Source organism: Ambystoma mexicanum, chromosome 14 (assembly GCF_040938575.1).
Source record: "Ambystoma mexicanum isolate Mex_15411 chromosome 14, UKY_AmexF1_1, whole genome shotgun sequence".
NCBI classification, from domain to species: Eukaryota; Metazoa; Chordata; class Amphibia; order Caudata; family Ambystomatidae; genus Ambystoma; species Ambystoma mexicanum.
In genome coordinates this window covers 640,600,624-640,672,712 of record NC_090940.1, presented here as the reverse complement: position 1 = coordinate 640,672,712, position 72,089 = coordinate 640,600,624, and positions in this window count along the sequence as shown.

Sequence of the window (72,089 nt, the reverse complement as noted above, 5' to 3'; positions counted from 1 at the left end):
ACACGACCCTTACAACTATTGACTTTTCCTCTACATCAGGTCAGTAGACCGCAGGTTGACTTTTGTTGTGCCTTGCACCGGGTGGAGATTAATCTTTAATGCATTCACTTTCCAAGAGCATTGTTTCGGCTCCACACTAAGCCTTCTTCAGGGCAACCGTCACAGAAACTGCTATGACTTTGTACTTCAGACTAGTCCCCCTTTACGGAGATTAGGATACGCAGCACTTCTCTGTGACCCTACCCGCGCTCAGTAGACGCTGAAAAATCAGACCCCTGCTGTTACCGAAAATAAATGATTCATGCGCGACAAATGCCATCTACCTCCGCAGCAGAGCAATAACCACCTTTGTCACATGCATTTAAAACTTGATCTAGAGACAACAGGAGCTAAAGAGGTTGTCAAAACATGAAATACACCTCGATTTGAAGTAGCGGAGGATTTTCATAGAAGCTGTCAAAAAGGATGGAAGATCTGTTTCGGGCGCCCTTGCGAGGGCTGGTTGGCGGTATCGCGCGGTGTGCTCCAGAAGATGATATCATCAGGACAAGGCGAGAGCATTATCTCTTTAATTAAAGGCCTTGTTGCCACGAGCAGGGTCCTCTCGCTGATGTCTGAAAGAAATGGATCCAGGTTCTTGTTTGCAAGTGATCAAGAGCTGACTGGCGTCCTCTGACAACGTCATGTTCTCCCCTGTAAATGAGAGGGGGATACTCCCCCCGCCACCCACCCTTGTCCCCTCCCTAGATAATTCGGATTTCCAAGCAAAAGAGCTGACAAATACCCAAGGCCGTGGTGGCACTGCTATTAATGTTATTAAAATAACTACACACTAAGCCCGATCATCCCTGCTCACAACACCCAATACATTATTTAGCTCGCAAATGCCATTATGTGCGGGTCTCACTTAATTGAATAGAATAATTTATGGTAAAAACCAAGGGGAAAAAATCAATGCAGAATGATTGAGTTTCCATGAAGGCGATTTGATTTCTAGCCCTCATTATAATAATGTTAAAGGGAAAACATCAACTTTGCTAGAGAAAGCAAAATCAATATTTGATGAGCGCCCGGGCTATGAATTTTAACCAGAGGTAAAAAGTGGGCTGGGAAGCGGGGTGGGGGATGTAAATTATTGATGCCGTCCAGAGACCAAACAAATAACTGCTTTGTTTAGGGAGAAAAGCCCATTTCCCAGAGAAGTTTGGCGCACAGATCCTGCACGGAAGGCCCACGTCCTCCAAGATATTACAGTCCCCCCCCAGAAAACCATTTGACTTCTAAAAGAGTTACCTTTCAAGCGTGTGGAGCAGCTGTCGTGTGTTTCCATAGGAGACAAATGGCATGCGTTTAATGTTATCAAAGGGTTTCTTGTTTTTCATTTTTCTTGTGTCTGCGGGAAACAGGTGACAAATAGGAACATTTGTGCGCATGAAACAGACTTCCAATTTTTAGCCATTTTTTTCAGCTGCGCACTAACTCCCCTTGGCTTGTGGGCAGCATTATGTCAACAAAAAACTGTAATTTCAGTTTGTGTTTTAAAGTATTTTTTATTTACAAACTGAAATGCTCATGGCGATAAGACAAAAGCCATTCAGGCCACAATCTGACAGAAAAACTTAAAAGCCACCAACAAAAAATTATAAAACATCGCCGTTCCCAAAGGTCAGAGGTCATTACATTCCTAGGCTCGGGGGCTTCAACCACCCAAGATATTCTGCCGCTAAAAAACGAAAGGCCTGCTCTCTTCTCCTCAACTCCGTGACCATCGAACAACCTGTAACTGAGCTACTCACACCAAAGGCAACACCCATCACCTGTCCTTCCCACAATGCTGTCCAAACCATGACCTTGGGATGTCTCCCCCGATATCATTAGACTGGACGAGCCCGTTCCCTTGGCCAGGCCTCCCCTTTAATAGACCGTTTTCTACTAAAGCTCACTAAGCTGCAGTACCAGTCCGTCCAAGTACGCCCCCATCGCCTGGCTATCCTGCGCTGCTCCCCATTCGCCACTCTCGTCCTGCTGTCACCTCATCTGCTTCCCCCCTTTAATTGCTCTCATTGTCCCCCTTTACCTCTTTGCCCCTCGCTTCTCATCCCTCACCCCCACACCTCACCGCCCATGCTCTCCCACTTTTCTTACTTCTTATCCAGTCCCCATGACAGTCATCTGCACCTCCTCACTCACCATTACCACGACCAGCCAACCTCCACAGGGCCTCAGGCACATCAACCACCATCCCCTGCCCCCCCCCCACAAAGCTGCCCTGACTCCCACACAGCTGCCCTGACTCTCACACAGCTGCCCTGACTCTCACACAGTTGCCCTGACTCTCACACAGCTGCTGTGACCCCCACACAGCTGCCCTGACTCTCACACAGCTGTCCTAACCCCCACACAGCTGCCCAGACCCCCACACAGCTGCCCCGACTCCCACAAAGCTGCCCTGACCTCCACACAGCTGCCCTGACTCTCACACAGCTGCCCTGACCCCCACACAGCTGCCCGATCCCCACACAGCTGCCCAGACTCTCACACAGCTGCCCTGACTCTCACAAAGCTGCCCTGACCACCACACAGATGCACTGACTCTTACACAGCTGCCCTGACTCTCACACAGTTGCCCTGACTCTCACACAGCTGCTGTGACCCCCACACAGCTGCCCTGACTCTCACACAGCTGCCCTGACCACCACACAGATGCACTGACTCTTACACAGCTGCCCTCACTCTCACACAGCTGCCCTGGCCTCCACACAGCTGCCCTGACCCCCACACAGCTGCCCTGACTCTCACCCACCTTCTCTCTACTTCATCCACCTCTTCTGCTCCAGTCTCACCTGCACCTCCATTTGCTCTAAATTGACCACATCTGGCACTCCTCCTATCCCCCTGCTGCCCACCCCTCACTTATCCCTTCCCCTGTGGCTCCCATTGCCCCTCCTCTCAACCTATACTACCCTTGAACCACATCTTTGGCACAATCACGTACCCACCTGACCCTCACCAGCCACCTGTCCATCATTCACCGTACCTCCTTTCCCGAGTCTCGGCAACCACCTGCGGCCCTTACTTACCTCCAATGACGCCCTTGCCACCTCCCGTTCTGCTCTTCTTCCTATCCTCCTTATTGCTCACCTCCCTTGCCTCATCCACCTCCTTTGACCCCCGCTGCCCACTTTACTCCTCAGCCGGCTCAGCCGCCTCTCGTTCACCGGATCGTGCCTAGAACTTCTCCGACAGCGAATTATCAAAACAACCAGCACCTCCTGAAATAAATATGCAACATTTCTAGCCGGTCTCCTAGACATGGAAGCATTCAGCGATGCCTCAGACACTCAAAACGAGAAATCTCCGTTATAAAAGCAGTCCCTGATGGAGGCCGAGCGCACCTGAACGCAGAGGCAAATTACATGTCTGCTCGTCTGTCCAAAAGATGCAAATTCCCCTAGTCGCTTTCTGACATCCCACACAATGATGCTCTCAATGCTTTTGAAGGAGAGAAAAATACGAAGAGGAGAAAAAGAATTCATGCAAATTTCTTCCGCCCTTGTGGGTCTCGGAGACATTGCTAATGACGCCTCGTCGGCCCAGCAAACGGGAGACAAGTCTGTTTGTTTTTTGATGCATTTATGTTCTTTCGCTAAAATCCTCTGCACATGCATTGTATAGACAAAATGTGAGGAAGTGCCTCCCGTCGCTTTGGCAGGAACATCAAGCACAGAGTCTGTCTTTGCTGTTTATTGTCAGCTGACCTGGCTCGTGGCACCATAGCTGGAAAGAAAAGGTCATGGATTTGTACTGGTGAGGGAAGCCTGGAGTTGGGAGAACGTTTGTAGAGAAGCAAGGGGATGAGGCAACGGTGAAAATCTGACACGGAGCAGCCAGGACAAGAGGAAGACTGCGCTGAGAGGCGAGAAGACTGGGGAAACGCTATGAAAGTTGGGTCCGAGTGATGCCACTGGAGCTGGAGTCCAGTTGTGTTAATACAAACCTGAGAGCAGACCGAGAGATGAGGGAAGAGTCAAGGAGGTGGCAAGGTCCACAAAAGGAACAGAGTAGGAGTTTGTGGACGGACATCAGAGGCCAAAGTGAGGAAACACGTGCAAGGACCAGATGGAACAGAGAATTAAACAGGGCAGAACCGGAATAGGACAAGGTATGTTGAGAAAAAACAATGTGTGCTGGAACTTTCTCCAATTTCTTCAGAGAAAAGCTCAACGTTCAACAAACCCTTCAACAACACCATTGTCGTCGACCACCTCGTGAATGAGGACTATCCAGATAGACAATGGCAAACATACATAAGTCACAACATGGTCGACGATGAGGACTGCATAGTCAGAGGACATGGCAGTAGTGATGCCTACATCATTGAGGGGTAAGTCAACCACATCAATGACCACAGTCATGAAAGGATCTTCACCCAAGGAGTCCTCGTTGTTGACGACCTAACTCAGGTAATCATCAACAACCGCATGAGACTTCCCCACAGCTAATGCAGGTAAATGACCACGCTCCTGTAACAGTTTATTGAGAGGCCACCCTCAACACAAGGAGTTCCTTCCCTCCCCACTCACATGGTAATGCAACAAACTGTTTAACAGGTTCTTTTTTTTAGCCCTACCTTAGACACATATCAGGCCCCTTGGATCCCTCTCCCCTGAGCTGACGATGAGGCAAGAACCAGGCCAGTGTACGGGAAATATATTAGTATTCATTTAAATTAAAATTAATAGAAGTTAGCACGAAAATGTCAAACCACTTTATCCGTTGCACCCAATCAACTTCTCTAAGCAGAAATAAATCACAAATGTGAGTTAAAAAGAATATAATCACAATTCTTAATGTTCTGCATATTTCACTTCACAAAATAATTACACTGAGCAGTAACAGAGGCATTTATGTAATGTTGTGCGATTTTGATTGTTCTGCAGGCTTAAAAGGGTAGCAGTAGGATTTCAAGATTGGTAACAACCCATAGCCACATATGCTCGCTCTCGACTCTTTCTCTCTCAGTCAGAAATCATGCACTAACAATTACTATCCATGCACATATACGTAGCTGTAACTATGCAAACTGTAACTTATTACTGTAACTACCTTGGCACATGTACATACTTGTAACAATGTAAACTGTAACTTTATTTGCACCTGTATATATTCACCTATGCAAATGTAACCAAGCCATAAGTATCCTTGCTATGTTGTGCGCCCAGCTACGTAAGGGTTTAGGACGCTCTATAAATAATAAAACAAACAAACAAACAAATGATGATTTCAGGGGTATTTATTGTTTTTTTCAGACCCCTCCTTGCTTTGGTCTATGTTGGGAAGTCAGACAGTAATATTGGAATGCTTTGGGGAATTTTGGATTTCAGACCCCCTTACTGAAAGGTCTGTGTTGGGGAAGCTGGACAAAAAGGTTGGATTGATTTAAGAACAAAGACATCCCTCTTCCTTAAAGAAGTCGGGGTCAGCTGGACAACAAGGATTACCCAATTCATTTGTAGGCTATAGTTTTCAGCACACACTGGGATGATAGGGCAGGGGTCCAGTCACTCCACTCTCAAAGATGGCCTCTCGCTCTCCACCATAGGACCCAGTCAGCTTTGAGGCCTACCTAGAAATAGACAGCTCCACCCAGAGGCGCTCTCAGCAATCTCCTCTGGTGTCTCCTTACAGCTGTCAGATGGTAAGTTTCAGCAGCCTTCCTGATGTGCTGTCTCTTCTCTCTGTCCTCCTGTCTTTCTCCATTTTCTGTGTGTCCCCTGTCCTAGTGCAGTCCCCCTTATATAGCAGCAATGACACCATCAATTTTACAATATTCGGGAAGTACCCTGCAATAACCCCTGCCACTAGGATTGGACAGTTATTCTTCTCTCTCCTCCCAAACCCAGCCTCCAAGTCAGGATTGGTTTAGGGGTTTGGAGCAACATATGGCAATTCCATTAGTAATCGCCCTTTGTTCTCCTTTAAACTTTTTGGCAAAAACTAGTTATGTATCACAACTTCATAATTCTACTAGCAACTGCCATACTGAACATATTTTCTGATTCAGCTAATCATGGATAATTAGATAAGCCGACAAATGAGTACGATGTAGCACGGTCATGTGGCACATTTCCGCTGTTTCCACCAAAAGCACAACAGTTATGAATATGTTATGAATATGTACCTTCTTAAGCATATCCCTAATTTCATTTTCCACCCACTCACCAACTCTCACATTTGGAACATGTTCAGATCAGTCAGAAACACATCTTAGATAGCCATTACAGTTCCATGAGTCGCACATGGATTAATTTTATATCCCCATAATCGCCTGGAAATTACATACAAAATGGCAAATAGATGAAATCCATCCGCCTTATGATGGCTGAAAAAAAGGCCTAAATGATAACAGTCCTTTCAAATTAATTGTGAATCTTCGTGTGGGACAAATGGCCATGTTCTGCCTCACAGCCATTTGTTTTCACTGGGTCAGCCTGTATCTTTATCAGTCTCCTTTGTGTAGGATGCTTGCTCTTTGAAGTGGGTGCCCCCATTTTCACACATATTAGTCATACTCCAGCCAAGCGGTAACTTTTATTAAAGTCAATGCTTTCAAAGCCAGCAGGTCTGGCAAACACTGAATTTCGACACCATTAGCAGGGCATTTTTACTGCGGTTGGTCATTAGATGGGATATGTGACATCCAGGCTGGAAGTGGGAGATGTCCTTGTGAAGTTGTGCCCAAAGCCAGCAAAAGGGACTGCCTTGGGATGACATTTTTCATGAAGACAAAATGGCTGTTCAAATGTCACTGGAGCTTTGCAGGTGAAACATAAAATACATTGCTTTTGGTCAACCGGCACATCATGATTTGTTTTCCTGACATTTTTCTGTGAGCAGTGATATTTTTTCACTTTTACTTTTTAAAACCATTTTTATTTTCACACACCTGTGCAGGCCATTTTTGTTTTCAATGTTTAACAATCCTGTTTGAAAGGGATCTTTGATTCACCTTCCTTTGTAAATTAAAATGCTGCTTCTCCATTGGCAATGACAGGGAGGCCCCTTTTCACATGGCTCTTTAATTTGACTTGAAAAACAAAAACAAAGGCAAGGCCATTTTTGTTTCAGTGTTTACAATCTTGCTATTCATGTGAAAGGGACTTCCATTTGGGACCTTTAACTGCCAGGCTATTATGCAAGCGTATACAAAAAGGACAGGCATACTTGTCCTTGGCACTTAGGGGGTTCTTAAATGCACCCCACACTCCCAGGATCAGAGACAACTTACAAACAAAGAAGGGGAGAAGGAAATGAAAGACTCACACCCCTGCATCCAAGTCTCCTCCTATCAGGGATCACCTGTCATTTCAGGGATTATGCCTGGCCAAATTCTGTAATACCCTATATGCTCGTAGTTTCAAGCAAGGCAAGGCCTGCCACACAGATTTACAGACACTGGTGATGTCCTCATGGGCACAGAGCTTTCCCCCCAACATGCCACCATCACCAGCTTTATGCTACAGCAGAAGAAACCCCTCCAACCCCCACCTCAAATGTTGGCCGGCTCCTGAGCCTGTCGAACATTCTCAAAATGCGTCTCTCTATGCAAGTTCTCACATCCCTTAAGACATTTGTGCCTGAACTCAGCAGACACCTTTGCCAACCACGGGGAGATTCGGCAGTGCCACAGAATGCGGCACCGCCTACCCCCCACCCGACACCCCAGCCTGAGGTACAGCAGATCTGCGGCAGCGACAGTGTCTAGACAGGGGCCCAGTCACCCCCCAAGGGCCACATCGCTTTGGTGTCTGCATGACAGGAAGAATCCCCCAGCACAACCTTTGCATAGCAACATCACAATTCCAGCAAACCAGGAGAAGGATAACTGATCCAGACCAAATTGGATTCAGGGCACAAGGACACAGATAAATCATATGTCCTGTCCCACAATTCTGACAAAGAGAAGGACTCCGACCCTAAAAAGGAGCTCCCAGAATGCCCTCCGAAAAATTCACCCCTCAACGAAGCGGGAGCATTCCACACTATGATCACGCAGGCTTGCGACACGTTTGGCTTAGGGCGGATCACAAAAAAAGACTGCTTCCTATTTCATCATTTGAACAAATACAGAAAGGCAGCATGTATCATGTGTGGGAAGAGGGGCTCCTTTTAATAAAACGTCTGTAATCTGAACCAGCCCTAAAAGTCAGTCAGGGGAAAAAGTTCAGGGCACCAGAAACCACCCCCAATTGCCCCACTAGTCAACTTCCCCCACCCTTTGGCCTTGGCACAGAGTGTTCTAAACTACTCTTCTATTAGAGTGTATCTCGCACGGCATGTCACGGGCCATCGGGAAGCCGGGAAAGTGTCAGCTGATCAGTGAACGGGTACTCATGGATTTTATTAAAAGGCTTTTCCCTCCAGAGAAGAAAGCAGAGCCACAATGGAGCCTGAATTCAGTCTTTGCTATGATCATGAAGCTACTGTTTGAAACTCTTTCCAAGACAGATATCAAGTACGTTTCATGGAAAGTAGACTTTTCAGTCGCTATCACTTCTGCAAGGTGAGTGTCAGAAATCCACGCTTCAGCTGTAAAGGAACATTGCCTACGAATGTTTAGGATAAGTTTATTCTAAAAACAAATCGAACTTAATTCCGAAAGTACCAACGGATTTTCACTTGAACTCTTCAGTTTTGTTTGTGTACGGAACTTTTGTGTGTGGGTCTAGTGTTTCCAATGCGAGAGAGCGTCATGACATCATCATGACGCATCTCTAATAAAAGGGGCTCTGCTGGCACGCACACGGCAGTGCAGTAGAACCCCAGAAAGAGGCAACTCGTGTCTGTGTGAGTTCTTTGTGTGCCTGGAGCCGCGTAATCCCGGCCCATGGATGCAGCTCAGCCTTAGGTGCCCCCGGCGCTGTGCCTGCCAATTGTGGGTGATCACCAAGCTGAGGTCGCTGGTCCGGTGATCCGGAGTGAGCAAGGTGTCCCCTGCCCCAGGTCCGCTGGGTGCCCCCAGCGTGGCTGCTCCGTTGGGTGATCCTGACATCATCAGTGGCCCACCCCGGTGACCGGGGGCGGGCCACCACAGGCACTAAGGAGGTCAGCAGTAGCAAGGCCGAGGCAGAGACGCTGAGTAAAGGGGAAGCAGCCATGACTTAAGATAGTGTCCCGAGGGTGAGCTCTTATGATGACCAGAGGCAAAAGCAAGGAAAGTGATAAGGCGGAGCCAGAGAAAGTGGTTGCATCGAGAACAGACATGGAACCGGCTGCAGAGAGAAAGTTGAGTCCAGGCGAGGAGTAGATGCCTGACCTCAACATGAGAGCCTTGTTGCTTCGGCAATACAGGGGATGTGGGGAATAAGGACTAGATAATAGAAAAGGAGAGGGGACTTGGGGAGACCCCCCAAATATACATCCAAAAGGTGAATGTGTTTTTTCAGCTGAACCTTTTGGCAAACTGTAAAGATGAGGACAACAGCAAATGTTGTAGAAAGAACTAGGTTTTATTATATTTAAGTTCATAAGCAAATGGACCCCCAGCACAGCACAGCTAAGGCACAGCTGCTGCTCTCCAACTGCTGCCCAAAGGAATCCCAGGCGTAAGTAAACAAACAATATGAACACACTATTACTGATGGCCTGTCACTCTCCTATCATTCTAACACTCCATCCATGGCACTCCATCTAACACGTAACATCACAACACAAACAAACTCTGCAAAAAAGTACCTGGCGATGTAGGAACATAAAAACGTTGCAGGCGACGTCCAACTTCCTAGAGCATTGGAGACTGTTTCCATAGACTATAGCGATTACGGCCAAAGATCAAGGGAACGCCAAAATGCACAAAATTGCACCTAAGCTCAGCAAACTCTGCACACCGAACTGAAGCTGCCAACAGGACACCACAATTCTCACTTTACCTATACCCCCTACACCCTACTAACTGCCTCCAACACCCCCCTCTTCACACTCTCCTTTTCAGATCAACCAGAGCGCCAGGGGACCACTCCGGTGGTGATAGGGCGTGGTACAAAATACCCTTTAACATTAACATTAAAGACCCCCTGACAACAAAAGTGTAAGTCTAAAAGTGAAATCTTTTGCAATGTTGCTGGCTCTGTACAAAGGGATATAGGGAAGGGCTCCAGCCATAGGCTGGAAGTGTCCTCCACTTCACGCTCAAAGTTGAAATCAGTGGTGTGAGAAAGTCCCACAGAATGGCATTAACCTGTCACCACCCCGTAACAAACTCCATTTTTTAATGCTTGTTTGTTTGTTTATTTATTTAGTAACGCGTGCAAAACCGTTAGGTAGCCGGGTGCAACAGTATACAAAAGAAATCTTAAGCTTCATTACAGCATTTGGCATTGGTGTATACAACACATAGGCAAAAATATATATAAGTACAGGGCATATCTTGGGATGTCAAGAGAACTCCAGCGTGTTTATCTATATAGACAAATATATAATCAAGTTTATAAATCAGTCTCATATATCTATGTGTCATATAAGGCCTTGTCGGTGATAAAGCATGCTCAGTTACCTAGAGCACGGAGTAGTTCACGGATGCAAAGGGTTCGGTATTGGCCAAGTGTGGTGGGCTTGGTGTAAGTCAGGTTGTGAAAACAAGGAAATAATATGAGGCAGGGTAACCAAAAAGGAAACACACCAAACACAGGTTACAAAGGAACATACAAAGTACTTTATTTTATACTGAATCCAGTTACAAAAGAACAGAACAAAATTCAGATAGCTATCTACCCTCAGTACAACACAGCAAACTCCGGCGTGGTTCGGTGTGCTCAGTGAGTACAAAAATTAATTGAAACAGTCAGGCTTTTATACATTTCTCCAGCCTGTTGTCCAGCCTTTCTGCAGGTTAACCATTCCATAAATAAGTTACTGCTCTAGGGTCCCTTGCCAGGTCAAATCTAGTTCATCTTAGGTTTATACATTAATAAGAAGAAATGGTAATAATGCATGCTCTAGGCCTAACATTACAATGCAGGACTTAATTTATACAATATAGTTAAGCAGGGGTTCTCATTCAATTATAGATCAGTTTCGGTGATACAGGTAATCCATTGCACACAGGTCAGCAGAAGGACAAGGTCTCAGCTCATGACCCTAACAAGTGGCCTGCAGGCAAGTTATACATTAGCTGTACAGAGGTCATGACAATCGAGTTCTGTTCTGAATATCATAGGCTACCATTTTAGCTCACATGGTGACTTTATAGAGCAAGAAAACCTAAAATGGCGGCTTGACCCAAAATGACAGTTTACATGGTTTCTAAGGTCAGGACCTTGCAATGCGAGTTTATTCACATGTAGTTTATAAGCAGCTTGTTAGCAGCTTGGCGTAGGCCAATATACATATATTCATAGCAATAGGAGGCACGATATAATTTCTAGTTTGACAAACCCTCCTTTTGGCCTATGCCAAGTGCTTAACTACTTCTGATCTCCCTGCAAATAACTCTATGTGTCATCGTCCATACACCCTGAATAGCTGTCAGAAATATTTATCACCATTAGATCTTTTACTAAGATCTCTTTCAGTACATACTCCTTAGAGGTTTTATCCGGGGCATACACTTTATGTCCTATTGTACCTATCGCCTGAGCGCAACATCCCCCTAGGATTGAACATATACTTGGTAGACATTGGATACAACAACAAAGAAATAGCAGAATTCCCAAAATAATCAGCAAGACTGAAAGCACTTTCCAACCCCAAACCGCAAGAAGTCCCAGAAACAAGCGCTAAGATCCCAATTTCCCTCGGGAACATGCACTTCTGAACTAAGAATGTGCAGATTCTGTATTGCCTTAAAAATAGTTGGGGAGGAATCCGGTGCGAAAACACAGCAAGCGGACCCCACTAGTTTACATACTCCACCACGTTCAGCCAGAATGACATCTAATGCCATCCCGTTCTGAAGCGCTACCAATCTGATCGCTTTCTGCTCTAAAGTCATATTATAGAGTATATCTGTGGTCCGGTTGATGGTTCTCTCCAGTACTCTCGCTAGTTTCCTGATATCCTCGGAATTCGCTATCTGCCCAAAGAATGGAAGGAATGATTTCGCTACATCTCCTAACACTGTGCTGGAGTGTCGCCATTCTCGTCGCGCCGTGGACGAGCCTTCGAAACCTCTACAGTACTTGCTATAAACACCCCAGGTAACAGGATTCCTAGATAACAAGTTCCCTGCCAATCCCTGGGCAACCATGGAAATGCTATATTACCGCAAACAAAATAGATAGGTTCGCCTACATACAAAGGTCTGTCTTCCCCAGTCAAATTTGCAACGTTGGCACAACCTTTAAAATCTCCCATTGACCGGGTGCCATTCCTCTGGATGCAGATAGAAACTGAATCAGGGCTATGGTTAACAGTATAAGAAGGAGGCACGGCATCCTTATTACCTATCAAACCATTTTAAAGGAAATCAAAGATCGGAAAGGACGAGACAGTCTACCAGAAGGCCTAATAGAAGCAATATTGAGCTTACTCCTATTTGCGAAAAGCGAGCATCCCAGGGGAGTCAGAACACGTTTCTCAAAACTATTCAAATTAGTACCATCAAAGTTCCCCGAGATGCTATCGTTCCATCGGCCAAAGAACAGTGCTCTAAGTGAAGCATAACAAGCAGTTGTCAAAGGTAAAGGGTGAATATACCAACCTAGCCCCTTATCCCCATGTTGCAGTAAATGCGAGCAGATCCAACAATTGGTCTTATTAAAAATGGCATGTGTTGCATTCATTATAAGCAACAAGGTATTATTGTGATACTTCTGTCTATGCTGTGAGTCCCTAGGTGACAGAGTATGCAAATGTACAAAAGCTGTAGGAACAGTGGGTACAATTTCAGTCGGCAGCAAAGACTCTAAAGGATGAGTTTCTTCGAAATACCAAAGGCCTAAGACAGTGACTATTATAAAACCAAATATTATCATAAAAACACAGCAATACGTTTTCGGGGCCCAGGCACATTGTTTATTGTCCGAGTTGGTCACCCCCTTATTTATAAGTCCAATACGAGCAGCAGCGGTGGCGGTAGCAGGCATTGTAGATTTTCAATTGACGACCCCAATGTTCGTTGCTGGCGACACTACGGTCGCGCAGCTTCTTAGTCCTTCCACAACCCCTAGTCAACAGAATCCCCTTCCTCAACTTTTTTGGGCAAAAGCAAGCCCTTGATGATCCTTTCCTTCCTTGAATGCACAGCCTAACCATGCCGTATGTCTATCAGATGCACAGCAAAACCGTGCCGTATGTCTATCTTCGTGGCCGGAAGTTGTATCTTGCTGTGCCTGGTATTGTTTGATCCGAGAACAAGATGTCGTCACTTCCCGTTGGAAGCAACGTATCAGAGGCAAGTGAAGTTGGAACAGCAATTTCCGGGAGCAACATTTTCGGAGAGTGCGGAGACAAAATGGCAGCTTCCCCAAGCCTCATGGGCTCAGAAAGATTCTCCGACGCACTCTCAGTGCTACACACTGCTTTGGGATCATTGGTTGCAGCGTTAGCGAGGGTTTCTGTTTCTTCTGTAACGTGTGGCACTGGGTGAGGAAGTTTCTTGACATGCGTCGCGTGGATCCAATGCTTCCGACCTGCGACACGCACCGCTGTTTGGGTGACCAGCAGGACCTGGAACGGGCCGCGCCACTGAGTTGCAAGGCAGGAAGATCGGTCAAAGGATTTGACCAAAACCCAACTTCCAGGTTGTATACTGTGGCCTGGGCCCTCTTATCGCGCGGGTAAAGCATCTCGTACCTGGTGATAAATGAAATACAGGTTTTTAGTCAACTGGCTACAATAGTCTGAAAGCAATACATTTTCTACATTCCTCAATGCCCTAGGCTTCGGAAGACCCCAGATATTGGCAGGTCTCCCCATTACCACCTCAAATGGAGAGAGCCCAGTCTTAGTTTGAGGGGTTGTACGCATGGCTAGTAACGCGATCGGTAAGGCACCCGGCCATTTTAGTTTGGTGCCGGCACACGTTTTAGCGAGCTTGTTTTTTATGATACCATTGTGTCTTTCCACTAATCCGGCGCTCTGAGCATGTCTGGCCGAATTGAATCATTTGTCAATTTGCAATGCCGTACATATCTGTAGAATTACAGCAGCGATAAAATGCGGACCATTATCCGACCAGATAACTCTCGGCAAACCGAACCGTGGGAAGAATTCCTTTAACATGGTCTTTGCAGTGGTCATGGCTGTAGCGTCTTTAACAGGGAAAGCCTTGACCCACTTACTAAAGGCGCAAATGACCACAAGGACATATTTTAGATTGTTACATCGCTCCATTTCAATAAAGTCAAAGTGAATCACTTCAAACGGGACAGAAGGAGGCCCAAAGCTACCTCTTGGAGTTGCTGTCCCCTTTCCCACATTGTGTTGTAGGCAAATCCTGCAATTTTGGACATAATGCTGGGCAATGTTTGAAATCTTATCATTTACCCAGACTTTCTCTAACATTCTCGTGATCTGTTGAGCGCACACATGTGTGGGACCGTGTGCCATGGTAACCATCATTACTATATAGGCATTAGGAAGCAACCATTTCCCTTCAACCATGTCCACCCAACACCCATCATCATCGAGTTTCCCCAAGCCCTCAGCCCACCTCTTGGATTCTTCTAATGTGGCATCGGCTTGGATATCCCGTACAGACCCAACACCCTCATCCATTGCATAGGCATCTACAGTCTCCCTTGAAACATACATCTCCGTGAAGAGATCAGAGGCAGTTTGCCTAGCTATTTGATCAGCAAAAGCATTCCCTTTCCCTACATCATCTATAATCTTGTGATGTGCTGCACACTTAATGATTGCTAACTGACTAGGGAGCGCAAGCGCTGAAAGCAATTGTACTATCAGGGAGCCATATTGGATCTTGGTGCCATGCGAAGTTAAAAACCCTCTCTCTGACCAAAGTCTCCCAAAGTTGTGAGCCACCCCAAAGGCATACTGGCTATCAGTATATATGTTTACTGTTAGCCCTTCGGAAAGCTCACAAGCTCGAGTCAATGCTATAATCTCTGCGGCCTGCGCAGAGTTACGCGTAATTCTCTTGGTCTCCACAACCGTACTTAATGTAGTGACTGCATAAGCAGCTGTGGATGTACCATCCAGTAGTTTGAAGCAGGAGCCATCACAAAACAGCTCCCCTTGTGGGTTATCCAAAGGATTATCCCTCAAATCAACTCTGCCTTTTGTATCTTGTTCAGTAGTATACAGGCAGTCATGTGACTCTGCGTCACCGCAAACAGTATTTTGCGGGAAAGGTAGGAGTTCAGCCGGATTAAGAATGCAGCACCTCCTAATTTGAATGTGGGGAGCAAACAAGATTAATTCATATCTTGTCAGTCGTGCGGAAGTGAGGTGTTGCGTTTGGGTTTTGTTCAATAGAATATCTACAGAGTGAGGCACCATCAGGGTTAAATCATGGCCTAGGACCATTCCCTCACTCTGTTTTAAAGACGCAGCAGCAGCAGCGGCAGCGCGCAAACATCTTGGCAAAGCGCATGCAATGGGATCAAGGGCGGAAGAGTAGTAACCGCATGGCCTATTCTTCCCTCCATGTTCCTGCGTTAATACAGCCAAAGCACATCCATCACATTCATGCACAAACAACACAAAGGCCTTCTCATAGTTCGGTGTGCCCAAAACTGGCGCCGAACATAATGCAGTCTTGAGCAACTCGAATGAATGTTGATGCCCCGTATTCCATGGCAATGGTGAAGAAATACCCTTCCTCGTCAAGGCCAACATCGGTTTTATCATTAGTGAGAAGTTTGGGATCCATAACCTACAGTAAGAAGCCATACCTATCAACGTTCTAACTTGCTTTTGTGTATTTGGGACAGACATGCCAGAAATGTGTTTTATTCTTTCAGGTGTCAATCTTCTTCCCTCCTTTGACAGGAGATAGCCTAAATAGGCGACCTCCTGGCAACAATATTGAAACCTTTTGAGCGAAGCTTTGTGACCATGCATAGCTAGATGGATGAGCAACAACACAGTGACCTCTTTACAAGAGCTCTCAGAGTCAGCGGCTAAAAGCAAATCATCAACATATTGAAGCAACGTACAAGTAGGGGGCAATCCAAGGGTATCAAGCTGCTCTTTCAAAGCCCTACTATAAATACTAGGACTCTCAGTATAACCTTGAGGTGCACGAGTAAATGTGAATGAGCGTCCCCCTTAGGTGAACGCGAACAAGTATCTACTATCCTCATGTATAGGAATACTGAAGAAAGCATTCTTTAGGTCCACAACACTGAAGTGAGTAGCTGTAGCTGGAATCATGGTTAATATTGTCGTCACATCAGGCACAATTGGAAATTGCGGAGCAACGACTTTATTAATGGCACATAAATCAATTATAAAACGAAATGGAATTGCATTATCACCTTTTTTGTACACGGGTAAAATCGGACTATTGCACAAACTTCCTGCAATCTCCTCAATCACCCCACGATGCACAAAATCGGAAACAATGCTTTTCAAAGCTTGCTCGCCTTCAACTGAGATCTTATACTGTGGAATACGGGGCAGCTTAATTCCATGTTTCAAAACTATTTTAACAGGCTCAATCTGCAAAACACCGACATCATTGTCATCAACTGCCCACAAACACTCTGGTACATTACTGAATTCTGGCGGGAAAGGTCTAGTCAAGAATTGCGAAACAGAACATTGCTGTGGTGAAATCGTCAAACGCACTCCATCAGAAGAACTATGAATTACCACATTTAATTCCTTCAACAGATTCAACCCCAGCAAATCCTCTCCACAATTCGAAGTCAAGAGAAATGGACAGTGGTCCGTAAAGGGACCCAAAGAAATAGGTACCGGTGAAGAAACCGGACAAACAACTGGTGTGCCAGAAAACCCTACAGAAACATTGGTTTGCCCTGACAGTGGAATGTTTGGAACCCGAGAATGATCAATGGAGCACTTCTGTGCTCCAGTGTCTATCAAAAATTGATGTTTCCTATTTCCCACTACCATTTCAACGTAGGGACCTTTCTGACTAACGGGAATAGGTGTAGGTTCCAAACCCTGCTTCGGGCAATCCTAACGAAACAAAATATCATCAAAAGGAAGCTCTTCAGATAGATATGCAGCAGAAGGATGATCAAATATGTTTCTAGTATCCACACTCGAAGTCTGATTATCCTGTGAAAAAGGTTGCTGGGGATCCTGTGAAAACTGGCCTCTACCAGGGCCCCCTACACCCGGGCGACCTCTGGATCGTCTACCCATATTTCCAAATGTGTTATTCGACCTCTGTCGAAGGACGGGGCATTGTGCATGCCAATGACCCTCCTGGCGACAATAGGCACACTGGTTAATATTCACAGGACCCAAGGGCACATTCCCTTGTGGAACATACTGACCTCTAATCTGCGAACTACCCCCTCTGGGGCCTCTAACAATTTGCTGTAACAATACTTTAGGCTTCAAATCAACTTTTCTCTTCTCGACTCTATCTTTTTCATTATTGACACGGTTCTCGTAGTACTGAGCCATTTGCAGTACTACTGATTGGGATTTCGCCTGCTAAGCGCTCTCAGAAGACATAATTTGTGACTGGATGTCAGGCAGCAATCCACGTACAAATTTGTCCACAAATAATCTTTTCCCAGACTCTGTGCCTAAGTCTTGTCCACTGAAATCGGAGAATACCTGTTCGAACCGATTAAAGAACTCGGTAGCACTCTCAGATTTTCCTTGGACACAGGCTGTAAGCTTGTCCCAAATAATTCTCTTTTCGGGGATTATAGTTTTCAGTTTTGCAATGATTCTGTCAGGCAAATTTTAGTATCACCTGAGGTGGTCTCTCACCAGCTGGCCTTTCCCCATCAAGCCTAACTATGTTAGCCCATGTATCTCCCAACCCTGGTACATCGTCTATAGTTCTAACTTGTTTCCACAAATCTACAGGCAGGAGTACAGGGAATAGCAAATCAATGTCGCCCAGGGTAAACACTGAGGACTGCAAAACGGACTCTATCTCTTTATAGAACCCTGTCAAATTTTTCCTAATGTCAGGAATAGTTTGTCTAATAGTATTCACTTCCTGTCGTGAAAACGGGACGTGAACAAACTGCGATACATGATGTGCAGGAATGTCCACAGCACGTGTACCTGCTGCAGCATTAGCAGGAATCTCAACCTTTGGGACACATGTCGGAGGAACCTCTCTCATAGGCAACTGAGATGTAGGCAACTCCGAACGTTTACTAAGCAACAGAGCTAAGTCGAGCGCTAAAGCAGTTGAAGAAGTGTCAAGTGAAAAAGCTCTCCTATAAATGCTCAATAACTCTGTGGGACAACTAACCTTTCTCTTTAAACATTCATCCTGCAGGTACTCTACCATTACCTGTATCACTTAGCTCTGCATTTCTAGCGTATATTGACTGTATGTGTCATATACCTCAACTGGAGTTATCGATATGTCTGAAATCCATCTAATCGCATCTTTTGTACAAATTCGCGCTTCCTCAGATGTCGATTTACGACACGGAAGAAATCGTTTCTGTACATACATACTTTCTTCTTCGTCATCCTCATTCCGTAACCTTTCCAACTCCTTTCTATACTCAAATATCCTCTCAACATGCTCATGTACCTTCTCCACAGTGTCTCTCGAAAACGCTAAAGTATTCAGGTCCCTCAACCCTTGTGGGAGATCTGCATTATTTAATTTACCCCGCATTACACATAAATGAATCCCTAAACCTTCAATGAAAACATTTTTCTCAGGAAAATTATCCATATTAGAAAGTGTGGCAAGAACATTAGCTCGATCATCTCTCTCCATACAATGCTTAGCCCATGCAAACAAATCCTGTTTCTTTTCTATAGTTACAGTATTACGAGTAACAATCCTCAACCCCGCACCCTGATCAACTACAAGCGGTACAGAACTACTTGGGAGTGAGGGTGCAGGCAAATTCAATGGAGGTACTATTACTGGTGCAATGGGAAGAGGCAGAGGAGCAGGTGGAGGAACAACAACCGGAGGAATAGGAACAACAGGTTGAGCAGGAAGAGGAGGAATAACAGCAGGAAGAGGTACAGCAGGAGGAAGAGGAACATACGGAGGTGGTGCAGAGGCACCAGGCCTTCATTCATTTAAAAATTTGTCGATAAACTCATCAGAAACATGAAGATCTTTAGAAGGATAGATTTTCTGAATACCGAGTGAGAAAGCCCTGTCCATATTCCTAACCGACTCAGACTGTTTGTCCTGATCATATAACAACGCCTTTTCAGCATTTGTTTTATGACGGCGCACATGTTTTTCCCTACTTTTAAGCTGCTGCAACGCTTCTCTTTTCCAGTTTTGCAAAACATCAAATGCTGCAGGTCTGGCCTTCTTTTTTAACAAGACTGACTCTAAATATTCAATACGAGGGATCTCAAAACTACCATTGACTGGCCACTGAAGTTGGGAGGCATGTCTGGTCAAATCTGTGCCAAATTTTATTGAATACTACACTTCCAATGCCATGCTTACAGTACATAGTACATGCCGGTGACCCCTCCTGTGGTGCCGGACGGCTAAATTCCAAAGATTGTCTATCTCTGCGGAATAATGCCCTAAAGCAGCTAGACAATTTCCCAGGCATTTCTCAAATACTCTGTGTTACCTGGTCAATAATTGTGTCTGCAGATACAATGCGCCAAATTCAAATTGTCAGGGTTAAATTAAGAGTCGGGTAACGACTCACCTGACCAAACCTAAGGAGGACTGATCGGTTTACAAAGGACTTACCTAACGAATTTTACCTTGTGTATGGTGATTTAGGCAAATCTGCCCGCCTCAAAAAATTGACCCTCGTCAAGATGCCGTCTCAGACCACACGGCTATCGTCCAGGGAACGGATCGTGCAGCGCTGTTGAGGTGTCGCGTCTCGTTCAGTCGGGCACGTTATGTCACACCGTCCGATCCCGGTCCGATAGCGTGCATCAACCTTCAATAATCCGGCATCAATCTTGAGGGTCCCTATTCCGGGCGCCAACTGTGAAAACAAGGAAATAATATGAGGCAGGGTAACCAAAAAGGAAACACACCAAACACAGGTTACAAAGGAACATACAAAGTACTTTATTTTATACTGAATCCAGTTACAAAAGAACAGAACAAAATTCAGATAGCTATCGACCCTCAGTACAACACAGCGAACTCCGGCTTGGTTCGGTGTGCTCAGTGAGTGCAAAAATTAATTGAAACAGTCAGGCTTTTATACATTTCTCCAGCCTGTTGTCCAGCCTTTCTGTAGGTTAACCATTCCATAAATAAGTTACTGCTCTAGGGTCCCTTGCCAGGTCAAATCTAGTTCATCTTAGGTTTATACATTAACAAGAAGAAATGGTAATAATGTATGCTCTAGGCCTAACATTACAATACGGGACTTAATTTATACAATATAGTTAAGCAGGTGTTCTCATTCAATTATAGATCAGTTTCGGTGATACAGGTAATCCATTGCACACAGGTCAGCAGAAGGACAAGGTCTCAGCTCATGACCCTAACAAGTGGCCTGCAGTCAAGTTATACATTAGCTGTACAGAGGTCATGACAATCGAGTTCTGTTCTGAATAACATAGGCTACCATTTTAGCTCACATGGTGACTTTATAGAGCAAGAAAACCTAAAATGGCGGCTTGACCCAAAATGACAGTTTACATGGTTTCTAAGGTCAGGACCTTGCAATGCAAGTTTATTCACATGTAGTTTATAAGCATCTTGTTAGCAGCTTGGCGTAGGCCAATATACATATATTCATAGCAATAGGAGGCACGATATAATTTCTAGTTTGACAAGGTTATGTGTCGTTTGCGCGCAGCCATTTAAGTATCTTATATCTGAATTTAGGGTAGGGTTGTTCAAGTCTGAGGTCAAGTGGTAACTTGTTCCAACATTGTGCAGCTTTGACAGGAAAACTGGTTCCTCCCGCTGTCGAACGTTTGAACCTAGGAGTCTCTAGCTTGAAGGTGTTAGCAGATCTCGTGGTTGTTTTCCTAGTGATATTTTCCACTGGATACGGGGGAGCTAGGTTGTTCAGCCATTTGGAGGTGAGGGATGCTGTTCTGAGGAGGATTCTATCCGTTATCTTCAGCCAGTTAACCTCTTTCCTGAATTTGGTGATATGCTCTCTGTAAGGGATGTCTAATGCTGCGCTGTAATCTTATTTTCCATGTATTTCTACATAACACTTGTGCGGGGTTCTCGATCTTCGCTTGCTTGTTTCTTAGTCCATTGAGCTAGGATCCAGTGAGTTTAATTTCTTTGGGGCATTTTGATGCTTTAGCACTCTCTGAGTTTGGTCTCTGGTTTTCCACTCTTTTAGTACTCTGTGGGATCTCTACCTAGTTCACAGCGGCGTGTCAGACGTGCACCGTTCTGGTTCCTCTAGGCTCTCCTCCTAGGTGTCTGGTGCCGACGCCGTGCTGCCTCGCCTCCGTTGTGTCCGGCTCCTCTCATCAGGCCTCGTCCTATTTGTCCACATGTATCCCATTATGGTCCCACCGACGCTTCCTTGGCAGGTATTTGATTCTGTATACCTATAGCTTAGCGCCTACACCTTGCACAAGCGGTGGTGCGCGCTCAGCCAATGAACGGTAGCGCCTCTGCGGCGCGCAGTGTGCCTCATAACGCCTCCTACCTCAGACTGGGCAGCCAGGACCTTATCCTCACTGAGCATTCCATTGTGCACAATATCAGCGCCTATATCACGCATTAGAGGACGATTCCACATCAGAGTGCTTTTCCTATCACTCCCCTTGTTTCTGGGGCCTGTCAGGGAGGCGATTTACTCGCCTTCGCCGCTGCACGCCCCCTTTCAGCCGCATGCACCCTCCCTCCCTTATTCTGCAGTTAATAAACCCTTCTGGGCAGCCAGGAAATGCGTTTCCAGGCTTAAATTTACATACCTTGGCAGAATTCTTTCTCGAGTCACATCAGAGAGTTTTATGGGGAGGCATGAATTGCAACTGTACAAAGCGGGGTGCGAGGGCGCAGAGGATAAGCCGCCCAGGCCGTTTTATTCAGAGACACACAATAGAGGTTGAACGCTGGGGCTGACGATCCGTTTAATATCACTCCCGCGGGCCTTAACTCCACTTCCTGCCAACTGGAAGCCAGAGGACTTTTAAAAGAAACTTTTGAGGGCCTCCTGTCTGATCTTCCCACCAACTCTGACCTTTTGACTCCCAGCACCTGGGGGACTCTCCCCTCCCCCAGGGAGAATAAGCTTCATGGCAGCTCAATCCCGTGACACAGTGTTCGGGAATGTTCTCGCCTGTGCAGCCTGGCTCCCCACAAGCTGGTTTCCTAAATGTGCGGTCACCCTCGACCCCGAGCTCTGCCATTGAAGGGGGTTTAATGCGCAGGAAACGACTTTCAATACAATCATGGAGAGATTCCTGGAAGCGGGGCCTATGGGCTTGCCACAGGATCCTGGACATGGCCACAGGAGCCAAAATGTGTCTAAGGACACAGGGGGTGGTCGCGTGAGCGACGGGGATAGAATGTGTGTACATTATCGTACTAATAAATCACTAAGAACATTTGGATGGCTAACAAAACACATTGGTCCATATTCCATGGCAAGCGATGCGTTTTGGGGTTGCAGTTGTGAGTCCTTTTCAAACTTAGCCCTAATGTTCCGCTAATATATTTACTTTATTTTCATTTTTAAAGCGCTCACACAGCCCGGGGGCATCAAGGCGCTGTTACAGGAATATGTCTCGTAGTTGCGTATTTATAACACACGTAATACCCAGAGGTTACTAAGCGCGAACCTGGGGATTGAACCTGTGTTGCTTCATGTCGTCTTGTTTCCAGGGTGAGCACATTGCCGCTGAGCTATCCTCCCGGGACAGAGCCCATTGTAATGCAGCCCAGCTCATCAGGAAAATCTGTACCACCCCCCCTTTGGTGGTAGAGGTGGTTCGGCGTTTCCATGGGTATGTACCTCACCTCCCCCAGAGTGGTGGGTCCTCGGAGTTCCCTCAGGACACGATAGTAGGGCGGTGGGAGAGACCGCCTGCATATCATGATGTGCGGGACTATCAGCACCACGGATGCACTGTGGAGTTTAAGACATTCTGCTCAAAAGGCGGTTCCATACCAAACGGTAAGGGTGCATATTGTCCCACTTCACAAAAGTGAAAACTGTGCTGAATAGGTAAAATGGCCTGGGTTGGTGGGGGGTAGAGAAACGTGATACTCTATCAATAAAAGGACATTGCTTATAGGCATCTGATATGATAAGTCATTTATAACGCACCTGTACACAATGTTTCTATGATTCGGTTACAATAACCTAGTCTGTGTGATTTTGAATGAAGGGATGGTATGCCTACTGGGGACTGGGGACAAATTGACAATCAAGCATACTGTCATGTACTCCCAGGTGTTTTGTCTGAATTTGTGGCAGAGGGCGTTTGCGATGTCATTAATCCAAGATGGCTGCTGTTACAGAGACTCAATTCGTCTCTGAGCTGAAACTGCTCTTAGGGTGGTTCCATGAAAAATGTGCTAACTAGGTTTTTTTGTTAAACCTGATCAAGGCACTATTCGAAGTTCATGTAAGGAATTTTTAAATATCTTTTACTGTTTCCGAGATATAGCCTCGTAAATTATTGCCACTTCAACGCAAACCTTCGACTGTTTGATCACAAAATTAGAAAGTTTAAAATAATTTGCAATTTTCTCATTGAAATATACTATTTATTAAAACTACAATAGCTATTTTCATTTGAAGAGACACATTAAGGTTTTACAGATCATCTTCTGAGTGCCAGAATTCATTTTCATCATCTGCAAAATTGTTATCACAGAGCTCTGCGTCGCCACCACACTTACACAGTTCTGTGCACCTTAGTGACTGAGCTCGGCATTTGCAATGCACCACACAAGCTGTATGATTGATTGTGGTGCACATGGAAGCATACATATAGTAGGAGAATATTGATTATCTGCCTTCTCCCACCCAAACGGTGTTGGCTCTAGGAAATTCGGGGTTTACTGACCAGCGTGTCACCCCTCCATCATCTGGTAATGGGTCTTTAAGATGTCTGGTATTAGAGAGGATGTGGTTGGCTTCAGATTTTCACTTTGCATCTCTTTTTTTTGTGGACATCCGCCAACGCAGTATTGTAGAGTAGAGTTGACAAATGAATTGCTCTATCAATTGTTTATCTTCCTTCTTACATTTTTCTAAACATCAAGTCTTCCCAAAGTTTCAAGTCTTGAAAACTTTCTGGAAAGATAGTTTTCCTTTCGTCGTAAAGCACCCAGAAAAATCACAATCTGAAAGAGCATGAAAACCTAGATTGAGGAATTCAACCATCCGCATGGTGGGTGTGCATGCGCCTGGGCTTTTTTGAAATTTTAAATGAAATTAAATATTGATAGATCAACCTCTGAAAAATGTGTTGGGCTAATCTGCACACATTTTCCTATGCTGACGCCATGACACACACATAGACCTGTCTACTCTGACTGCACACAGCCTACAGGTGCTATTCCCCCCATTCTTATTTAGGTGGAAGATAACAGTCAAGAGTACATCAAGGCATCTCCGAAGGGGAAGGCAAAACCCTCCTCCTGCCATGGCCAGCCTAATAATAAACTAACAATGGCTCCATGGATCTCCCCTTTCCTTTGAGTTAATTCAAATAGGCTTAGGGGGGCCTGGTCGCAGGTCTAACAAATGACAGGAAAAAACCAACACCCCTTTCATATGCACTGTGTCACCATGAAGCCAACACTCACCTCTCAGTATAAAGGGCAGTGACCTCTCATGTCTGAGACAGCTGTTTACAGTAGTCATCCCTGCAGGGGGACCCCATTAAGAAGGTGCAAGTATGTGGTTTGGCGCCGACCGAAAGTCTGGTCTTGCCGTAGCATCAAGGGAGACTGCCGCTTTAATCAGGAACCACAGAGAGCTCAATTAACCAGAGAGACCCTTAGATCCACAACAGACAGGAAGATTGGTGACACTTAGTATTACATGTTTTCACCCCTTTACCTTTTATGTTGCAAAGTACTCTGGTTATGACCTCATGCATACAGGAGATGGTTGGTAGACCCAGGATTGTTTAATTAAGGTAGGCTTAGCCTAGATCAATCACAGGGGCCCATTTTGCTTTAAAAGAGGGTTGAGCCCCTCTTCTGGGCAGATCATCTGAAGGCTTTGCAAGGAGTAACAAGAAGAACTCATTTGGACCCTGGCTGAAGGAACAGTCTGCCTTACAGCTTCCGCCAGTGAAGGAAGGCCAGGATTTCCAAAGAGGTAAGCAAGATCCCTCCCATACACATCTCCAGAGAACAGAGGGAGATACTGAATCCAGAGGACCCTTCAGCAGCTCCAGAACCGGTAACCAGCCAGCACACACTGTGCCCTGCTAGGCTGTTCAAGCAAACGTCCTAGGTGGGAAGTGCCATAGAGTCTCTGAACCAAACCAAGGACAAGGCTGTTGTCTGCAACACTCTACTCAGCTTTGGGACGTCCACCTTAAAGGACAACACAAGCCCAGTGAAGAAGCTAGGAGGGGTGCATCGACAAGAATCAACCAGCATCTGCCTTAAAGGACGTTTCTGAGCCAGTCCATCCCTTCAAGCTGCAGCTGACTGAACCGCTGACTGTTGTCACACTGCAGTCGCTAACATTGTCTGAGAGGCCCCGACCAGTACTTCAGACCCGCCAACCAGCACAGAGACAGCCATTCCTGACCCCAAGCTGCTGTGTAGGGCAGCCTGCAGCCGTTCGTTCAGCTTTGCTTAGTGAACTGTCTGCCACCTGATACCCGCAGCTGTCTCCCACCTTGGACTCTATTGCATAAGCCACAAAGCGCCCTGAAACTGACGCGACCCTGTTGAGCACCAAGAATATCTACAAGCACAAGGTGCATTGTGGTTCTATCCCTCTAGTCCTTCTCTGAAGGCCGCTAGTGACATTTATGCCGCAGTGCTCCCTTTGTGCTGAAAACAAGTAGCCTTAAACTATAACAATTTATTACTTTACCGTCTACCCTCCTGTCAGTATCCAGAGTGCATCCCTTTTCCTTCTTTGAAACTGTCTGTCCTCTGCATTCCTTTACAGGGTGGGTTGTACTTTGTATTGTTGCTAGAACTGTTGTTGTGATATAAATTAAGTAGACATTTTTGATACAATCTTGACTGGACAGTCCCCTTTTATCGTTGGGTAATAATTGTATTTTCGCTGTGTTGCAACTAACCAACGATCAACGACCTTTCAGAGATAAGCCTGCCGTTCCGTCCATGTTACCAAAAGTGGACAAGGAGGTGTATATTTGACTTGTGTTTCCAATCTGTTTTGATCCCTTCTGGTGTACTAGAGGTGTGGGGCTGATTGATGGTTATGAAACCGATATTCATTCCTGGAAGTTGATTCGTCACACCTAGTAATCCCTGCACATTTGCAGGCCCTAAACAGGAGCACACACACATTTGAGATCTATAAATCTTCTATTAGTTCCAACTCTTGTGACAAACATTTCATCACATGGGAAAAACAGTAACCACCAAAGTAAAAAGACAAACCCCTTGGTATCAGGTGAAGAAATATGGAGGGTATTAGCATGACAGCATGATACATAAAGGGAGTGAAGAATTATTTTTGTGTCTGCCTCCTCATGTGTGCTTTCAATGTCTCTAACATCATTTTCATCTGATGACTTGGCGTCATTTCCCCAACTGGCCACGAGGCTTCTTTTTACCCTCTGTGCTTGGAGAATTGCTTTATTTGTGAGGGAAGCGGTTAACTCATCTTTAGTTTTAGAATGCAATAGGAAGGGACTCATGGAAAAATGTTCAGTAGTTGTAGAATCTGGGATTTTGTACTTAACGAATGTTGCTTTTCATGCTCTTTTCCTTCGCATGGAGTTCTTGAGTGAAGTTTCTAGGTAGTTATTGTGAGGAATATGGCAGGGTTATCACTCCTTCCATGGGGGAAACGTCCCTTAATGTGGCCAGGGTGAGGCAGACGATTTCAGATCCGAACCATGTAGGTGGTTATTTGATGGCGGATCACAGAGTTAAAGGTGACTGGCCAGATGAAACATGGAATGTTCCCGTTTCACCTGGGACTAATAACAACCCAGTAATACCCGATCCCTTATGGCATATAGTAGTACGACATTAGAAATCTCCCCCAAAACCAACTCAAGGGACGGTAGACACCCCCATCCTACAACACTGATGGATTCATGGGTTGTACTTATCCTACCAGTACCATAAAAAGTCCTTGAATGAAGAAGATAGGAATATCTTGAATGAGGATCATTTTCTCAGTACTGTGACGAGGAAGATCCCCAAAGACACACAAGGGAGTTATAAGTTCAGTACTGTGACGAGGGAGAAGAATGGAAGAATGAGGATTACAAGTACGAACAGCATACAGCAGTCTAGTCTTTCCCAAAATCCCATTGGCCAGAGCTGGTATAAAAGCAAGGAAAGACTCAAGAAGTGTGAGGGAGACCCTTTCAGGAGGACCTGACTCCAGGATTTGTTTGTAGCATAAGAAGGGGCCTTTAACTGCTATCCCAGAGAAGTAAAGGGGGAACCCTTGCACCCCAATCACTGGTGGAGAACTGGGGTCTGCCTGAGGAGCCCTAGGAACTGCTTGGGCCCCCAAAAGGGGGTGAACCCCCCATGCACAAGCAATGTGCCACAGGTAAGCTGAACGCTCCCTCACTTGGAAAGTTCTCCCACGCAAAGAAGGAGAAAGATACTGGGAAATGAGAAACACTGGCTAGAGTAGTCTTATCCTCTCAATACCGACTGAGGGATCACAGGGCTGGTGCGAGGTCCGTGGCACAGACCGGCTCACAGAAGAGACCAAGGAGAGCAGACTGCAAGAGATAGTACGTGGCGGCTTGGACGACATCAGAGGAAGAGGAAGAAAGGCTTCCTCGTGTACGCTGGTTGTGAAAAGCAGCCTCCATGCTGTTTGAGCCCAGAGGCACCCAGAGCAGGTGAGCAGGAACTGCAAGGGGCACAGAAGCCATGGAGCAGAGGCAGCGAACTCAGAGAAAAGGCACAGGATGCCAAAGAACCACTGTATGCTTGTCACGGTAGAGACAACGCACGCCATATAGAGCCGGTGTGTATGCCCAAGGGAAGCAGGGACACCAGGGCACTTTGGCAAGCCTACTGAAGGCAAATAGAAGGAATTAAACATATGAGAAAGAACAAGAGACTTGATATCTCTTAAAGAGAATAATTTTGGGATGCAAAGCCCGAGAGCACCCAAGGGAAGAGATGAAAACCTCTCAACCTGTGAATATTTTGCAGACCATGTTAGTAGTTAGTCTAGGATATGTACCAAAGGGAACCAAAGCTCGAGAGAGGTCAAGGGGGAGAAAAAAAAAAACCTCACCTAGTGAACCTTTGCAAAACCATAACATTTAAAAGTCTGGGACCCGTACACAAGGGGAGCAAAGCCCGAGAGAGGTTAAGGGGAGAGAAAGAGAGCCCTTCACTTTGTGAACCTTTGCAAAACCATACGTCTCCAAGTGTTTTCATATGAGAAAGCTCTGGCAGGAGAGTATACCAGGCGGATGCAAGTTACAAGTGTGTTTATATGGGAAAGCTCTGGCAGGAGAGTATACCAGGCGGATGCAAGTTACAAGTGTGTTTATATGAGCAAGCCCTGACAGGAGAGTATACCTGGCAAGGTCAAGTGGAACAGTGTGTAAAGTATATCACATGAGGAAGTCCTGATAAGTATACTTTAGGAATCGCCAAAGACTGAATTGAAAGCATCTTAGAGTGGAGAAGAAACGTGGCACGATTAAAACCAACAGCCAAGTTGTTGTGCACACCAGTTGTTTAGTTGAACAAGACAAACTTTCAGAAACTGATGTCGTAAAAATGTGTAGCACAGTGAAGAGGAATCATAGGGGAAGGGAACAATCCCCTGGAACTATGAACCTTAACCTGATTGAGTTGTAGATTTATTGAATATCTTCCTTTTGGTGAGTTGCTTTGGATGCTGTTAGGTGGTGATGTTTTGACTGTTTGTAATCTGTGATTCCTACTGTTGTTTTTGCTTCTTTAGACAGCATTGACAGCTCAGCAGAGGCTAAAAAGAATCATGCTAGAGCCTATTTCTTCTGAGTAATATAAACCACAACACCAAGTACTTTCATTGCCATGTTTGGATGTTCCAGAGCTTCATCTGAATCTAAAATAGGCTACTTTTGTCTTACTTTTCTGAAACTCACTCTGGGTGTTTGCATTCAATTCATTTCTTTTCTGCTATGTACCATGCTATCATACTTGTATAGGTTATCAAATTGAGGATGAAAAAAGTACTCAATACATTCTTCGTGTGATGCAAGTTGTAAATCCCAGTTTGCAGTTCGGGTGAATCTGAAATATAAAAGCATTGTGTCCACCATGTGAATGTATTGAAGAGCAACTCTGACTGTTGGTTTTTCATGAGGTTCTTTAGCCTCTTATGCTTCCATTTTGGAAATCACATTCAAATGTGTCAGAACTCTCAGAACTTATTTATGGACTGATTGTGATTCTTAGGGACTCCACTTGTAAACTTGTAAGTAACTTCTTACGGTTAGGTTCCAAACTTTCCTTTATTTAAGGTGGCCACAATGCCTGTACCATCCAAGAATGAAAGAACCAATAGCTCGAAGCATCGCCATTTTTATATCTAGCTCACCTGGTCTAAACATCCAGTTCTTTGACAAGTCTTTTTTAGCCAGTGATCATTTTAAAACAGGTTTGCAAAGGCCAAGATCCAATGTTGCCTCTGTTTTTGATTCAGGGGTGACAACAGATGTTCTTATTTCCACCTTCTTCATGAATGTGAGCTGCTTTTGTGTTCTTGTTGGCAGGCATCTATGGGTGGAAGTGCACAGACTCTAGTTTCTTTAGTTGGAGGATCACTTATAATGGAATTGTAAGCTGACCAAGTCTGAACGTTAGTGAGTGGTTCTGACCCTGTCTCACCTTTTTCAGTCTCTCTTTCTTCAGTGAGATTACAGTGTGTATCTAGCAACTCGTCATTGAAACATTCTTGAAAATCACTCAACAGCAAGACTTCTGCCATCATACAAAGTTAGTCCTCAAGCCTGTTGGAATCTAAAATAACCTTATTCCTCTCTGTATAATCTGTGGTTTGACTTCTTACAGGATTCTGTGGTCTACACCCTTTCGGCATGTTGCAAGACGTGACCTCAGAGAGGGACTTAGGAATCATCTGCAGCGATCAAAGTAATTAAGGTCCTGATATTTAAATTGGGTTTAGTTTAAGACATCTGACTCCTCCTTCCTGTGATATACCCTCCTAACTGTACCAAGCAAGGTTCCTTTACCCCACAGAGTATCCTTGAGGAAGTCAACATTGTCAGCAGCACAAAAGACAAATCTGCCTCTGACCAACTCTGAGGGAACGTAAGATACTCCACACTCATCCATGTGTTTTATTACCTCTGTGACTATCTGTGTCTCAAACCGAAGAACTATGGTGTAGTCTAGTAAAGCTCCCCTGCTTTGCAGAAATTGAATGATGAATTTACCACAGGTAGCTGTGTGCACTGTGAGTCCAACTCCCACCTGCAGGGGCATTTCGCGGGTAAGAGGTGTGGTAGGAGAGTTTGCGTAGGAAGCTTGTTTTGGTGATAACATTTCATATGTAAAGATCTGTGAAAATGCATGAGCCCTGTTCATTACAGGGGTATCCCACTTTTCTGAATTACCTTTCATATCCATCTGTCCTTGACAGCACCACTTGTAAAAAAGAACAACTTCCTTTGGAACAACTTCTGCAATATTCACTTCTGCAAAACATCCAATGATTTCCCACTTTTTAGCAAGTTAGTACAGCTCTCTGCAAAATCGTAGCTGCTCCAAGAAGGGTTCTCATGATTTTCTCAATATCCTCAAATTCTTCTTCTGCATGAGATAGTGCAACACCTGCTGTTACTTTCATTGAGACTCGTTGTGGTTCATTTACCCCTTTGGAAGTACTACAAATAATGCCACATATTCAAGCTCTTCTTCTGTGAAACCTTTGATTTGTGTTGTTGTTTTCATCTGTCCATCTTCTAGACCATTTTTAACTGCAATTTTCTGTAAAGCTTTTTAATTTCCCCCCAATGCCACGCATCCTTCAAGGAGAAAATAACTGATTGAAGATACAAATTCAACATTTGTTGGTCCGTAAGACAGTGCAATTGGATGCATTTCTGTGCTTAGTGTAGGCTTGCATCGTAAGACATTCACTACATGTGTGTCCCATAATAGCTTGTGATATGCAATTTCCCTTGCGTGAGGGTCTACAAGATCTGTACAATCACGAAGATGAATCGTTAATGTGTCATTGCTAGACAGTTCCATTGCTCTGTTCAAACGGATGCCTATTGAATCAGTTGCTATCAAATATATTTGATTTATTTTTCCTTCTTTATTGCAAAATAAGCATTTATTTCTTTCGTGCCTAGGTATTTTTGATCTTGTGGTTTAGCTTCGTTCTACTTCTTCCTCTTCTTCAAGGCTGACGATAGATGGCTTTAACTCACATGCCTGTTCTCCATATAATCTTTTGCTTCGATCAATGTTTGCCTTATGAGTACGTTGCTTGTAGCATTCCAAGTACCATGATACTTTTATCATTTTTCAGTTCTTCAGGTGTTAAGCTGCCTAGTCGTAGGATTATTATTATTCGTTATTGTTTCACTCGGCTCTCTTCTTAATACACCCTAAAACCTTTCATCACATTTTGGATTAATCGGTGGTGGTTTCTTTCTTTGTTGTTGACATAAGATACACAAGGAAAAGTCTGTTATCCATTTTCTTTTTTTGGCTGATGGTGGAAGTTCTACTTTTAAATGACTTTCGATATCTGGAGGTATCGTAAACTTTGAAAAAAATCATTTTACTGGAAGATTGAATCAAATTTCACACTTCGACTGCTTTTAAATAATTTTCAAATTGTCTTGTCAATTACCCGAACCTGTAATACAATAGAACATAAAAAATGTTAGAAATCTTGAAAAAAGAATTAAATAAAGAGATATATCACATTCTTTTAAGGACCTTCTTTATTCAGTTTTTATGATGAACAAAAAAGGACCATCTAATAAAAATTAAAATCAATTGAATCAAGTAATAATAAAAAAAGGACCTTAGAAAATATGTGAAAGGATAACCCTAAAGGAGATATAGGTTAAATTCTGATTTATACATTGTACCAGCGGCCATCTTGGGTTTATGATGTCACACAGGCCCTGTGCCACAAATTCAGACAAAACACCTGGTAATACATGATTAAATGCAGTGCACCCCCCAGGTATTCATAACTTCCCTTAATTCGAATTTCATATGCCCCTCAACTATCAGTATACATGTAACATATCGGTCCCGCTCCCGCAATGCCGATTTAGTCTCCAACAGGCGGGGCTCGTTTTCATTTCTCCAATGCTGGATGTTGCCCTGGAGACGCGGGACACGTGTCTCGCGGCTCCGTACCGTGTCACGTGTCGAGTCAGGTGATCGTGGCACGTCAAGGGTCCGCCCACTGGCAACACAGTCATAACGCTGCTCGCCGGAGAGGACGCTGCTTCTAATCAGTGTTTACTTACCTCAATTCAAGCTAATTCGTCTTTTGTGTATCAGACTTCGGAATTCCAACTGACACTGCTGCTCATCTGCTTCTTTGAATGTGGCGATCCGGACCCGGTCTCCATACCGTTGTTTCTGTCTTCCTTCTGCAGCATCCCGTGAATCTGCCCGCTGTACTAAGTGGATTCCTCATCCGCTGCAGACCCTTGTTGGGTGTTCATATTAAAAGCACGTTCCCTCAATTCAAATCGCGCTTGCTGCAGTTTCAACAGTAGGGGATTGCCATCACTTCCTGTTGTTGAACACGATACTCCTCTGCTTTTTCTCAAGTGAGCTCTGTCCACTCCCTGTTTATCATTCCTTATTTCACCGCTCCTATCTGAGGGGGATTAGAACAGTGCCATCTTGTGCTACTCACTTCCCGGAACTTTCTACTCTAAGTAAAGAGGACTTTTAGCCTGCATAGAGACTCATCCTGTGTGGAACTGTATTTTCATCTTTGGAATCCAAGTGCACTGTGGACGCTATCCTGGTTAGTGCACCATCCCGGCTCTAGTTGCGTACCGCTTGCCATCCGGGGTACTTCCCTGTACTAACCTTCCTGTTTGTTGTTTTTTCCTGTCGTTGTTTCCCTTTCATTGAAACCATTCCTGTCCTCCATAGGGTAAGAATTCACCAGTTGTTCCGATTACTATTCTGTATTAATTTTGGGAACCCCACGGTAATTGCTGTTTTTTCTGCCTTTCATAGTTGGTGACTATCATTGAGAAACAATCCTATCATTGTTCCATCCCTGGGTTGATTCAGGTAGATAACTTAAAGGAAAGAGTAACTATTCACTATTCCTTTCTGGTTGACTAGCGTATTCCTTGTTTTCCTTACAGCCCTGTCATAGCGGTGGTGGTATCTCCGCTCTTTTGAGTAATCCATCAATCTGTCTGTAATCTTTCACAGCAGAGGGGTATATTGCCTAAAAGAGGTCCTCAAGTTGAGGAGGCCCGGTTCTGAGTGTATCCTTGTTTGGAAACCCACAGCTTGGGCTGAACTATTATCTGAAGCAGCTCCCATTTATTTGCGGATTCGAGGTCGAGCAATGCCCCGGCCTGTTCAGCTATTGGTGAGTTACAATACATTGACAAGAATGGGGTTCATGGTAGAATTTATTACACTTTCACTAGAAGAAAGTAGATTTTCTACCCATCGCCAACATTACCCACACCCAGAATCTGGTCCATTTGTCTGCTTTATTCCTATAGACCACCTGTTTGGTCATTATGAAGGTGTAATTGCCGAACGACAAGTTGCGTCCTCACGTGCAGTTTGGGATAGCGATAATAGCATCACTTTTTCATGTAGCACTTCATCTTAGATTCCACCAATTGCTAAGCGTGGTGTTACTCAATATATTGACCTTGAAAGTGCTGAGTCCTCCACCCTTGTGAGAATTGAACTTCGGAAGTGCAGGTGGCCCACGGATCTGAGGTGACCGCCTTACCTCTTGAACTAGCCTCTGAGACAATAAATTAAATATTCCTTTTAGCTCGGAAATGTGTGGAAAGGGTTAATTTATTCCATCACTTTCACTGGAAACTACAGAGACATTGAAGGAGATTATCAAAGCAAACACTTTCTTTAGAAGCATTCTAAGGGGATGCTCTTGTTATCAGAATGTTTGGAGTACTGTGTATGCCTGGGACTATTAACTCAGCCCGAAGGTGGGCATCCTGCAGGACCCTCCCTCTACCAGGTAATATGGTCATCACTTTAAGACCAATCCCTGTTTCTGAGGCTCCTTCTGGTGTGGCTCACTGAAGGCTTTATTCTATGTTCGCAGCTTCTCAGGCTCTGCCCAATCCATGTTGCTAAACATGATCACATCCTGCTGAACACACATCTAGCATGTGCCCCAATCATTCAATTTCTCTTTGATGGGTATGTCCCATCCCTTGGCTCATGCAGTGGTCTGCACTGGTCCTCACTCGTGGTCAACCAGTGAGAAGCCAGCACTTGTCCAGCCCCAGGTTAGTCCACGTTCTCTACTGTTTCCCACCTTCACAATTACAGCGTTACTGAGCACCAGAGTGGATGCTCTTCTCTTCCGAGCAAAAGTATTCCCTGATCCACCGTGGGCATTGTTGTTTATTCATTTATAGTGCGCACCAGGCCCGTGGGCCTTTGGGCGCAGAGCAGGTTACAAGGTTACATATGACAGGACATCAAAGTACAGAAATATACAATATACAGATAAATACAGATATATACAGGAGAGTGAGGCCTCATCGAGCATATATACAATAGAATAGATTCCTGGGTTACTGTTTCAAGTTTCCGGTGTAATCTGCAGTGAAAAGTACCAGGAAACGGGCCAGGGGATCATTGGTCTAGGGAGTGCAGCCATTTCTTGGCTTTAGTCTTAAAACAATGGAAGAGAGATATGGCTCTTAATGAGTCAGGGATAGAGTTCCATAGTTGCACAGCCAGGACTGGGCAGCTGGAACCTCCTGTTTTTTTAAATCTTGAACTTGGGTATTCTGAGACTGTTGGATTGTGCTGTTCTGAAAGGGCGTGTGGAGGTGTGTTTGGTGAATCTGTCAGTGAGGTTTAAGGGAGCCTTGTTGGACAGGCATTTATGAGTGAGTTTGAGTGATTTGAGTTTGATTCTGTCATTTATGCATATCCAGTTGGTGTTGCATCTTACGTGAGATATGTGCTGAGTTTTGGGTATACCTAGAGTCGCTCTTAGGATATTGGTTTGGATTGTCTGTAGTTTAGTAGTGTTGCGTTTGCTGGTGGCTAGGTATAATGTGTTGCAATAGTCCACTTTGGATAGCATTAAGGCTCTTGAAAGTGTGATGCAGGTTATCGTGAACAGGAATGGTTTGCATGCGTAAATCAGTTTACATGTGTAGTTGGTGGCAGAGGCAGAGGCGTTTATTTGTATGTTAAAGTTGAGAGCCGAGTCAAGATAGAAGCCTAAGGTCTTGACCTCCTTGGATACTTTGATTCCGTTAATGAGTATTGAGTAGTACAGGATAGAGAGTTTAGTCAATCTTTTTGGTGACTCAACAAGTGAAAGCTCTGTTTTTCCATCGTTGAGACATAAGCCGTGGGTGGCCATCCAGGTTTGTATCATTAGGTAGATTTTGTTGATCATGGCTACGTCTTTGTCATAGTCCCCTAGGATAGGCATGAGGATCTGAGTGTCGTCAGCATAATTGGTATATGAGACACCCAGATTGTCAAGTATGTTGAACAGAGGCTTTGTAAATATATGATACAGAGTTGGGGATACGCAGGAGCCTTGTGGTACTCTGCATGTAATGGGTACTGGGTCCGCTGCTGATGAGGCTGAGAATACTGTCATGGATCTGTTGTCCAAGAATGAGCTGATCCAGGTGGTGGCTTCTTTAGAGAAATGGGCAGCAGTTTTGAGGTGATTACACAGGACATTATGGTCGACAAGGTCGAACGTGGAGGATAAGTCTAACAGGAGAAGGATGGATGCTTCCCCTTTATGTTTCCGGTCGTCTAATTGATTTTTTAGGTCGATGAGGGCTGTCTCGGGCCCATGCCTCAGCCTGAAACCAGATTGGCGAGTGCTCAATCGGTTGTTAATCTGCAGATAAGCTTGAATCTGGAGATAGGCCACTTTATCGAGGATTTTGAGCAGAAAAGGTACGACTGTGATTGGCCTGTAGTTGTGGGAGTGTTGGGGTCTAGGTTGGGCTACTAAGTGGGGAAGTCAGCCTGGTCTAAGGATTACCACCTGCACCCTTCTATCCAGTCTTTATGTAGCCTTCCTTTACATGTTTTAAGTAATTTTAATCACTTCTGCCTATGTTAAAAAAAAGACTGAGGAATAGGAGTAGAACCTTTGTCAATGGAAGTGGGTCTGTTAACCTAACATTACATCAATGCATAATTTCTGATGTCTAAAACAGAGGCTGTCTTTTTGTCTTTTGCTCCCTCCCCCAATTCTCTGTCTTTGTCCTTCCTGTAAATGGGAGGAGCATCTTAGTGCGTGGAGGGAGCCTGTCAGCTATTCTATGAAAAGCTCTGGGCACTATCTTTGTGAAGGCAAACTTTCATTTTTTTCAGTGCCTCAGAGTGGATCATTGTGGCTGACACAAAGACCTGTTATTAATATGCATAATGTATGGAAAGCTACTACCTGATGATTGTGAGGTGGGTGTGCGCTCGCCGTTTTTTTGTTGTTGTTGAAATTTTAAATGAAATTGAATGATGGTAGATCAACCTCTGGTAATTGTGTGGGGCTAATCCGCTGACACTTTCCTATGCTCACTACACAACATACGCATAGACCTGTGTACTCTGGGTGTTCACAGTCTACAGGCACATTCTCCCCTGTCATATTTAGTTGGGATCTGATGGGTGAAGCACACAATGCATCTCCAGAAGGGGGTGGCCAAACCTTCCCCCTGCCATGGCCAGCCTAATTAGATAACAAAGGCTCCATAGATCCACCGTGTCCTTTTGTTGAGCCATGTAGCTGGTGGCTGCATTTGTATAGTAATCAGAGTTTAATTCAAACAGGCCAACGTGGGGCCTGGCTGCAGAGGCTAGCAAAGGCAACAGCAAACCCCAACACCCTTTCATATGCACTGCATAAACCTGAAGCCAGATCCTGCACTTAGTATAATTGACAGTGAAATGTCATGTCTAGGACTACATTTACAGTAGTCAACCCCACAGGGGGACCTCATTCATAAGGTCTGAGTATGTGGTTTGGCTTAGCCAGAGAATCTGGTCTCGCTGCAACTTCAATGGTGACCTGCCTCTGTAATCAGGAACCACACTGAGCTCCATTAACCGGAGAGATCCTTTGATTCACAACAGACAGGAAGATGGGTGGGAGTTATAGTACATGTTTTCCCCCCTTTACCTATTCTGTTGCAAAGCACTCTGCTTATGACTTCACGCATAGAGAAGATTGTTGGTGGGGACCCAGGATTGGTTTTATTAAGGTAGTCTTAGCCTCCACCAATACCTGTGGCCCATTTGGCTTCAAAAGACGGTTGAGCCCCTCTTTTGGTTGGATCATCAGAAGACTTCACAAGGAGTAACAAGAATTACTCAGCATTGGACCCTGACTGAAGGTACAGTCTGCCTTACATCTTACGCAAGAGGCGGAAGGCCAGAACCTCCAAGAGGGATGCAAGACCCCTCCCCTAAACATCTTCCAGGGACAGAGGGAGATACCGAATCCAGAGGACCCTCCAGCAGCTCCAGAACCGGTACCCAACCAGCACACAGCGTGCCCTGCTAGGCTTGGCAGAAAGCTTCCTAGGTGGGAAGTGACAGAAAGTCTCTGAACCAAGCTAAGGACAAGGCAGCTGCCAGCAACACATTCCACTGCTTTGGGTCGTCCGCCTTAAAGGACGACACAAGCCCAGTGAAGAAACTGGGAGGAGTGCATCGACAAGCATCTACCGACATCTGCCTTAAAGGACATTTTCAAGCCAGTCGAGCCTTTCGAGCTGCAACCGACTGCACCGCTGACTGCTGCTACACTGCAGTCGCTAAAGCCATCTGAGACACCTTGACCAGTACTTCAGAACCACCTACCAGCACTGAGACATCGATTCCTGACCCTGAGCCGCCGTATAGGACTACTTGCAGCCATCCGCACAGCTTGGCTCGCGAAACTGCCTGCCGCCTGATACCCGCAGCTGTCTCCCGTCTTGAACTCTGTCGCAGAAGCTGCAAAGCACCCTGAAACCGACTTGACCTTGCTGAGCACCAAAAACTCCTACAGCACAAGGTACATTGTGGTTCTGTTCCCCTGGTTATTCTTTGAAGGCTCCTAGTGACATTTTATGACCCATTGCTCCCTTTGTGCTGAAACAAAGTATCCTTGTACTATTGCGATTATTTACTATACCGATTACCCTCCTGTCAGTATCTAGAGTGCATCCTTTTTCCGTCTTTCACACTGTCTGTCCTCTGCATCCCTTGACAGTGTGGGTTGTAATTGTAGTGTTCTAGAAGTGTCTGTTGAATAATAATAAAGTAGACATGTGTAAACAAGCTTCATTGTGTAATAATTGTATTTTTGCTGTGTTGCAACTAACCAACGATCCACGACCTTGCAGAGATAAGGCTGCTGTTCCATCCACGTTACCAAAATTGGACAAGTAGGTTTATAATTTGCTTGTGTTTATAATTTGTTCAGATTCCTTCTGGTGCACGAGATGTGTGGGGCTGATTGATGGTTTAGAAACCGATATTCATCCCTCGACCAGTGGTGCCCAAGAAGTTGCTTCGTCACATTGATCCCTTGTCTCTCAAGATATGGAATGTCCTTATGTCTAAATATGGAATGGCACATAAAGCAGAACAAGTGGAACACAATTGTATTTTCGCAACGAATAAGACATCTACGTAGAACAAGGAAAGCAAGTCAATCTTTTTTCTTTTTTTTAACCGTGCAGGCAACTTTAAGAAACTCGAGAGAACGTACCTAGACCAACTTATCAAAGATACTCTAACAGACAGCACAGAAGAAGACACCTGTAAGGTCATCCTGGAAACTTTCATGCACCACGCAAAGGAGCTAGTCGACCAGAAGGCTCCTTTAACATACAAACTCATTTGATCGAACAGCCACCAGCAAAATTGGTTCAATTCTGACCTCAGGTCATTAAACAAAGAAAAAAAGGAACAGAGAAAGGAAATGGCTGAAAGAACCAACCTCCACAAACAGGGATAGCTGGAAAGAATCAGAAAAAGTCTACAAAGTATTCAGCAGGAAAGGAAACATTTCCATAACAATCAAATAAAATCCACTGACAATGCCTCTGGCAAATTATTCAAATTCCTGAAATCCATAGAAAAACCTAACTACACTATACCCACTTTAACGCCAATCACAGGATGATTGCGACAAAGTCCAAACTGCCTTCTCCGATAAAATCAAAATGGCCTGGGACCTGATAACAAGAGCTCAAACCGCCAAGACCACTCTAGAACATCCACCCACATGGGCAACACCCAACCCCAATGAACCTTTCAGGTTCCGAAAAACATCACTAGAAGACATACAGAAAGTCTTAGCCGCCATGATGCCAACGGCATGCTCAGAAAACATACTGCCACCCAAAATAATACTAGAGAAAGCAGACTTATTCGCACCACTACTCATGAAAATCGTCAGCACATCTTTCCGGGACAAGGTAGTGCCAATGAGTATAAAGACTGTCACAGTCTCCCCTCTAGTTAAGAAGCCCAACCTCGATCATCGAGATTCTACCAACCTAAGACCCATCACCAATTGCAATTTTATCTTGAAGGTGCTAGACAAAATCGCCACCTCTCAATTACAAGCCTACGTGGAGACTAACAACATATTACACCATCAACAATCCGCTTCCGTGCTGCGCACAGCACTGACACTGCGATGTTGGACCTTCAGACCCACATGCTAAATATCATCGACAAAGGGAAGACTGGACTACTTATACTATTTGATCTGAACGCCGCTTTTGACCTCCTTTTTGTTATTGATTGTTATTTATATTTTATTTCTATCGCGCTCGTACACAAGTGTTTCAGAGCGCTCCTTGATCACGGACTTATCAAACGCGCGCTAGAAAAAGTTGCAAATTGCTCAGAGGATGCAATTGCATGTCTCCTATCTTTTCTCTCCAATAGGAAATCTAAAGTTGATTGTGGTGACAAATTCTCCTACGCAATTGACATTCTTTGCGCAGTCCCACGGGGAGCCAGCGTATCGTCCCTACTGTTCAACCTTTACCTAAGACTACTCTGTGAAATCCTGGACCACATCAAGGTCTTTTTTGCCAATTAGGCAGATGACACCCAGCTAGTATTGGAACTAAGTGGAAACTACTCAGAGGATAGCAACTCAGTTACATCAGTATACAACCACATTGAATCATGGATGTGTCAAAACTGGTTATGCCTTAACAGCAAGAAAACCGAGCTAATGATCTTTGGCTCCCATCAAGCGTGAGCCAAACTAACCCCTCAATATGAATCTTTCCATAAAAAGGACTTCCCAGTACAGGTGGTAGGAAAGGTCAAGATGCTGGGCATGATCATATGGATGCATATGTTAGTGCTGATGCTCAAGTCGCGCATGTCACAAAAAACTGCATGTATCATTTTAGGGGGTCATAACGACCTGGGCGCAAAGGGATACCGGGCACCGGTAATGACACCGGTGCCGGTAATCCCTTTGCACCGTATTCTGAGGTCCCTTTGTGGGTCCCTCCCTTAACGCCTGGTTTTACCAGGCATTAAGGACGGGACCTGCAAAGGGATACCGGGGTCAATAACGGTACCGCAATTTGCGGTACTGTTATTGATGCCTTCCCCATTCCAATTGAGCCCTATGGGGGCTCAAATTGGAATGGGGAATGGCTTTTCAAATGGGGACTTACCGGTCCCGCCAAGGTCGCACTGGACCGGTAAGTCCCCATAGCACCAAGTCGGAGGCAGTACCGGTATTGGTTCTAGTCATGGCGCTAATAGCGCCATGACTAGCACCAACCTCGGAATGAGGGCCTAAAGCCCTACATTAGTGAAGAGAACTGTACGACAATAGCCAGAGCAATCATACTACCGCAGCTGGATTACAGAAATTCACTAATGCTTAGTGCAAATAAACAGTGCACCCCAAAACTCCAACACATACAAAACAATGCCATCAGGATTATCAAGCAGAAACCCAAGACCGAATACATTAGTAATGACAGAAGGGAACTTCATTGGCTCAAAGTGGAAGGCAGGGTATTGTTCAAGGCCATGACGCTGGTCCATAAATGCCTTTATGGGAAAGCCCCAGCATACCTCAAATCAAAAATGTCCAAATATGTTCCAGGCCGCTTATTAAGATCTGAACACAGAGGCCAAATCACAGGAGCCGCCCACAAAAGATCCAACGGAATGGGCAAGGTTTTTCCCATATCCGCAGCTGTCAATTGGAATAGTCTGCCTGTAGATCTAAGACTAGAAACCAACCTTTTGTGCTTCAGGAAAAAGCTGAAAACCCTCCTCTTCAAATTACTCCAGAACTAAACTACTGTCTTTATATTGTCCTGTCTCCATGTTAGTCTACTTGTCTTATGTGTCTTTATGTGACGCCCTGATGCCTGCGGGCGACCGGCGCGATACAAATAAATAAGAATAAATAAATAAAATAAAGAGCACGTAAAACCACATATCGCATGCACACCACAGAAAGGTGTTGCATAGTCTTCAGTTCTGCATGTAGACCAAAGTGAAATCCTATTCAGCCCACAGGATCTAGCTCGGCAGAACCAAGCCTCAGACAGACATATAGGGATGACAGCTCTTTGAAGAAGGTATGGGCACTTAGGTTTTGCCCCTCTGTATTTGTCCACACACACAAACACACACACACAGCATCTGGCAGAGAAATGTGCTCTAACAGAGGAGATCAAACGCAAGCCTCCTGGCCTGCAGAGGCTACTGTTTTATTAAGATAAGAAAAAGGCACTGTCACCCTGAGTGGTATCTCTGCAGAGCATCTGCAGGGAGATCACCACTGTGCATCAAAGCAAAGCAGGAAAAGTAAAGCAAAGTAAACAGCAGTGTGGTGAGCAAGAAAAGTGTAACCAACAAAGCAAACACATAAAAATAAGCAGTCCCCATCACATTAAGTATTTTTTAAAATAAACTCTTGAAATGTATTCTTTTCTGTAGCCACCCTGAAAAAAATGCATTTTATATATACAAGGAATGCATTAATTTTTAACAGAACCAGTTGCATAGAACATGCCTCCTTATAAAACATCACTGGTGCCTGAGGCATACTATTCCCAGGAAGCCAGGCCTGACATCTGTTCATTATTTCGAATAAAGATTAATCTATAATTAAGCAATACACCCTGAGCAGGAGTGGCATTACCACTCAGGTAATGCCCCGGGGCTAATAATTACAGGCCCAAGCGTAGCCTTACACTTATCTCGATCCCCGGCATGGGAAGATGGCAGCCTCCAGCCGCGTGGTGGCTCGGAGCTGGGATTACCCCATTCTGAGCCTCCTCATTGACTGAGTGGCTGCCACACCCACCACCACCCACTGGGGATGGAAGGAACGTTCTGAGGAGAGGGATTCCCGGTCAGGTAACGCCCAGCGAGGGCCAATGAGACTGCATGTTACAATCTCATTGTCCCTCGCCGGGTACTAATTGTTATGAAACTAGCAGCTGACATTCCTTCAGGACCCCTTGAACATTCTTGTGCAGAAAGATTGTGCACCCCTGCTTCAAAAGAAGTGCTTAAAGTTGCCATGGCGTGAAAAACGCAAGCCACAAACCTGCCTCACAAACTACACCAAAGCAGATGTCTGGGGTGCAGCTCTTCCAAACCCTCCGACACTTCAAGCCAAAGTAACTTTTAGTGGCCGTGTCAACCCTAACAAGTGCTGCGTCAGTGACGATGTGGCAGGCATATATACTTCTGGACTGTATGCCTATTGGTTCTGCGGGTGGCACCCTATTCTGATTGGCCCAGCCATGCTTTGCTGCAGTGAAATGCTCCTGTGTACCGTTGCTGGTTTGGTATCTGAACTTTGAGAATATGCAATGGATCGCCCAGAGAACTGTCTGTAAATACTAATGCTTTTTATAGTTGTGTTCTAACCCCTTTTGGGGTATCTCATGCACAGAATGGAATTACCATAATTAACGATTGCGGACCCAAATAACGGGACAGACTCAAAGAATATGGCAAAGTCTTACTTTGTTGTCAGCTCAAATAAAGTAGGGAAATCTGATGACCATACTAATTGCAGCTCACTCACTCTTAGTTACTTTTCCATTATACAAAGATGTTTTACTTCAATGTACGTCAGTTATGATGTCATTCTACATGGCAGATAATAAAACCTATCGAGGGGAGGGATTGGATAAGGGAACACATATACCTATAGTATGTGTAAGTGTTAATAACATCATTGGCTGCCCCTTACCTGTCAGGCACCCCTCAAACTACCTCTAAATATGTATTATACAGATTATAGATAAACAATAACAGCAGATTGGATTCTGAATCATTGTATAGCAGGCCGCTACATAGCGCCTTATGATTGGTTGGAATAGTCTCCTAACCTTGGACATTCGGCTCATTAGCCGCACGTAAGCAAAACAAAACCCAGGTGCGGGAAATAACGTCAAACCACTGCCCACTTTGGTCAATTAGCCTACCATCTCTCATCAGTTAGTTCATGAGCCAAGGCTTCTCCTATGTAGCTGATCTTGCTGGCTGTTCTCTGGGACTTTTAAGGTAGTGTAGGTACATTGCTTTCTTCAATTGGAGCTTAATGAATAGGACTTGTTTTCGAGTCTCACACCACGCATCAGTAGACCACGAATTTGTCCATTTCAACCTTTTATTTACTGTTTATTTTATTTCAACCTTTTATTTACTGCTATTTGATTTAATTATACTGGGTGTTATTACTCCTCTTGGTGATTCCATCTTACATGTGTTTTCTGCATCCTTAATTGTTCAATACTTGGCACTTGCACCTGTTTTCGATTCTGCTTAATCATTATGTCCTTCGTTCACTGCTTATCCATGTTGACTTCCTCTGTACCTTCCAATATTACTTGATGTGTCGTCCTCAGTCTCAGCCAAACAGATATCCTTTGTTCTTTGCACAAAACCATTTCTTCTGTGTCTTTCAGCCTTGCAGCCTTGTTTTGTCTCTGAGGTAGGATTGACACGATCCAACGTCCATTTTACCATCAAGGCTGCTTTCCTCACGTTACAGTCTCTACTGCAGCAAGCTTCTATATGTCTCATCTACATTGCGTTTCTGCATATATTCATTTGCTTCTTCTCTTCACACTTATCTTCTTAGTATACGTGATTCCTTTGTGTCTGCATACATGTTTCTCTGGCTACTTCAGTTACATTATCATTCTTTAAGTATTTGCATATCATTTAAGTGCGTCTTAGTATCTTCTCTTCATGACGTCACTTTTTCTCTGGTCTGATTTCATTCACAGCTCTTCTTTGTCCAATGGTGTATGCCGTTATCCTTCCACTCCATCAGTGCGAGGGTACGCTCAATACCATCGTCTGAGTGCATATCGTCTCTCATATCTCCGATGCCGTATTGCGATAATGCTTGGTGTCATACACAGTCGTCTTGCTCGGCTTCCAGTATGACGGAGGTGAGGGGGCGGGCACTTGAGATGACGTCATCTGCTTCTCTACAAAGTATTCCTCCTTACATTTCTGCAGTTAAATGCACCATATCAACCTATTACTTAAAAGATTGGGCCTCATTCCGAGTATGGCGGTAAGGGATAGCGGCCACCGGTAACGAGACCGGTGGCGGTATTCCCTTACCGCCATACTCCGAGTTCCCTCTGCGCCCTCGCCCTTAACGCCTGCTTTGAGCAGGTGTTAAAGTCGAGGGCGCAAAGGGGCCTCCAAGCCAATAACGGTCACCGTTATTTGCATCTTCCCCATTCCCATTGAGCCCTATGGGGGCTCATTTGGGATTGGGGAAGAGCCTTGGTGAATGGGGAATTACCGCCCCGCCAACCTTGGAATGGGGCGGTGATTCCGCCATCCACCAAGGCGGTGCCGGTCCGGGTACGGCGTCAACCAAGGCGTTAATAGCCCTGCTGAGTGGTTTCAGGCTTACTCACTCTGCTTTCTTGCACTTGTTTGGGTGGAAACATTTACGCCAAGCCACTATAAAAATCCACTAGCCACCACTCATTATTATGCTGTTTGTCTACGTAGGCCCCGAAGCAATCTCCCCTAAGAATGAAACAAAACCGCCCACTCTTCAATTGAGTGTGACTCAAGTGCAACTAACCTGTTCAAGAGAATCGGCTTTTGAGCAAAGTTGTGCAGAACTTGAATGGATGACACTCACAGGATGAAGTTGCGGTGCTTCCTTTTTGTCTCACTTCTCTCGGGTGTTTGGATTTGCCAGCAACACTGAATCCATGCTCTGCAAAGCTTTTGCAGGGGATGGGCTGCTTTTGGAGTAGAGAAAGCCTGTAGGACTTTAGTGTGTGCTTAGAGAGTCACACTGTATGGCACTGATGAGGCTCAACATGGCGGAAACACGTGTCTGGGGTTGTTGTTAGTACTCTGGTGATTTGCTTAGTATTTCGGTGCTGCACTGCCCAAGTGGACCGGACAAGACTGATATGCAAATGGATAAGTCTCCTCTGTGAAGGGTGCAGTGAGCTAAAACATGGCTGTAGACCCCCGAGTGGGCACCTTCCCAGGGAACAGGTTATTTGGCTGTGTTCGTTCTCGGTGGAGGGGCTCCCCTTTTTTGTGAACTTTAATGTATGACAGCCACAGGACGAGGGTATCAGCCCTTGCTTTTTTGCTCTTATGCTTTGATTCCAGTGTTGCATGTTTCACTGGTATAACACTGAATTATTTATGATGTATGACGTGTCTTTTACAGGATATAAATGATACGCACTTTCATACACAATACTACGCTTCCATGGAGCATCGTCCGAAGTACATTTAAACTGATCAAAGCCCATGCGCATTAAAGGCAACCGTTTAGAAAGATAATTTATTTATGCAGAATTAATCACCCGGGCCCTCCCGAAGTCAATCTTTCAAAGAGGTTTTCAGTGAAAGTATTTTCTACAACTCAAAAAAATACATTATATAATTGAAACAAATCAACGTGGAGCAGCAGGGAGAGAGGGACTGCTTTACAGTTGCTAAGAAACGCCACTACATCAACATGTGGGGGTCACAGAACCGGGGGAGTTGCCATAGTACTCAGCAAGGTCACCTGCAGCTCACGAGCCAGTCACTCTCGGCAACACTCTCCATTCAATTCCTGTATTGGCGCTTCTTGCTATATTCATCAACTCTCCCTCTTTCTTTCTCTCTGCCTCTTGTCTTTCCTCTCCTGCTGTCTCTTTCTCCTCACATCAAGTCTTTAGAAAGAAAGTGGCTGTGCTCTCTAGAGAGGCCAGTAGCACAAATGATAGGTGCTTGGACTGGGGCTGCCGGAGACCTGAGCTCTAATCCCATGTTTGGTGTCTCCTTGGAGTTTTTGCCTTGGGAGGATAGCTTCGGGGCAACATGCTCGCCTTGGTGCTTAGAAACCTCTGGGTATTAAGCGCGTTATAACCCATCATATGAACTCAAATAAAATCTATCATACGCAAATGCAACCCTCTCTCTCTCTCCAGCCTCACCCGAAAGCAAGCACATAGTAACTATGTGGGGTCTTCAGGTAAAGTAACGGTGCAGCTGCACGGGTGACCCCTGACCTTGGAGCTGTAAACTGCTGTCGCTGTTATTGCCTGCCCCCTACTGCACAATACAGGTCTTTTCCTGAGCACCGCTGTCTACCAACCCACAGCATGACTTTTTTCTAAAATCTGCTTTCTCTGTATTTTCCCCATACATGGGAAGGCAAGCAGTGTTTTTATTGTTAGTTTAATTTAAGATGCTATTTCTATAGAACTTGTGTTGGAACGTTTTATTTTCGTACCCACCCGCAGACCCCCCCCCGTACTATTGTAGTTTGGACTGCTTCTGTACCAGCTCACAACCCTTCTGGTGTATATAGCCTGAACCCTTGGCCCGCGCTACCCAAAGATTCAAGGGAGTTATTGCTGTGGGTCTGTGCCTGTTTCGCCTTTAGGATTGGGTACACTGCTGGTTTGGAAGTAGGGTGGGGCTGAGTAGAAGATTTATGCACGAGTCATCTCTGCACCCTTGCAGAGCACTAGTCATTGTGTCAAAAACTCAAAATAAGGGGGTTGTTTATCAGCCATGTCCAAAAGGGAAAGAATGGAACCCCATCTGGCGCAACCATTGTTCCTTAGCACGTGTTATTGTCCAAGTTGGAAACTTTAGTTATTTGTTACCATTTTGGGCATTACCAAAAAGAAAACAGATAACCAATTGAACCAGAAGCAAAGGAGAATTGGCAACATCGTTCATGAGATCAACGGTAAGTGCAGTGGAGCGCAGCACTCTGCACTTTGGGCCTGCACTCATCAACGCCAAATATGTCGCACCTGCCTCTCTCCCTACCTCACTAACGCCCCTCCTTTTTGCAGAACCATGCACCATAAGTCCACCAAAATGTCAGAAATGCACTGTACAGGGCAGCTGCGCATTGCAGCGCACAGGCACTGTGATTCCACCCGCAGTTCTGCTACGCGCCGCAGTTATGTATAAATAGCAGTATCAAGCGCCGCAGAGCAGCATTGCTTGTCCGTCAATCCTGTTCATCATTCAAGCCCCAGTGTTAATGGACCCCAGAGGAGTAATACAGCATGTCCCTCTCTGGGCCCTCCCCACATGCTCATTTACCAATCCTGATCATTGGCCTTTAAGGATAGTGCAAAAGTGTGTAGCACTTTGGAAGTGCGCCAACTACTGGAAGCCGCATGTCAAACTGCTCATGGTAACTACAACTTCAAATCAGGGTAACCCACGATGCCCCTGGGCTTAGTGCGCTTTATAAATGCAAATAAATAAATAAATAAACAAATCAGACTAGACTTTATGGACCCATAATCATAATTCTTTAGTCAGTGTACAGTGTATACTTGAAGAGTCTCTGAAGGGACTAAAAAGCAACTCTTATTTTCTTCTTATTTCTTTTTTACCTGTTTGTCTGTTTTTTTGTTGTTATTGTTCATGACTTCTCTCTTCTATTCTACGTGTCCTATTCTGTTATTTTGAGCTGGCTAAAAAATGGTCATGTACAATTAAATGCAAATAAAAAATAAAAAAATGCAACTCAAAATGTGCAGGAATTTTTTGATAGGTAACCAGTGCTTACACAACCTTTAATCTTTGGTGGGTGGGTAAAACCAGTATCTTAGAGTTGTTGACTTGCATGGTGGTGTGTAGCCAACGTCATGTTATTAGGGACATTTGTGGGTGGCGTTTGTAGCCACGTTTGAGGGGGGATAATAGAAAGAGGACTGAGTGTTTACTACTCTCAAGATGTCTGCCAGCCTTTTAGATTGGTCCTGTTCCAGGATGGCCTCCTGCACTGATAACCGCTTGTGTTGCCCCCTGACCAATTGCTGGACCAGCTCTCCCTGTTGTAAGCTTGTCCAACCTCAACCCAAGAATGGCTTACTACACAACGCCAACTGGGCCCAGTTTGTACAGCGATGATACGTGTATCGGTTTTGTGAAGTGATTATGCCTGTGTATTGGGGTTTTGATATTGTATTTTATGTTTTCGGGATCAAGCTTTAGAAAAACTAACAACATGACTGGAACGTTAGTGGCTGTGTGGCTGCACTGCACAAGGAAAGACGGCCCTGCTCTGAGGCCCTGCAGTAAGGACCTGTCTGGGCCTGTCAGGGCCAGGAAGGGCTTGAAGGGCTTCCTCCTTCTGGCCCCCCTCTTTGCATCATGAGGTAGCAGGTGCCAACTCGAATTGGTGCCCCTGGATACCAATGCTGCCTGTAAGTCATCAAGTGAGTGTTGGCTGAACTCTTCCACTGCCTCCTCCACTAACAAATGTACATTTTCACTGTGCCTTCCACACTCTGCCTCCGGCCTCACCTTATCCTCCTTCTCCTCACTGCACTGTGCCCTGTTTTTGATTTTGAAACCCAGGTGCATGTTTTAACATCCTGCACCCCATATTCTGCACTGCATTGTGCCCTGTTTTTGATTTTCAAACCTAGGTGCATTTTTTTAACATCCTGCACCCGATATTCTGCATTGCATTTTGTGCCCTGTTTTTGATTTCAAACCCAGGTGTGTTTTTTAACATCCTGCACCCCATATTCTGCATTGTAATCTGTGCCCCTCCTGTAGTGCAGCCTCTCCTCTTTCCTTCAACTATCCTCTGCCACCCTGATGGCACACACCGTCTCTCCTATATTCTCCAAATGCCACACTATCACCTACTTTCCCTCTCTTACGAAGTCTAGAAGTAAAAAGCACAGACACCTCTTTCAGTGCAACTTCCAGGCAGGTCTTCACTGACATCCTTTTCTCTGTCTCCTCCCTGGATCTATGGACTCCTCATCTCATCTCCACTCTCCCACTTTTCACATCCTCTCCCATTAATAGTGGCACCAAGTGGGAAGTCCTCTTGGCCGACTTCTTATCATCACGATGCATCATTAATGTCTAGCACACAGGACTATCTTGGTTCAGGGTCCTTAACCCAACCTCCTCCTCTTCGACAGGTGCCTGCCGTCTCTCATTTACTTTCTTCCTTAACCTGCCTGCCCCACTACCATTCTCTCTGACCCTCCCCCTCTGAATGGTGTACCATGTCCTGCACTCCACCTCATAAAACCTTCAATGGTGGAGACCTTCTTCACCTGGCTACCCTTAATGCCCGCTCAGCCAACAAACACTTGGCCGACATCTGCCTCCTTCTTGAAGACACTGACCTCGACATTCTCGCTCTTACCAAGACGTGGTTCAATGCCAGCTCAGTCACCAGTTTTGACTCTCTTATCCCTGATGGCTTCAAGATTATTTCCAAGCCACAACCTCAACGTGGTGGCGGTGGGGTTGCCTTAATCTTCCCTGAGTGGGTTCCTTCCTCCATTCTTCGCGCTCTGAACCACTTGTCTACAAGCGCGATATACATAAAATATCATTTCATTTCATTTCATCATACCCAACCAGCCCTACTCTACCTTGGACTGTCTGGTCTGCAAGTTTGGCATCTCTCCCTCTTCCTCTCTGACCATTGCTACCATCTACAGACTCTGCCCCCCGGCACTACCACCCTGTTCCTCTCTGAATGGGCTGATCTCGGTTCCTCTCTCCTCTCAGCCACGTACAATCTCATCCTCACGGGTGATTTCAAAATCCAATTGTACTCCACTGTCACAGCCTCCACTCTCTTCCTTGACCTCTGCATTTCTCCATCCCTCTCCCTTCTCCCTTCTGGTCCAACCCACTCGGCTGGACACCCTATGGACACCCTCATACACTGTGACCTCTCTCCCCCCTCTGCTCTCACCACTCTCTTGGTCCTACCACTCTCTCCTCTCTTCTCACCTGGGTCAACTCGGCCCTCTGTCTGAACCTCCTCCAGCCCTTCCGACCTCGTTCACAAACATTCGTCTGATGAAACAAGTGTCAGCTGCCTTCGCATACACCTTCATCCTCCCCTCTCCTCCCACCCCTGACTCTACTTCTGACTCTGCTCTTAGCAATCTCCAATTGGCCATTACTAACACTCTGGACATTCTTGCCCCAGTCATGAGGATCCGCCTGAAACCTGCCTCAAAGCATAACACGGGGTGCAACTCCAAACTTGCAGCCATGAAACGCAAGTGCAGAGCTGCGGAAAGGAAGTAGCAAACCTCAGAATTACCCTCTGACAAACTGGCCTGTTACCAGCTCCAAAGGCAATACAGACTCTCCATCCGTGCCAAGGAAAGGGCACACATCCAGGCTTGGGTATTGGGTGCTTCCAACAACATAGCTTAACTCTTTCAAATCTGCAGGGAACTAGCTTACTCTTCTGCAGTCTCCTCCTCCCCTCTTCCTTCCGGGCACTATGCAAGGCAATGGCCACACACTTCACCTCTAGAATTCTGGACATCCTGAGCACCCTTGCTACCTACTGCCCCAACCCCTGCTCCACCCCCATGCATCATATGGCCTCTCACCCTCCTTCTTCCTCTCTTTCCTCCTTCTCCCCTTCACACACAATGAGGTTACCAGAGTTGCCGCTCTATGAAAGTCTCGTATCACCCCCTTCTTTGGGAAACTCATGGAGAAGCTGGCCTTCCCCCAACTTACCTCACACACTGAACTTGTAGGTGGTCTCGACGACCATCAATCTGGATTCCGAGCATTCAGAGGCACGGAAACTGCTCTTCTGAAAACCTGCGAAGAACTGCTCGCATCTCCTGATTCCAACTCTCCAGTGTCCCATTCTACCTGATATCGCCTCTGCCGTTGTCATGGTGAACCACTCTATCCTCATAACATGACTCCACAATACCATGGGCATCAGGGAGTGGTCACTCGACTGGCCGACCTCTTTCCTAACTGATTGTCCATCCCAGATTATTCTGGGCACCTTCTCCTCACCTACCTCCTTCTCCACCTGTGGTGCCCCTCAGGGCTCCAACCTTTCACCCCGGATCTTTAACACTTACCTTGCTCCACTGGCATACATCATTTCCCATTTCCTCCTTCTCCCCAAATGTCCAGTGCTATGTAGATGACACTCATCTCTTCTTCAAACCTCCTGCTGACTCCCTTGCTCCTTCCTTCATCCCGGTCTGCCAATCTGCCATCCAGTCCTGGTGCACTTCCAATGATCTCTGCCTCAATGCCTGCAAGACTGAGATCCTTCCTATTGGCCCCTCTGCTCCCTCTTTTTTCCCCTCACTCTGGCCATCCCTTATGGGCTCTCCCTCTTCTCCTTCATCTGAAACCATAAACCTTGTAGTCATCTTTGGGTCCTCTCTATCCTTCCTCCCTCACATCCAAGACATTGCCAAGAAGTCCCACTTTCCCCCAGAAGCTCGATGTTACCAGAGCGCTGGTTCTCTCTAGCCTTGACTCCTGCAACAGTCTTCTCTTGAATCTTCGCTCTTCCTCTCTAGGACCCCTCCAGCTAATCCAGAATAGGTCAGCAAGACTTAGCCTTAGCCTCAAGCCCAGCGACCGCATCTCTCCTGCCCTAAAAACTCTCCACTGGCTCCCAGTTGCTGCCCTGATTCAATTAAAATCCCTCTGCATCATCCACAAGGTTGTCTGGGGCTGCGGACCACCCTATCTCCAACTTGCTATTACTAAATATTCACCCTCTAGACCTCTACGTCCCTCCGGAACCAACTCACTGTGTGTGAAGCATTTTGTTAAAACAGAGGGCCAGAGGCTGATCTTTTGCTTCTGCTGGCACCCTCCTGTGTAACACCCTACCCTTTGCTCTTTGTCTTGAACCAGACCTCCTCAAATTTCCAGAAGCTCCTCAAGACTTTCCTTTTCACCTCCTCCTTCCCTTCTTCCCTCCTCTGCCAACTTCACAGTTGCTGTGATTGGTGACCAGGGTCCTTATGTGTCTTTGGGGCTCTGGCCTCTCACACCCATTCGCCTCAGCTTCTGCTTATAAACAGCACTTGCCTCGGCACCCACTGCCTAAGGCATTGTAGGCCTGCACTTAATCGCTTGCAGAGGAGGAGCCAAATACCCCTATCAAGAGCCCCGCCTCCATGTTGCCTATATGTTGGGAACCGGAAATTGTGACATGTGCAGTGCCAGTGAGGATGCCTGTACCCCAAAGAATTCTTTAAACAAGGTATCCACTGAGAAAAGCCTAAATGCATTCACGAAGAAACAGTGTTCTTCTGGATGGAGTCCCGGAAGAAGTGTAAAAATGAGTGAGAAAGAAGACGTGTGATGTCATAAGAAGCAGAACTCACGCACCCTGAAAAGAGACATAAGACGAGAGAACACAGGCATTCTATAAGATCTGAAGAGGAGGTGTCGAGGATGAGCAACATTTCGGGCTCGAGATGAAGATACTCAGGCAAAGAAACACACTCCCTTTTGTTCAAAGGTACAGAGAGCTTCTTCAAGGCCAAGTTCAAAGCCTTAATTAAATGGCAGACCGCAAGAGTGATGATAAATGTCAGACTAATTGGGTGGGAAGCTCTGGTCAAGACCAGCCCACAGACACCTGGTGTACTGGCCTTCGTGCTGCTAGCGTGTGGAATATTCCAGAAGGGTACAAGCGTGCCAAGCAATTGTAAAGGGCGCACTATCAGAGAGCCCTATAGTTTGTGTAACCAATGAATCGTTGTGTATTTTATGACGATGAAGATGACTTGCATTAGAGGAGAGCTTAGTTGTCCACCTGATGTCAGAGACCCAATCTCTACCCCCTTTAGTATGGAACATATACTTAGATGTTCCCTGTAAATCTATCACGTACCCAAGTAGTTTGCCACGTAGTGTGAGGTCAATGATAACGAATATTGACTATACAAGTTATGTTTTTTATGAAATGCTTTGAGAGCTCGAGCGAACGTCGGATGATGTCCGTTGTAACCTCCCTGTTTTAGATAATTGCAAATAAAACAGAACAGCTTTTTTCAAACTTCCTGAGTCGGTTTGATTATTGATGTATAAGTAATTTCTGCATCCCCATCCATCTCTAAGTATTGCTACCTTGTCTTAAAGGGCCCAGGTCTATGGGTTCACGCTTATTGCAGCTCAACGCTCTATTGCACTTACGATATTCGGCGCTTACACCTCCAGCTCACCTAGGAGCAGGGACACTCCAGCCCTTAACCCCACCTGCTCCCCCCTCTTCTCTCTCTGCACTTGCATGTTCTATACACTCACAAGGCATAGTAGGCCCGTCTCTATCATCCAGTGTATATATTGTTTTTCAATCCAATGTTCTCTACCTGTTGCCCTGTGGGCCCTTTGAGACACAATTTACTTGTTGTATAAGCACCGAACAAATGCACAATAAATAAATAAATATACATCCGGAGGCATAAATCCTCGATTAGAACTCTTCACCTATACAAATTAGGCCCAATTTCACAATTATTTATGTACATATCACTAGTGAACTTGGAACCCACTTTCGCTTAGGAACACCTCCACTGGAAAATGTGTCCCAGACATGTTTGCTGACCGAATTCAGTCATAATGGGACCTTCAGGGGTGTTGCTAGGTCTGGAAAAGATCAGGGGCTAAGCTAATAGCGGGACTCGGGCTAGCTAGCATGTTGGGTGTAGCACCTGAGTTTCTATCTGGGGCTACAACCAAAAGACCCGGGCTATAGCCCCCCCAGCCCCACCCCCCCTAGCAACGCCTCTGCCTTCCATCTCAAGATAGAGGTACATGCATTTGAAATATTCTGCAGGAAAATCCCAGAGCCACCGGGAATTCCCCGGTGAGCTTTCCAATCCATCCAGGGGAGCTGCCTTATGCAAATTACTCTTTACATAAGCCAAATTGGTGCAACATGAACCGTTTGCATGGCAACAACTATAAAACTGGCTCCGCCAGCAAACTAACCCTAGCCTATCCACGTCGCACATGTATGAAATAACTGTAAATATGTGTATTCATCACTTGTAATATCACTCGGCCATTTTACTTTACTCGATTGAGGTCTATCCCTAGACTCTGTCCTCGGTCTATGTCTCTTTATACCGCCCTTAAATCCACTGGGTTTTCTCCCCTTCAGACGTGAACCCTCTGTTGCAAAGATTGGCACCATACCCGGGAGCTGCCTCTTTTAGCTGGACTCCAAATGCATCATTTCTGATTGAAATGAAACCCCTAACTTCCATTGAAATACTAATAAAATAAATATGACATGGGCTCACCCACAGTGAATCATAAGACATATGGTGCACTGATGCCACTGGATTCTGTGTCTTTCCTCCTCACCTCTCTGACTGTGCATGTATTCAAACCAATTAGTGAAATGTTGGCTGTCATGAAACTAGGGCGGACAAGAGGATAGCTCGAAGGCAGCATGCCTACCTTGGAAACAACACAATGCTTTGCAACATGAGGATAGCTCAGGGGCAGCGCACTTACCTTGGGGGCAAGACAATGCTTTGCAACAAGGGTATAGCTCAGGGGCAGTGGACTTACCTTGGGAACTAGACGATGCTTTGCAACATGGAGATAGCTCAGGGGCAGCCCACTTACCTTGGGAACAAGATGCTGCATTGCAACAAGGGGATAGCTCCAGAGCAGTGCACTTACCTTGAGAACAAGACAATACTTTGCACAAAGGGGATAGCTCTGGGGCAGCCCACTTACCTTGGGAACAAGACAATGCTTTGCAACAAGGGGATAGCTCAGGGGAAATGCAGTTAACTTGGGAACAAGACAATGCTTTGCAACATGGGGATAGCTCAGTGTAACCACTCTTACCTTGAGAACAACACAATGTTTTACAACATGGGGGTAGCTCGGGGGCAGCACACTTACATTGGGAACAATACAATGCTTTGCAAACAAGGGGGTAGCTCAGGGGCAGTGCACTTACCTTTGGAACAAGACAATGCTTTGCAACAAGGGGATAGCTCAGGGGCAGGGCACTTACATTGGGAACAAGATAATGCTTTGCAACAAGGGGATAGCTCAGGGGCAGCACACCTACCTTGGGAACAAGATGATGCATTGCAACAAGGGGATAGCTCCGGGAAAGTGCACTTACCTTGAGAACAAGACAATGCTTTGCAACAAGGGGATAGCTCAGGGGCAGCCCACTTACCTTGGGAACAAGACAATGCTTTGCAACATGGGGATAGCTCAGTTGAACCACTCTTTCCTTGAGAACAACACAATGTTTAATAACATGGGGATAGTTCAGGGGCCGCACACTTACATTGGGAACAAGACAATGTTTTGCAAACAAGGGGATAGCTAAAGGGCAGCACACTTACCTTGGGAACAAGGAAATGCTTTGGAACAACGGGATAGCTCAGGGGCAATGCACTTACCTCGGGAAGAAGACAATGCTTTGCAACATGGGGATAGCTCAGTAGATCCACTCTTACCTTGGGAACAACACAATGCTTTGCAACATGGGGGTAGCTCAGGGACAGCACACTTACCTTGGAAACAAGACAATGCTTTGCAAAAAGGGGATAGCTCAGGGGAAGTGCACTTACCTTGGGAACAAGACAATGCTTTGCAACATGAAGATAGGTCAGGGGCAGAACACCTACCTTGGGAACAAGACAATGCTTTGCAACAGGGGGATAGTTCAGGGGCAGCACAATTACCTTGGGGACAAGACACTGCTTTGCAACAAGGGGATGGCTCTGGGGCAGTGCACTTACCATGAGAAAAAGACAAAGCTTTGCGACATGGGTATAGTTCAGTTGAACCATTCTTACCTTGGGAACAACACAATGATTTGCAACATGGGGATAGCCCAGGGGCAGCACACCTACCTTGGGAACTAGACAATGCTTTGCAACATGAGGATAGCTCAGGGGCAGCGCACTTATATTGGGAACAAGACAATGCTTTGCAAGCAAGGGGATAGCTTTGGGGCAGTGCACTTACCTTGAGAACAAGACAATGCTTTGCAACAAGGGGATAGCTCAGGGGCAGCCCGCTTACCTTGGGAACAAGACAATGCTTTGCAACAAGGGGATAGCTCAGGGGAAATGCACTTACCTTGGGAACAAGACAATGCTTTACAACATGGGGATAGCTCAGGGAAATGCACTCACCTTGGGAACAAGACAATACTTTGCAACATGGGGATAGCTCAGTCGGACCACTCTGACATTGAGAACAAGACAATGCTTTGCAACAAGGGTATAGCTCAGGGGCAGCACACTTACCTTGAGAACAAGACAATGCTTTGCAACAAGGGTATAGCTCAGGGGAAATGCACTTACCTTAGGAACAAGACAATGCTTTACAACATGAGGATCGCTCAGGGGAAATGCACTTCCCTTGGGAACAAGACAATACTTTGCAACATGGGGATAGCTCAGGGGCAGTGCACTTACATTGGGAATAAGACAATACTTTGCAACATGGGGATAGCTCAGTGGAACCACTCTGACCTTGAGAACAACACAATGGGCCTCATTACACGGAAGGCGGTGAGCCATGGCGCTATTAGCGCCATGGCTCATGCCGGTAAAATACCGGCACCGCCTTGGCGGAAAGGGGATTTACCGCCCCATTCCAAGGTTGGAGGCGCGGTAAATCCCCCTTCCGCCATTGCCCTTCCCCATTCCCATTTCTGCCCCATAGGGCTCTATGGGAATGGGGAAGGCGCTAATTACGGCACCGCAAAATTAGCTCCGACGTCCCTTAGCAAAAAGCAGGCGTTAAAGCACCAACCCGCTAAGGGACCTTGTAGTAAGGCGGTGGCCGTTAACCATTACCGCCTTCCGTGTAATGAGGCCCACTGTTTTACAACATGGGGATAGATCAGGAGCAGCACACTTAAATTGGGAACAATACAATGTTTTGCAAGCAGGGGGATAGCTCAGGGGCAGTGCACTTACCTTTGGAACAAGACAATGCTTTGCAACAAGGGGATAGCTCAGGGGCAGTACACTTAAATTGGCAGTAAGACAATGCTTTGCAACAAGGGATAGCTCAGGGGCAGCACACTTACCTTGGGAAGAAAATGATGTATTGCAGAAAGGGGATAGCTCCAGGGGAAGTGCACTTACCTTGGGAACAAGACAATGCTTTGCAACATGAAGATAGGTCAGGGGCAGAACACCTACCTTGGGAACAAGACAATACTTTGCAACATGGGGATAGTCCAGGGGCAGCACAATTACCTTGGGGACAAGACAATGCTTCGCAACAAGGGGATAGCTCTGGGGCAGTGCACTTACCATGGGAAAAAGACAAAGCTATGCGACATGGGGATAGTTCAGTTGAACCATTCTTACCTTGGGAACAACACAATGATTTGCAACATGGGGATAGCCCAGGGGCAGCACACTTACCTTGCTAACAAGACAATGCTTTGCAACATGAGGACAGCTCAGGGGCAGCACACTTATATTGGGAACAAGACAATGCTTTGCAAACAAGGGGATAGCTCTGGGGCAGTGCACTTACCTTGAGAACAACATAATGATTTGCAACATGGGGATAGCTCAGGGGCAGCACACTTACCTTGGGAACAAGACAATGCTTTGCAACAAGGGGTTCGCTCAGGGGAAATGCACTTACCTTAGGAACAAGACAATACTTTGCAACATGGGGATAGCTCAGGGGCAGTGCACTTACATTGGGAATAAGACAATACTTTGCAGCTTGGGGATAGCTCAGTGGTACCACTCTGACCTTGAGAACAACACAATGTTTTACAACATGGGGATAGATCAGGGGCAGCACACTTAAATTGGGAACAATTCAATGCTTTGCAAGCAGGGGGATAGCTCAGGGGCAGCACACTTACCTTGGGAACAAGATGATACATTGCAACAAGGGGATACCTCCGGGAAAGTGCACTTACCTTGAGAACAAGACAATGTTTTGCAACAAGGGGATAGCTCAGGGCAGCCCACTTACCTCAGGAACAAGACAATGCTTTGCAATGAGGTGATAGCTCAGGGGAAATGCACTTACCTTGGGAACACGACAATGCTTTGCAACATGGGGATAGCTCAGTGGAATCACTCTTACCTTGAGAACAACAAAATGTTTTACAACATGGGGATAGCTCAGGGGCAGCACACTTACATTCGGAACAAGACAATGCTTTGCAAACAAGGTGATAGCTCAGGGGCAGTGTAATTACCTTTGGAGCAAGAATATGCTTTGCAACAAGGGTATAGCTCAGGGGCAGTGCACCTACCTTGGGAACAAGACAATGGTTTGAAATAAGGGGATAGCTCAGGGGCAGCACACTTACCTTGGGAACAAGACACTGCTTTGAAACAAGAGGATAGCTCAGGGGCAGTGCACTTACCTTGGGAACAAGACAATGATTTGCAACAAGGGGAAAGCTCAGGGGCAGTGCACTTACCTTGGGACCAAGACACTGCTTTGCATAAAGGGGAAAGCTCAGTGTCATTGCACTTACCTTGGGAACAAGAGAATGCTTTGAAACAAGGGGATAACTCAGGGGCAGCACACTTACGTTGGGAACAGGACACAGCTTTGAAACAAGGGGATAGCTCAGGGGCAGTGCACTTACCTTGGGAACAAGGAAATGCTTTGGAACAACGGGATAGCTCAGGGGCAATGCACTTACCTCAGGAAGAAGACGATGCTTTGCAACATGGGGATAGCTCAGTAGATCCACTCTTACCTTGGGAACAACACAATGCTTTGCAACATGGGGATAGCTCAGGGACAGCACACTTACCTTGGAAACAAGACAATGCTTTGCAAAAAGGGGATAGCTCAGGGGAAGTGCACTTACCTTGGGAACAAGACAATGCTTTGCAACATGAAGATAGGTCAGGGGCAGAACACCTACCTTGGGAACAAGACAATGCTTTGCAACATGGGGATAGTTCAGGGGCAGTGTACTTACCTTTGGAGCAAGAATATGCTTTGCAACAAGGGTATAGCTCAGGGGCAGTGCACTTACATTGAGAAAAAGACAATGCTTTGCAACAAGGGGATCACACTGGGCAGCACACTTACTTTGGGAACAAGACAATGCTTTTCAACAAGGAGATAGCTCAGAGTCAGCAACTTACCTTGCAAACAAGACAATGCTTTGCAACAAGGGGATAGCTCAGAGGCAGCACACTACCTTGGTAACAAGACGATGCTTTGCAACATGAAGATAGCTCAGAGGCAGCACACTTACCTTGGGAACAAGACAATGCTTTGCAACCAACATGGGATAGTTCAGTGGAACCACTCTTACCTTGGGAACAACACAATGCTTTACAACATGGGGATAGCTCAGGGGCAGCACACTTACATTGGGAACAAGGCAATGCTTTGCAACAAGGGGATAGTTCAGGGGAAATGCAATTACCTTGGGAACAAGACAATGCTTTGCAACATGGGGATAGCTCAGTGGAAACACTCTTACCTTAAGAACAACACAATGTTTTACAACATGGGTAGAGCTCAGGGACAGCACACTTAAATTGGGAACAAGACAATGCTTTGCAACAAGGGGATAGCTCAGGGGCAGCACACTTACCTTGGGAACAAGACACTGCTTTGAAACAAGCGGATAGCCTAGGGGCAGTGCTCTTACCTTGAGAACAAGACAATGCTTTGCAACAAGGGGATAGCTCGGGGGCAGCACACTTACCTTGGGAACAAGACACTGCTTTGAAACAAGGGGATAGCTCAGTGGCAGTGCACTTACGTTGGGAACAAGACAATGCTTTGCCGTAATGGGATAGCTCAGTGGAACCACTCTTACCTTGGGAACAACAAAATGCTTTACAACATGGGCATAGCTCATGGGAAGCACACTTAAATTGGGAACAAGACAATGCTTTGCAACATGGGGATAGCTAAGTGGAACCACTCTTACCTTAAGAACAACACAATGTTTTACAACATGGGCATAGCTCTGGGGCAGCACACTTACCCTGGGAACAAGACAATGCTTTGCAACAAGGGGATAGCTAAGGTGCAGTGCACCTACCTTGGGAACAAGACAATGGTTTGAAACAAGGGGATAGCTCAGGGGCAGCAGACTTACCTTGGGAACAAGACACTGCTTTGAAACAAGAGGATAGCTCAGGGGCAGTGCACTTACCTTGGGAACAAGACAATGATTTGCAACAAGGGGAAAGCTCAGGGGCAGTGCACTTACCTTGGGACCAAGACACTGCTTTGCATAAAGGGGAAAGCTCAGTGGCATTGCACTTACCTTGGGAACAAGAGAATGCTTTGAAACAAGGGGATATCTCAGGGGCAGCACACTTACCTTGGGAACAGGACACAGCTTTGAAACAAGGGGATAGCTCAGGGGCAGTGCACTTACCTTGAGAACAAGGAAATGCTTTGGAACAACGGGGTAGCTCAGGGGCAATGCACTTACCTCGGGAAGAAGACAATGCTTTGCAACATGGGGATAGCTCAGTAGATCCACTCTTACCTTGGGAACAGCACAATGCTTTGCAACATGGGGATAGCTCAGGGACAGCACACTTACCTTGGAAACAAGACAATGCTTTGCAAAAAGGGGATAGCTCAGGGGAAGTGCACTTACCTTGGGAACAAGACAATGCTTTGCAACATGAAGATAGGTCAGGGGCAGAACAGCTACCTTGGGAACAAGACAATGCTTTGCAACATAGGGATAGTTCAGGGGCAGCACAATTACCTTGGGGACAAGACAATGCTTCACAACAAGGGGATAGCTCTGGGGCAGTGCACTTACCATGGGAAAAAGACAAAGCTTTGCGACATGGGGATAGTTCAGTTGAACCATTCTTACCTTGGGAACAACACAATGATTTGCAACATGGGGATAGCCCATGGGCAGCCCACTTACCTTGGGAACAAGACAATGCTTTGCAACATGAGGATAGCTCAGGGGCAGCACACTTATATTGGGAACAAGACAATGCTTTGCAAACAAGGGGATAGCTCTGGGGCAGTGCACTTACCTTGAGAACAAGACAATGCTTTGCAACATGAGGATAGCTCAGGGAAATGCACTTACCATGGGAACAAGACAATACTTTGCAACATGGGGATAGCTCAGTGGAACTACTCTGACCTTGAGAACAACACAATGATTTGCAACATGGGGATAGCTCAGGGGCAGCACACTTACCTTGGGAACAAGACAATGCTTTGAAACAAGGTGATAGCTCAGGGGAAATGCACTTACCTTAGGAACAAGACAATGCTTTACAACATGCGGATCGCTCAGGGGAAATGCACTTACTTTGGGAACAAGACAATACTTTGCAACGTGGGGATAGCTCAGTGGAACCACTCTGACCTTGAGAACAACACAATGATTTGCAACATGGGGATAGCCCAGGGGCAGCACACTTACCTTGGGAACAAGACAATGCTTTGCAACAAGGTGATAGCTCAGGGGAAATGCACTTACCTTAGGAACAAGACAATGCTTCACAACATGCGGATCACTCAGGGGAAATTCACTTACCTTGGGAACAAGACAATACTTTGCAACATGGGGATAGCTCAGGGGCGGTGCACTTACATTGGGAATAAGACAATACTTTGCAACATGGGGATAGCTCAGTGGAACCACTCTGACCTTGAGAACAACACAATGTTTTACAACATGGGGATAGATCAGGGGCAGCACAATTAAATTGGGAACAATACAATGCTTTGCAAGCAGGGGGATAGCTCAGGGGTAGTGCACTTACCTTTGGAACAAGACAATGCTTTGCAACAAGGGGATAGCTCAGGGGCAGCACACTTACCTTGGGAAGAAAATGATATATTGCAACAAGGGGATAGCTCCAGGGCAGTGCACTTATCTTGAGAACAAGACAATGCTTTAAAACATGGGGATAGCTCAGGGGCAGCACACTTACCTTGGGAACAAGGAAATGTTTTGGAACAACGGGATAGCTCAGGAGCAATGCACTTACCTCGGGAAGAAGACGATGCTTTGCAACATGGAGATAGCTCAGTAGATCCACTCTTACCTTGGGAACAACACAATGCTTTGCAACATGGGGATAGCTCAGGGACAGCACACTTACCTTGGAAAGAAGACAATGCTTTGCAAAAAGGGGATAGCTCAGGGGAAGTGCACTTACCTTGGGAACAAGACAATGCTTTGCAACATGAAGATAGGTCAGGGGCAGAACACCTACCTTGGGAACAAGACAATGCTTTGCAACATGGGGGTAGTTCAGGGGCAGCACAATTACCTTGGGGACAAGACAATGCTTCGCAACAAGGGGATAGCTCTGGGGCAGTGAACTTACCATGGGAAAAAAACAAAGCTTTACGACATGGGGATAGTTCAGTTGGACCATTCTTACCTTGGGAACAACACAATGATTTGCAACATGGGGATAGCCCAGGGGCAGCACACTTACCTTGGGAACAAGACAATGCTTTGCAACATGAGGATAGCTCAGGGGCAGCACACTTATATTGGGAACAAGACAATGCTTTGCAAACAAGGGGATAGCTCTGGGGCAGTGCACCTACCTTGAGAACAAGACAATGCTTTGCAACAAGGGGATAGCTTAGGGGCAGCCCACTTACCTTGGGAACAAGACAATGCTTTGCAACAAGGGGATAGCTCAGGGGAAATGCACTTACCTTGGGAACAAGACAATGCTTTACAACATGGGGATAGCTCAGGGAAATGCACTTACCTTGGGAACAAGACAATACTTTGCAACATGGGGATAGCTCAGTGGAACCACTCTGACCTTGAGAACAACACAATGTTTTACAACATGGGGATAGATCAGGGGCAGCACACTTAAATTGGGAACAATACAATGCTTTGCAAGCAGGGGGATAGCTCAGGGGCAGTGCACTTACCTTTGGAACAAGACAATGCTTTGCAACAAGTTGATAGCTCAGGGGCAGTGCACTTACATTGGCAGTAAGACATTGCTTTGCAACAAGGGATAGCTCAGGGGCAGCACACTTACCTTGGGAAGAAAATGATGTATTGCAAAAAGGGGATAGCTCCAGGGGAAGTGCACTTATCTTGGGAACAAGACAATGCTTTGCAACATGAAGATAGGTCAGGGGCAGAACACCTACCTTGGGAACAAGACAATACTTTGCAACATGGGGATAGTTCAGGGGCAGCACAATTACCTTGGGGACAAGACAATGCTTCGCAACAAGGGGATAGCTCTGGGGCAGTGCACTTACCATGGGAAAAAGACAAAGCTATGCGACGTGGGGATAGCTCAGTGGAACCACTCTGACCTTGAGAACAACACAATGATTTGCAACATGGGGATAGCTCAGGGGCAGCACACTTACCTTGGTAACAAGACAATGCTTTGCAACAAGGTGATAGCTCAGGGGAAATGCACTTGCCTTAGGAACAAGACAATGCTTCACAACATGCGGATCACTCAGGGGAAATGCACTTACCTTGGGAACAAGACAATACTTTGCAACATGGGGATAGCTCAGGGGCGGTGCACTTACATTGGGAATAAGACAATATTTTGCAACATGGGGATAGCTCAGTGGAACCACTCTGACCTTGAGAACAACACAATGTTTTACAACATGGGGAAAGATCAGGGGCAGCACAATTAAATTGGGAACAATACAATGCTTTGCAAGCAGGGGGATAGCTCAGGGGTAGTGCACTTACCTTTGGAACAAGACAATGCTTTGCAACAAGGGGATAGCTCAGGGGCAGCACACTTACCTTGGGAAGAAAATGATATATTGCAACAAGGGGATAGCTCCAGGGCAGTGCACTTATCTTGAGAACAAGACAATGCTTTGCAACATGGGGATAGCTCACGGGCAGCCCACTTACCTTGGGAACAAGACAATACTTTTCAACAAGGGCATAGCTCAGGGGCAGTGCACTTACCATGGGAACATGACAATACTGTGCAACATGAGGATAGCTCAGAGGCAGCACACTTACCTTGGAAACAAGACAATGCTTTGCAGTAATGGGATAGCTCAGTGGAACTACTCTTACCTTGGGAACAACACAATGCTTTACGACATGGGCATATCTCTGGGGCGGCACACTTAAATTGGAAACAAGAAAATGCTTTGCAACATGGGGATAGCTCAGTGGAACCACTCTTACCTTAAGAACAACACAATGTTTTACAACATGGGCATAGCTCAGGGGCAGCACACTTACCTTGGGAACAAGACACTGCTTTGAAACAAGGGGATAGCATAGGGGCAGTGCACGTACCTTTGGAACAAGACAATGCTTTGCAACAAAGGGATAGCTCAGGGGCAGTGCACTTACCTTGGGAACAAGACACTGCTTTGAAACAAGGGGATAGCTCAGGGGCAGTGCACTTACCTTGGGACCAAGACACTGCTTTGCATCAAGGGGATAAATCAGGGGCAGCACACTTACCTTGGGAACAGGATACTGCTTTGAAACAAGGGGATAGCTCAGGGGCAGTGCACTTACCTTAGTAACAAGACAATGCTTTGCAACAAGGGGATAGCTCAGGGGCAGCACACTTACCTTGGGAACAAGACGATGCTTTGCAGTATGGGGATAGCTCAGTGGAACCAATCTTACCTTGGGAGCAACACAATGCTTTACAACATGGGGATAGCTCACGGGCAGCACACTTACCTTGGGAACAAGGAAATGCTTTGGAACAACGGGATAGCTCAGGGGCAATGCACTTACCTCGGGAAGAAGACGATGCTTTGCAACATGGGGATAGCTCAGTAGATCCACTCTTACCTTGGGAACAACACAATGCTTTGCAACATGGGGATAGCTCAGGGACAGCACACTTACCTTGGAAACAAGACAATGCTTTGCAAAAAGGGGAAAGCTCTGGGGAAGTGCACTTACCTTGGGAACAAGACAATGCTTTGCAACATGAAGATAGGTCAGGGGCAGAACACCTACCTTGGGAACAAGACAATGCTTTGCAACATGGGGATAGTTCAGGGGCAGCACAATTACCTTGGGGACAAGACAATGCTTCGCAACAAGGGGATAGCTCTGGGGCAGTGAACTTACCATGGGAAAAAAACAAAGCTTTGCGACATGGGTATAGTTCAGTTGAACCATTCTTACCTTGGGAACAACACAATGATTTGCAACATGAGGATAGCCCAGGGGCAGCACACTTACCTTGGGAACAAGACAATGCTTTGCAACATGAGGATAGCTCAGGGGCAGCACACTTATATTGGGAACAAGACAATGCTTTGCAAACAAGGGGATAGCTCTGGGGCAGTGCACCTACCTTGAGAACAAGACAATGCTTTGCAACAAGGGGATAGCTTAGGGGCAGCCCACTTACCTTGGGAACAAGACAATGCTTTGCAACAAGGGGATAGCTCAGGGGAAATGCACTTACCTTGGGAACAAGACAATGCTTTACAACATGGGGATAGCTCAGGGAAATGCACTTACCTTGGGAACAAGACAATACTTTGCAACATGGGGATAGCTCAGTGGAACCACTCTGACCTTGAGAACAACACAATGTTTTACAACATGGGGATAGATCAGGGGCAGCACACTTAAATTGGGAACAATACAATGCTTTGCAAGCAGGGGGATAGCTCAGGGGCAGTGCACTTACATTGGCAGTAAGACATTGCTTTGCAACAAGGGATAGCTTAGGGGCAGCACACTTACCTTGGGAAGAAAATGATGTATTGCAAAAAGGGGATAGCTCCAGGGGAAGTGCACTTATCTTGGGAACAAGACAATGCTTTGCAACATGAAGATAGGTCAGGGGCAGAACACCTACCTTGGGAACAAGACAATACTTTGCAACATGGGGATAGTTCAGGGGCAGCACAATTACCTTGGGGACAAGACAATGCTTCGCAACAAGGGGATAGCTCTGGGGCAGTGCACTTACCATGGGAAAAAGACAAAGCTATGCGACATGGGGATAGCTCAGTGGAACCACTCTGACCTTGAGAACAACACAATGATTTGCAACATGGGGATAGCTCAGGGGCAGCACACTTACCTTGGTAACAAGACAATGCTTTGCAACATGCGGATCACTCAGGGGAAATGCACTTACCTTGGGAACAAGACAATACTTTGCAACATGGGGATAGCTCAGGGGCGGTGCACTTACATTGGGAATAAGACAATACTTTGCAACATGGGGATAGCTCAGTGGAACCACTCTGACCTTGAGAACAACACAATGTTTTACAACATGGGGATAGATCAGGGGCAGCACAATTAAATTGGGAACAATACAATGCTTTGCAAGCAGGGGGATAGCTCAGGGGTAGTGCACTTACCTTTGGAACAAGACAATGCTTTGCAACAAGGGGATAGCTCAGGGGCAGCACACTTACCTTGGGAAGAAAATGATATATTGCAACAAGGGGATAGCTCCAGGGCAGTGCACTTATCTTGAGAACAAGACAATGCTTTGCAACATGGGGATAGCTCACGGGCAGCCCAATTACCTTGGGAACAAGACAATGCTTTTCAACAAGGGCATAGCTCAGGGGCAGTGCACTTACCATGGGAACATGACAATACTGTGCAACATGAGGATAGCTCAGAGGCAGCACACTTACCTTGGAAACAAGACAATGCGTTGCAGTAATGGGATAGCTCAGTGGAACCACTCTTACCTTGGGAACAACACAATGCTTTACAACATGGGCATATCTCTGGGGCGGCACACTTAAATTGGAAACAAGAAAATGCTTTGCAACATGGGGATAGCTCAGTGGAACCACTCTTACCTTAAGAACAACACAATGTTTTACAACATGGGCATAGCTCAGGGGCAGCACACTTACCTTGGGAACAAGACACTGCTTTGAAACAAGGGGATAGCATAGGGGCAGTGCACGTACCTTTGGAACAAGACAATGCTTTGCAACAAAGGGATAGCTCAGGGGCAGTGCACTTACCTTGGGAACAAGACACTGCTTTGAAACAAGGGGATAGCTCAGGGGCAGTGCACTTACCTTGGGACCAAGACACTGCTTTGCATCAAGGGGATAACTCAGGGGCAGCACACTTACCTTGGGAACAGGATACTGCTTTGAAACAAGGGGATAGCTCAGGGGCAGTGCACTTACCTTAGTAACAAGACAATGCTTTGCAACAAGGGGATAGCTCAGGGGCAGCACACTTACCTTGGGAACAAGACAATGCTTTGCAGTATGGGGATAGCTCAGGGGAAGTGCACTTACCTTGGGAACAAGACAATGCTTTGCAACATGAAGATAGGTCAGGGGCAGAACACCTACCTTGGGAACAAGACAATGCTTTGCAACATGGGGATAGCTCAGGGGCAGCACACTTACCTTGGGAACAAGGAAATGCTTTGGAACAACGGGATAGCTCAGGGGCAATGCACTTACCTCGGGAAGAAGACGATGCTTTGCAACATGGGGATAGCTCAGTAGATCCACTCTTACCTTGGGAACAACACAATGCTTTGCAACATGGGGATAGCTCAGGGACAGCACACTTACCTTGGAAACAAGACAATGCTTTGCAAAAAGGGGATAGCTCAGGGGAAGTGCACTTACCTTGGGAACAAGACAATGCTTTGCAACATGAAGATAGCTCAGGGGCAGAACACCTACCTTGGGAACAAGACAATGCTTTGCAACATGGGGATAGTTCAGGGGCAGCACAATTACCTTGGGGACAAGACAATGCTTCGCAACAAGGGGATAGCTCTGGGGCAGTGAACTTACCATGGGAAAAAAACAAAGCTTTGCGACATGGGGATAGTTCAGTTGAACCATTCTTACCTTGCGAACAACACAATGATTTGCAACATGGGGATAGCCCAGGGGCAGCACACTTACCTTGGGAACAAGACAATGCTTTGCAACATGAGGATAGCTCAGGGGCAGCACACTTATATTGGGAACAAGACAATGCTTTGCAAACAAGGGGATAGCTCTGGGGCAGTGCACTTACCTTGAGAACAAGACAATGCTTTGCAACAAGGGGATAGCTCAGGGGCAGCCCACTTACCTTGGGAACAAGACAATGCTTTGCAACAAGGGGATAGCTCAGGGGAAATGCACTTACCTTGGGAACAAGACAATGCTTTACAACATGGGGATAGCTCAGGGAAATGCACTTACCTTGGGAACAAGACAATACTTTGCAACATGGGGATAGCTTAGTGGAACCACTCTGACCTTGAGAACAACACAATGTTTTACAACATGGGGATAGATCAGGGGCAGCACACTTAAATTGGGAACAATACAATGCTTTGCAAGCAGGGGGATAGCTCAGGGGCAGTGCACTTACCTTTGGAACAAGACAATGCTTTGCAACAAGGGGATAGCTCAGGGGCAGTGCACTTACATTGGCAGTAAGACAATGCTTTGCAACAAGGGATAGCTCAGGGGCAGCACACTTACCTTGGGAAGAAAATGATGTATTGCAAAAAGGGGATAGCTCCAGGGGAAGTGCACTTACCTTGGGAACAAGACAATGCTTTGCAACATGAAGATAGGTCAGGGGCAGAACACCTACCTTGGGAACAAGACAATACTTTGCAACATGGGGATAGTTCAGGGGCAGCACAATTACCTTGGGGACAAGACAATGCTTCGCAACAAGGGGATAGCTCTGGGGCAGTGCACTTACCATGGGAAAAAGACAAAGCTATGCGACATGGGGATAGTTCAGTTGAACCATTCTTACCTTGGGAACAACACAATGATTTGCAACATGGGGAAAGCCCAGGGGCAGCACACTTACCTTGGTAACAAGACAATGCTTTGCAACATGAGGATAGCTCAGGGGCAGCACACTTATATTGGGAACAAGACAATGCTTTGCAAACAACGGGATAGCTCTGGGGCAGTGCCCTTACCTTGAGAACAAGACAATGCTATGCAACATGAGCATAGCTCAGGGAAATGCACTTACCATGGGAACAAGACAATACTTTGCAACATGGGGATAGCTCAGTAGAACCACTCTGACCTTGAGAACAACACAATGATTTGCAATATGGGGATAGCTCAGGGGCAGCACACTTACCTTGGGAACAAGACAATGCTTTGCAACAAGGTGATAGCTCAGGGGAAATGCACTTACCTTAGGAACAAGACAATGCTTCACAACATGCGGATCACTCAGGGGAAATGCACTTACCTTGGGAACAAGACAATACTTTGCAACATGGGGATAGCTCAGGGGCAGTGCACTTACATTGGGAATAAGACAATACTTTGCAACATGGGGATAGCTCAGTGGAACCACTCTGACCTTGAGAACAACACAATGTTTTACAACATGGGGATAGATCAGGGCCAGCACACTTAAATTGGGAACAATACAATGCTTTGCAAGCAGGGGGATAGCTCAGGGGCAGTGCACTTACCTTTGGAACAAGACAATGCTTTGCAACAAGGGGATAGCTCAGGGGCAGTGCACTTACATTGGCAGTAAGACAATGCTTTGCAACAAGGGATAGCTCAGGGGCAGCACACTTACCTTGGGAAGAAAATGATGTATTGCAACAAGGGGATAGCTCCAGGGCAGTGCACTGATCTTGAGAACAAGACAATGCTTTGCAACAAGGGGATAGCTCAGGGGCAGCCCACTTACCTTGGGAACAGACAATGCTTTTCAACAAGGGGATAGCTCAGGGGCAGTGCACTTACCTTGGGAACATGACAATGCTGTGCAACATGAGGATAGCTCAGAGGCAGCACTCTTACCTTGGAAACAAGACAATGCTTTGCAGTAATGGGATAGCTCAGTGGAACCTCTCTTACCTTAGGAACAACACAATGCTTTACAACATGGGCATATCTCTGGGGTGGCACACTTAAATTGGGAACAAGAAAATGCTTTGCAACATGGGGATAGCTCAGTGGAACAACTCTTACCTTAAGAACAACACAATGTTTTACAACATGGGCATAGCTCAGGGGCAGCACACTTACTTTGGGAACAAGACACTGCTTTGAAACAAGGGGATAGCTCAGGGGCAGCGCACGTACCTTTGGAACAAGACAATGCTATGCAACATGAGCATAGCTCAGGGAAATGCACTTACCATGGGAACAAGACAATACTTTGCAACATGGGGATAGCTCAGTGGAACCACTCTGACCTTGAGAACAACACAATGATTTGCAATATGGGGATAGCTCAGGGGCAGCACACTTACCTTGGGAACAAGACAATGCTTTGCAACAAGGTGATAGCTCAGGGGAAATGCACTTACCTTAGGAACAAGACAATGCTTCACAACATGCGGATCACTCAGGGGAAATGCACTTACCTTGGGAACAAGACAATACTTTGCAACATGGGGATAGCTCAGGGGCAGTGCACTTACATTGGGAATAAGACAATACTTTGCAACATGGGGATAGCTCAGTGGAACCACGCTGACCTTGAGAACAACACAATGTTTTACAACATGGGGATAGATCAGGGCCAGCACACTTAAATTGGGAACAATACAATGCTTTGCAAGCAGGGGGATAGCTCAGGGGCAGTGCACTTACCTTTGGAACAAGACAATGCTTTGCAACAAGGGGATAGCTCAGGGGCAGTGCACTTACATTGGCAGTAAGACAATGCTTTGCAACAAGGGATAGCTCAGGGGCAGCACACTTACCTTGGGAAGAAAATGATGTATTGCAACAAGGGGATAGCTCCAGGGCAGTGCACTGATCTTGAGAACAAGACAATGCTTTGCAACAAGGGGATAGCTCAGGGGCAGCCCACTTACCTTGGGAACAGACAATGCTTTTCAACAAGGGGATAGCTCAGGGGCAGTGCACTTACCTTGGGAACATGACAATGCTGTGCAACATGAGGATAGCTCAGAGGCAGCACTCTTACCTTGGAAACAAGACAATGCTTTGCAGTAATGGGATAGCTCAGTGGAACCTCTCTTACCTTAGGAACAACACAATGCTTTATAACATGGGCATATCTCTGGGGTGGCACACTTAAATTGGGAACAAGAAAATGCTTTGCAACATGGGGATAGCTCAGTGGAACAACTCTTACCTTAAGAACAACACAATGTTTTACAACATGGGCATAGCTCAGGGGCAGCACACTTACTTTGGGAACAAGACACTGCTTTGAAACAAGGGGATAGCTCAGGGGCAGCGCACGTACCTTTGGAACAAGACAATGCTTTGCAACAAGGGGATAGCTCAGGGGCAGTGCACTTACCTTGGGAACAAGACAATGCTTTGCAACAAGGGGATAGCTCAGGGGCAGCACACTTACCTTGGGAACAAGACACTGCTTTGAATCAAGGGGATAGTTCAGGGGCAGTGCACTTACCTTGGGAACAAGGAAATGCTTTGGAACAACGGGATAGCTCAGGGGCAATGCACTTACCTCAGGAAGAAGACG